The sequence below is a fragment of the Carlito syrichta genome, unplaced genomic scaffold (assembly GCF_000164805.1).
Source record: "Carlito syrichta isolate Samal-C Ts95f unplaced genomic scaffold, Tarsius_syrichta-2.0.1 Scaffold308910, whole genome shotgun sequence".
Classification (NCBI taxonomy): Eukaryota; Metazoa; Chordata; class Mammalia; order Primates; family Tarsiidae; genus Carlito; species Carlito syrichta.
The window spans coordinates 1222663-1294751 of NW_007253006.1; the positions used below are offsets into that span (position 1 = coordinate 1222663).

At 37.6% G+C, this 72089-nt stretch overlaps 1 pseudogene; it reads right to left on the minus strand.

Moving 5' to 3' along the window:
• Positions 1-33391: 33391 nt before the first annotated feature.
• Positions 33392-35513, minus strand: LOC103268802 (annotated as a pseudogene).
• Between the last annotated feature and the right edge of the window lie 36576 nt (positions 35514-72089).

A 72089-nucleotide genomic window follows, 5' to 3' on the forward strand; every position in this document is an offset into this window, starting at 1 on the left:
AATGAAAATTAAATGAATTACATGTTATTGAACTAATATAGGTGAACATTTTTTCATATAATAGGAGTGCTCTTGAAAAGTTACAATTTGTGGAGCTAGAAATCAAATTATATATTAAATGCTCCTTAAAAGTTTCTTCTATTAAGTTAAGACCCCTTTAAAAATGTGAACTGCTAGCCCTCATTCCCCTGGTATATGAGTCTGTATTTGCTTACTAGGATTTCTAAAAGGGAGGTATACACGTATTGAGGTCTTTGAGTCAAGTAACAAGCCACAAGGAAAAGTGTAGTGAGCCACCTTCATCACCAAAATGACAATCCTCAGGTATTTAGCAAGTGTCACATGTCAGGGTCTCTGAGAAGCAGACTCTGAGATGGACATTTCCAGGCAGGATTGGTAGGTTCTTTTTAAATCAACAACTGTGGGGAAATAAAGAAGGCAGCACTGGATAGAGAGGCTGAGCTTCGATTATCTTAAACAAAGACCTCAAGCAATTTCACAGAGAGATCCAGAGCTAAGATCATCCTGCAAAATTTTTTAAATTGGGGCAAGGAGGCTGGGTGTTTATACTCCCACACTGACAGTCGTTGGATACAGACTGACCCAGGAATGGGATATAGTCTCACATGAGGTGGCTCTCTCTAGTTAAAAGTTTTCACCAGAAGGGGAACTCAGCTGTCAGCCATCAAAATTTCCAGCACCTAAAGGAATAAGCACTTCAGTCCTGAAAGAGTGAAGGCGAACAACACATCATTGCATCTGCTACAGCATAGAAACTGGGGGAAGATAAATCTGAACAAGTGTGTCTGAATCTACTCTGCCTTACCCCTGGTATGCCCATTCTTAGCCCCCACTTGTGTCTGAACTGTCCCCATTGTGATAACATTTTTTAGAATGGCATAAAAAAAATAAGGCTATACAACATAGTGCCTATAATTAACAATGCAGTATTGTATACATCACAATTCGTTAAGAAAGTAGATCTCATGGTAACTGTTCTTGCCACAGAAACAAACAAAAAAACAAAATTAAAAAAACAAATAAAAGCATCAAAAGACACAAAGAAGTCTTGGGTGATGTTGGATATGTTTATTACATTGATTTTGGTGTTGGTATCATAGGTATTTGCATATTTCCAAACTCATCAAATTTTGCAAGTTAAATATGTACAATTCTTTGGAAAGAAAAGGAGACAGAGGGAGAGTGGGGGGGAGGAAGAGAGAAAAGAAGAGAGGAAAGAAGGAAGGAAGGAAGAAGAATAGTAGGAAGAAAGGAAGGAAAGCTGGAGGAAGAAAGGAAGGAAAGGTGACAGAAGGGAGGGAAGGAGGGAGGGAGGGAGGAAGGAAAGAGAAGGGAGAAGGGTGTGAAGGAAGGAAAGAAGAGGAGGAAAAGGGAAGAGAAAGAAGGAAGAAAGGGAAGGAGAGAGGAAGGAAAGAAGGGGAGAGAGAAAGAGAGACAAAGAGATCAGCCTGGGGTCATTCTAAAAAAAAATTCCAAGTATTGAATTTTTTCCAAAAGTCATAATCCATCTATCATATACTCAAAGTAATACCTTCTCTTAATTGGTCTCATATTTGTGCAATGTGTACATGACATTCTAGTACAAATTTATTTTACTAGAATTTTTAATTGACTGTCTTATTTGTTAACATAATAAGCATACTATGCTTTCACTTTGTCACTGAGATTCTTAATCATAGTTTCTTAAGTTTCTTAATCATAGCATTTCTTACATGAAACTCACATTTCTTGTGAAAATGCTCTTCTTGGAACACCATGAATTTCTGTTCTAATATGGATCGGATACTTTTTAGTCCTGCTAAAAATCAGTCATCCTGAGATTTCTATTTACTGCACTGCTCGAGTAAGTTAAAAACATTATCTATGTTTTTTTTAAATAATTACTTATATTTACCAGCCCATTTTGAAAGTTCACATTTCACTGTGCATTAATGAAATATAAATAAGATACATTGTATTTGCCTCACTGGTTCTTCAGTTATTTTTCAAATATTAGCAATAAATTTTGGTTATTTCTATTGGAATAAGAAAAAGCATAATTAAGACAATCAGACCATCCCTCATAGTTGCCTACAAAAGTTTTCATGCCTTTAGATAGTAAGTAGCAGCTACAGATATTTTATACTTTCCCCTTATCTCTCTTATTGCATATTAATATCACAGCCTTTTGTCATCTATGTTCTGATATGTGATAGTCATAGGTATTTTATACTTTCATCTTATCTCTCCTCTGTCCCCTGAGCTCCCTACTGAGGTTAACATTGCAAAACAGGCTTACTTTATCCAGAAGATCCTGAATCACTGACAGATCTGTATGTCTAGCACTTTAGAGCTGTTGAATACAACTCTTCTGATCAAGACTTTACAAAAGCATGGTGTCCTTCCATGAAGGGGCTCCTGCATATAAAAGCATTAGACTCTTGCATGCTGTAATTCCCTAAAGAAACATAAGGCACCATAATCTGTTTAATTCTTGTAATCCAGTGTTTCCCAGACTTACTCCAGCAGAGAACCCTTTTCTAGTAGAATTCTAACACCTTAAAGGACAATTGTGTTCTTGAGCAACCAATTTAAGAGTTGTGATGATTTTATTTGTTTAAAAAAATTAAAAATAGCAAGCATTCATGGAACAAGCACTGTGTGCTAAGCACATAGCCCTCGTTTTTCTCACTTAATTTTCCTACTAAATCTTATGAGAAATCTATTTTTCCCAATAAGATAGGATATTAACGAACATATCCAAGGTCAAACAGTTATCAAGTTCCTGAGCTAGATATCACACTCAACTTCCGTCAGATTCCAAATGCATGCTACTACTTTTACACTACTTTATCTCAAACTGGTGAATCGCCAACCCATGTTGGGCTTATGGTCTGTGCAACCTTCTCCTCTCCAAAGAATGTTCATGGGAGGACATGCTATACATAATCTCATTCTCAAAGTGTTAGTAAGTTATCCTAGCTTTTAAGTTCACCTAATAATAACGACTTAACATTGTGTTCATTTCCAAAAACCATAGCCTTTCTCTTATGTATGATTGGTGCTTCTGAGACTAGGCCAGTGGCTATTGTGTGTTTTATAACACTTAAGACTATAATAGGTCCCACCAAGAAGGATCTCAGGCAAAACTGAAACCAAACAACTGTCACCAATCTTCACTCTTACTTTTGTTTTTGTCCTTCTGCTTGCTTTCAGTTTACTCTTTGTTTTCTAGTTAGTTAAAGTGAAAGCTTAGACTATTGATTTGAATCTTTCTTGTTTTTTGCATATAAGAATTTAGTACTATTTATTTCTACCCCTGCACCACATGAACTGCATACCACAAATTTTTATATGTTGTATTTTCATTTTTAATTAACTCAAAATATTGTCTAATTTCCCTCAAAATTTCTTCTTTGATTCATGTTATTTAGGAATACGTTTTTAGCTTCTAAATATTTGGATATTGTCCAGAATTTTTTTTTTTTTTTTGGTTATTGGTTTGTACTTAATTCCATTAGTGTCATAGATTTTTTATGATTTCAATTCTTTTTAACGTGTTGAGACTTGTTTTATGACTGAGACTTTTAGTGACTATGGTATTAACTTATGCTCATCTGAAAATAATGTGTATTCAGGGTTTGGGGTGGAGGAGATTGGTGTTCTGTAAATGTCAATTAAGTAAAGTTATTTAATAGTGCTATTCAAGTCTTTCATTACATTCCAATTGCTATCTACTACTATCAAGGACTGAATGCAGAATATTGAAGTCTCAAGCTATAGTTGTGAATCTGTTTATTTTCCCTCAAATATTTTGAAGATCTGTTGTTAGATGCACATACATTTAGGATTGCTTGTATTCTTGATAAATTTACCTTTTTCACATGATGTGTTATTCCTTTTTATTCCTAGTAATATTTCTTGTTCCAAAATCTGCTTTGTCTGATATTACTATAATCACTCCAGTTTTCTTTTACTTAATGTTACATGTTATATCTCTTTTTCATCATTTTGCTTTCAAATATCTCTTTGTTTTATATTTAAAGTGAGGTGGGGTTTTTTTGGCAAACAACATAAAAGTAAGTCTTATTTATCCAATATGACTTTTAATAGTGGTGTTAGAACCATTTACATTTAAGATGATAACATGTTTGGATTTAAATCTATCCTCTTAATATCTTCTCTTTGATTCATACATTCTCAATTCTCCCTCCCCCAACCTGTTTTTAAATTAATTGAGCATTTTTATGATTCCATTTTACCTGCATGATTAGATTGCTAGGTATTATTTTTTAAATGGTTGCTCTTGGGATTACAATATACAATTTTAATATAGTACAGCCTACCTTCAAATAATATTATACTACTTCACTTTTACTATAAAAAGCATTATAGTCCTGATTTCTGCTTTCCAATTTATATGCCACTGTTATTGCATATTTTGTTTTCACATATAATTCCCACAATAGAGTATGACTGCTTTTGCTTTAAATGGTTAATTATATTTTAGGATGATTGAAAATGAGAAATAAAGTGTCTTTTATATTTCCCTTTTTTAAAAATTTCTTTGTATATTTCCAAACTTTTCTCTGTCATTTCATTACTTTTTTCTGAAGAACTTCCTTTAACAATAGTTCTTTCAGTATATAACTTCTGGCAAGAAATTATCTCTGCTTTTGTTTGTCTTAAAGATATTTGTTTCATTTTCATTTCTGAAAGAAATCTTCACTGATTATAGAACTCCTGATTTACAGTGGCCTTGTTTTTTTGTTTTTGTTTCTCTATTTTTACTTGGTTTAAAAAGTTTCTGACAAGAAATCAGAATTCTTCATAGTTGCTCTCAACAAAATGTGTTGTTTTTTTATATGGACTGCCTTCAAGATATTCTTTTTATGTTGATTGTAAGCAATTTTGCTGCAGTGTGACTGGGCTTTTTTTGTTTGTTTGTTTTAATTTATCCTGCTCAAAGTTCTCGAGGCTTTGTTTTTCTTTTTTTTTAATTATTTTCTCAAATTCCCTTTTAAGAAAAATCTCTGGAATTTTAGGATTTTTGATTTAATGAATTTCATTATTTGAGAGAATCTCGTCCATTATTTTTCACCTTTATTTCCTCTTTGTCTTCTGGGATTCTAAATATATATGTCTTAGACCATTTGATATTGTCCTATAGCTCTTAGATGCTCTGGTGATTCCCTGCCCACCCCCAACTCTTTATTCTCTTTGTTTTTAAGTTTGAATAATGTCTATTGACCTATTCAAGTTCACTGATTTTCCCTCAGCTATGTCAACTTCACTGATTAATCAGTCAAAGAAATAGTTTATCTCTGATATCATCTTTGTATTTCCAGCATTTCCATTTGACCTTTTTTCCTGTTTCTTTTGTCTGCTGATATTCTCCTTTAAACACATGGTCAACCTTGTTTACTAAATTTGTAAAGATCGCCGGGCTCAGTGGCTCAGCCTGCAATCCCACGTTTTGGGAGGCTGAGGTGAGTGGATTGCCTGAGCCCGCAGGTTCGAGACCCACCTGGGTAACTTGGCGAGACCTTATCTCTACAGTAAATCAAAAATCAGCTGGGCATGGTAGCGCATGTCTGTAATTCCGGCTACTAGGAAGGCTGAGGCGGAAGGATCGCCAGAGCCCAGCAGGTCGAGGCTGTCGTGGCCAGGAGTGGCCACTGCACTCCAGTCTGGGCGACAGAGTGAGACTCCAACTCAATAAATAAATAAATAAATAAATTTGTAAAGATCATTTTAAATGCAGAAATTTTAAATTCTCTCTATAGACTAAATGTTTCTAAATTCCCAAAATTCATATGTTGAAGCCATAACTCCTGATTTGACTGTATTTAGAAATAAGTCCTATGAGGAGGTAATTATGGTTACATGGAGTCATAAGGGTGGGGCTCTAATCTGATGGGACTGATGCCATTATAAGAAGAGAAAGAAATACCAGAAAGTTCTGTCTCTCCACCATGCGAGAACACAGCAAGAAGCCAACTGTTTGAAATCCAGGAAGAAAGATCCCACCAGAAACTGAACCAGCTAGCACCTTTACCCTGGACATCTCAGCCTCCAGAAAAGTTAGAAATAAATTTTTGTTGTTTAAACCACCTAATCTATGGTATTTTGTTATGGTAGTCTCAGCTGTCTAACACAATCTCTGCCTGATAATTTCAACAACTGTCATTTCAGAGTCTAGTTCATTAGCTGCTTCGTCTCTTAACAATGGGTTGCTTCTTTTGATATTTTATGTTTCATCATTTTTCATTATAAGACAGACATTATCTATAAAAAGTAGAATCAAAGCAAACAAATAGTCAAACCTTATCTTATATCAGGCTGTTAGTGCTGGGACTGAGTTAATCTAGTCAGGAGTTGAACTAAATATGGGTTTTGTTATTGGCAAACTTACCTTCAGTAGACCCTGGGCTTAAAGTTCCCATAGAGGTATGAGACCATTGTCTGGTGCTTAGGGTAGGAGCTAGAATGCAGGAGATTTTGGGGGGAGGGTTTGTTGTTGTTTGTTTGTTTGTTTCCAATGTCAGTGCTCTATCCTCCACTTTTAGCAGTCCCTAAACACATGCATCACAAAGAGGGTATCTCTCCAAGCTCATGTTTTTGCTCCTCTCTCAGCAGCACCCCACTGTTGCTTGGTACCCTGTGGACCAGGACGAGAACAGAAGGGGTTTCTCTGTTTTTCTGGTCTACCCTTAGTCTTAGTGAAGTACTATGTTCTACAGCCTGTGAGTAAGGTGTTGGGGTTTTTTTTTTGCTTTGTTTTGCTTTTTTCTCAGTATTGTCATCCCTCCTTCCCATGTCAGGCAACACTGTCTTTCATCTACAGTCTGTCTTAGCAGCAGTTTCCTTTCCCTATCTTAGACCTCTCCTTGATCTCTGCCACTGTAATTACTATTTGTCTGCTTTGTTCTGGATCCTACCAGTTTCTCTCTTTCTCACATCAACACTTCACATCATGTACACTGTTCTTAAACATTCTAATTTCTTTATCTGTACTAATAATCTCCCCTCCTCTTTTTCCGCTGCAATCAGATTTGCTTTGTGCCCATTTGAAGTTGTCATTCCATCGGAAACTTTTCCTCACTGCCATCTATCCTATCTAGCCAGTCTCTCAATTGCAAAACAAACCCTCCTAGAACACAAATTATCTTTTATATTTTATATTTTTAGAATTGAAAACAATGTTCTTTATAATGTTCATGTTTCTCAAAAATGATGGCGCAAGAAATTATTTCATAGACTAAAACCTCTTAAATGGCTCTCAATGAGTTACATTTTCTTAGATTGATATTCCATCTTTGAACCCTGCTTAATGTCATGATGACCCATTGTGTGGAAGAAATAAAGATAAATAGGCAATATACCACATTAGAATCAGCAAAATTTTATGACTGTGTTTTCCAATGCAATAATAATCATTATTACTTTTCTCCCCATGATCTTCCCCTAATATTTATTTCCACACACATTTATTTCACCATAAAGCTAACAAGACACAGAGAACTCATAATTTTAACATTTTTTTGATAGCTACATATGGTCAAAAAATATTTGTCTTCCCAACAATGATTTACAGCAAAGTAATAAAATATCTGCCCTATATATATATTTAAAACCAATTATTTTTATTATTCAGATACTGAATCAAGTACATTCAATTTACAGAATGTAATAAGCCTCATCACATTTATTTCTGGAGCAGATAAATTATTTTGCTGATGTTTGTCATTTCAAGTAACATCAAGATAAAGTTTCAGGTAGAACTTAAACAAAAAGCAGGCATCCAGTCACCATGTCTCTGACCTTCTCCACCCAAAGTCTTAGCATTAAATGACTCAATATTTAAGTACCCCTTGGAAGCTCCTGTGCAAGAAAGCTTGGCCTGAGACTCTCCCAGGAACCCCATGGTTGCTTCAGAACATGTTGACTCCTTCTAAATAGAACACACATGGGGACAAGTATTCCTTCCACAATGCAATTTATCGTGGCAGAAGTTGACTTCTGAGAGCCCTAAGTTTCCCAGTTTGACAGCATCCTATACCTAATTGTCATGATCAACTTGTGGCCTACTTAATGCATAATTCTTACTTCTCTATTATCCATTATTGTGTTTGGTCCTTACCTGGGATTTAACTGGATTTTCTACTTGCTCCATACTCTCATCCTAATTTTACTCTGTGTTTTTTTCCCTAGTGCAACCTTTGTTCCTCCTGTCCACCTCTGACAAATCCTACTTACTAAGCAAATTATCTTCTATTTTTATGTATCGTTTTTATTTTCTTATAGAGATGTGGGTACAGGTGAGGATTAACTAAATAAGGAGACTGCATGTATATCAAGTTTGGGTTTCTAACTGGCCCTTACTCCCCATGGTAGTGGACCAGGTACCCTTCGTGTTGTCATGTACACTCCACTTTCCTCCCTCCCTCCCCTAGCAGTACTCAATAACTGCTGATCCCTCCCTCATGCTAGTGTGACTAATGTTCAAAGCCCATTTCTGTGTGAGAACATGTAGTATTCAGTTATTTGTTTCTGTGATAAATCACTTAGTATGATGGTCTCCAACTCCATCTAATTTGCTGCAAAGTCCATGGTTTTGTTCTTCTTTATGACTGCATAATACGTTATCATATATATGTACCACACTCTCTATATCCAGACCACTTTCGATGGGCAGTAAAGTTGGTTCTATGTTTTTGCTATTGTGATTAGTGTGTCAATAAACATATATGTACAGGTGTCTTTTTTGCTATGTTTTTGCTATTGTGATTAGTGTGTCAATAAACATACATGTACAGGTGTCTTTTTTGTAAAACAATTTGTGTTTCTTCAGGTATATTTCCAGGAGAGGGATTGTTGGATTGTATGGAAGGTCAATTTTTAGTTCTTGTAGGAATCGCCACACTGCTTTCCATAGAGGTTGTACTAGCTTTCACTCCCACCAAAGCATTCCCCTTTCTCCACACCTGCACTAGCATCTGTTGTTTTTTTACTTATTAACGATAACCATTCTTATTGGAGTTAGGTGGTCTCTTCTTGTAGCTGTTTTGCATTTCTCTGAAGTTTAATGAGGCTGAGCAGTTTTCCATGTGTCTGTTGCTGCTTGCATGTCTTCTTTTGAGAAGTGTCTGTTCATGTCCTTTGTCCAGTTTTTAATGAGGTTGTTTTTGTTTTTGTTTTCTTTTCCTTTCACTTCATTTGAGTTCCCTGTAGATTCCAGATGTTAGGCCTTTGTTCGATGCATAATTTGCAATTTTTTTTTCCCATTCTGTAGGTTGTCTCTTTACTCTTTTTATGGTTTCTTTTGCTATGCAAAACTTTTAGTTTGATGACTTCCCACTTGTCTATCTTAGCTGTTATGGCATTAGCTTTATGGGACTTGGTCAAGAATTTGTTGCCTAATCTAGTGTGTATAAGTGTGCTTTCTACATTTTCTTCTAGGATTCTTACAGTTGGAAGTTTTATGTTTAGGTCTTTGATCCATTTTGAGTTGCTTTTGTGTATATGGTGATTGGTAGGGGCATGTGGTTTGCCTGTTTGCTCAGCACAGTTTGCTAAATATGGTCTCCTTTTCCCAGTGGTTGTTATTGGTGGTTTTGTCAAATAAAAGTTGGCTGAGAGACCATAGTTTTGTTTCCATAATCTCTGTCCTGTCTTACTGGTCTATGTTCTTATTCTTGTACAAATGCCAAGTTGTTTTGGTAACTGTAGCCTGGTAATAAAGGTTAAAGTTGGGAAATGTGATACCTCCTGCAATGTTCCTTTTGCTGAGGATTTTTTTTTTTTAACTATTCATGCTCTTTCTTATTTTCATATGTCATTTCCAGGTCTGAGAAAAATGATGTTCATAATTTGATGGGTATTGCATTGAATCTGTAGATTGCCTTGGGTAGGATGGACATCTTGACAATATTGATCCTTCCGATCCATGAGCATGGAATGTTTTTCCATTTGTTTGTGTCATCTTTAATTTCTTTGGGCAACATTTTGTAGTTCTTGTAAAAGTCTTTCAATTCTCTGGTTGGATGGATGCCAAGGTATTTCATTTTTTGTGGCTGTTGTGAATGGAATTGTGCTTTTATTTGGCACTCTGTCTGTTGGTGTATAGAAATGCAACTGCTTTTTGCACATTGATTTTGCACCCCAAGACCTTACCAAAGTCATTTATCAGTGCAAGGAGGCTTTTGACAGATTCACTAGGGTTTGCAAGGTGTAGAATCATAACATCCACAAAGAGGTATAGCTTAAATTCCTCTTTTCTTATTTGAATACCCCGATTTCATTCTCTTGCCTGATTGCCATAGCTGGGACTTCCAAAACTATGACAAATAGGAGGAGTGAGAGTGAGTACACTTGCCTTGTTCCCATTCTTAGGGGGAATTTTTTCAACTTCTGTTCATTGAGCAAAATGTTGGCTATGAGTTTATCATAGATGGTGCTTACTATTTTGAGGAATGTTCCCTCTATGCCTAGGTACTCAAGAGTTTTTATCAAGAAGGGGTGCCAGATTTTTTGGGGGGGGGTGTAATGATATAATTATGTGGTTCTTGGTTTTACATCTGTTAATGTGCTGAATTACGTTTATGGTCTTGTGAATGTTGAACCAGCTCTGCATCCCAGGAATAAGGCCCACCTGGCCATAGTGCATGATCCTTGAGATGTGTCATTGGATCTGATTTGCTAGAATCATGAGAATTTTTGCATCTATGTTCATCAAGGAGTTTAGTCTGTAATTCTCTTTCCTTGTGGCGTCTTTGCTGGGTTAGAGTATCAATATGATGTTAGTTTCATAAAATTATTTGGAAAGAATTCCATTTTTCTTGTTTGCCTGGAATACTTTCAATAAGATTGATATCAGCTCCTCCTTGTATGTCTGGTAGAATTCAGCTGGGAAGTCATCTGGGCTGGGTTTTGTTTTTGTTTTTGTTTCTTTGGTGGGGAGATTTCTTATGACTGAGTCAATTTCCTGGATTGTTATGTTCCATGTGCTGATGAGTAGAAAGTATACTCTGTTGATGTTGGGTGGAGTGTTCTGTAGATGTCTATAAAATCCATTTGATTGAGCATCAAGTTAAGGCTCCAGATCTCCTTGTTGTCTTTTTTTGCTTCGATGATCTATCTAAAACTGTTAGTGGAGTATTTAGATCTCCAACTATGACTGTGTGAGAGTCAATTTCCTCTCCTAGTTTACTTAGTAGTTATTTTATAAAACTTGCTGCTCCTGTGTTGGGTGCATATGTGTTTAAGATGGATATTTCTTGTTGGTGAATTGAGTCTTTTATCATTATGCAGTGCTCTTCTGTGTCCTTTTTAACTTTTGATGGTTTGAAGTCTGCTTTGTCTGATATCAGAATAGCTACATATGCCCTCTTCTGTTTCCATTTGCCTGAAAAACCTTTTCCCAGCCCCAGCTTTGAGTCTGTGTGTGTCCTTTTAGTGAGATAAGTTTCCTGGAGGCAGCAGACTGCTGGATCATGCTTCTTTATCCAGAAACACTCTATGTCTCTTCAGTGGTACATTTAGTCCATTCATGTTCAAGTTGATTATTGAAATGTGAGAGTCTATCCTTGTCATTGGACTCCCAAGGGGTTTATTTCCTTTCTATTTTTGAGTTTATATATGAGCGTGTTTTCATTTTTATGGGTGCTCTGTGCTTGTCTGTACTTTTGTGATGGGCATGACCTTTTCTCTTTTCCTATGTTCAACACCTTCTTAAGTGTTTCCTGAAGGGTTGAGCTGTAAGTGGCATATTCTCTTAGGAATTGGGTGTCTTGGAAGGATTTATTTCTCTGTCACTAATGAAGCTCTGCTTGGTGGGGTAGGAAATTCTTGACTGGAATTGCTTATCTTTGAGAACATTAAAATTAGATTTCAAACCCTTCTGGCTTGTAGTATTTCTGGAGATCAATCTGGAACAATTTTTATGGGTCTTCCCCACAAGATAGTCTGAGCTTTCTCTCTTGCTGCCTTTAGGATTTTTCTTTCATATTTATTTTGTGGAGGCAGATTATTACATGCCTTGGGGGTGGTCCTCTCATATGATACCTTGTGGAGGTTCTCTGAATATCTTATGCTTAGATGGTCATCTCTCTAGTGAGATGTGGGAAGTTTTCTTGGATGACTTCATGTAATGTTTGTGCCACGATGTTATGCTTCCATTTTTGCTTCAGAGATACCAATCAGGCTTAGATTTGACTTTTTGACATAGTCTCACATATCTTGGAGGTTTTGTTCCTTCTTTTCCTTCTTTTTTAGCTTTTTCCCTATGTTTTTAACCAACTGGGTTAATTCCATATTTTGATCTTCAAGCTCTGCAAATTCTTTCCTCCACCTGGTTGACTCTCCCTATGCTTGCTACTGTGTTCTTGATTTCCAGAATGAAATTTTTCATTTTCATTATTTCAGAATGGGCTTTTTTGAAATTGGCCAACTCTGCTTTTACTTCCTGTAAGACGTTAGTGAGTTTTACTTCTAGTGTCTCTTGGTTCCTGATCATTTTTGCCATCCAATCTGTGATTTCTGTGGATGTCATCTGGGGCAGGTTGTTCTGGGGAGTTTCTATTGTTTGTACACTGATAGCTGCTTTTGGGGGCAATGTCTCTTTAGGACTCTGGGTGTTGCCTGTATTTTTTCATTGATTTCCCTTCATTTGTGACAGGGCTCTCTTCCTTCTCTGTAATCCCTCTTTTGGTTTGTTGCTCTGAAGCTATTCAATGACCCTCTGTTTTACGGTCCTTTTTGTGGTTCAATATAGATTATTCAGTGAGAGAGGGAGGGGCATTCACTTCTGTTTCTTGTTCCACCCTGTGGCAGGTTTCTGTTACTGCAGATTTTCTCTCCTGCTGCTAAACTAGTCAGACCAATTTTCAGTCCCTGAAGCTAGCACTCTACAGAGCGCAAGCAGCAAACTGATGCCTCTCACACTGCTATCTGTGGTTGGTTTGCAGTCCAAGAGCCTTCCCACTGAGAAAGATTCAGGCATTTTTCATGTCATGGACCAGCTCCCAGCCCTTGTTGCTAGCACTCCACAGAGAGTAAGCAGGGGGAATGGGCTCCCTGTCTGCTATCTGCAGTTGGTTTGCAGATCGGAGTCTTCCCACCAAGAAAGCTTTCAGGTGTCTTTTGTGCCACTCCCTCCCTGTTTTAGTTCAAATTCTGCTCTTGAAAAAGAACATATCTCCTGCCATGAAGGGGGTAAAGTATACTTGTCTTGTAGGTGTGCAGGACTTGGGGGTAATTCTGATCTGACTGGGTAGATGGCCACTTGCTGTTGGTGGCAGGTGACAGCCAGGTTCACTCTGCAGTTAGGCTTTCTCTACCTGTATACTGGCTGCCACAGCAGTTGGCATGCAAGTTTTGTTCCCCATTCCACTTGGGTTCCAGTTCTCTGCCATTGTGCCCTGGCCAGGACTCCTCCTGCATGGGACTGATGACTTGCACATGGCTAGGAGGGGTGAAGTGACTCAAAGTGTCTTAGAATCTCTGACCCCCTCTCACTTCAGTTTCAAGGTGAGCCTGGTGCATTGTGGAGGATGAGATGCTTGGATGCCCGCATCTGCTGTCATTTTGTGGTCTCTGTGTGTTCAACGAGACCTTTGGTGAGTGAAAGGTGTTTTGCTCTTCCAAAAGTGTTTGGAGTGTCTCAGTCTACTGGCAGTTCAGTCACTGCTCTCTGCCTTGCTCAGTGTGAGAGGTATCAGCTTGCTGCTCCACAGTGGCCATCTTGGATTCCCTTCCCTCTTCTATCTTTAAAATCTTCACTTAACATTCTCTTTGCTTTTTGACCTAACTGGAGCATGGCTCTCTCCCAAGGATACTACCTCCTCTGCATCACTCGCATATGCAGGCTGCTTATTGTCCCATGTCCCACACAGGACCTAAAGGTGGAGCCCATATCCCCCTTGTTCCTCTGAAGCTCATATTATTCAGCTATGTCAACATCAGTGTTTTCTGATTTGCTTTACCCACTAATGTCCTGTTCTGGTCATGCCCCCTTATTCACTAAATTATTTTAGCTTATTTTGCTTCCAGTGAAGTGAAGTAATGCAAGAATGAGAAACTAAATACCAAATGTTCTCACCTATAAGTGGGAGCTAAACTAAGGATATGCAAAGACATATAGAATGGTATAATGGACATTGGAACTTTAGAAGGGGCACAGTGGGAAGGAGAAAAGAATGAAAAGTCATCTATCAGGTACAATATGCACAAGTTGGGGGGGGGGTGGGTACACTAAAAGTCCAGACTTCTTCATCACTATACAGTGCATCCATGTAACCAAAAACCATTTGTGCTCCCTAAGAATATTCAAATGAAAATAAATAAATAAAATTTTGTCTCCCTTTTTAAAATTTTGCATCATAGACCTAGGTAATTGTATAATTTTCCATGATTTCAATAATCTAGTTGCTCACAAGCCTTTTTACAAATCTCCAAATCCAACTACTTTTCTTGGCAGAATTTTCTGTAGTCACAGAGATAGCCCACACTCAGCAGGTCTGAAATTTAACTCCAGCCCCACACAAATTTATCCAGCTTTTAAAATTCTGAATTGAACAGCAACCATCCAGACTTGAACACTAAATTACCCACAGCTCTCTTCTCACTCCTCACACTTCACATCCAGTCACCAAGCCAATCACCAAGCCCCACAGATTTTACTTCAAAATGTCTGCCTAAATATGGGCCAACATAACCTCTTGCTGAGTTACTACAATTATTTTGGAACTGACATATCTGTCATCTGTTTCCTCCACCAAACATATCTTCTACATTAACTTCCAGAGTTAGCCAATTTGCAAATGTGACTTAATATTGTCAAATGACTTCAGCCCCAGCTTGCTACACTATGGACTACCATATGTAAATCAGCCTTAGTCAACTTCCATGGCTCTTTTTTGCTAACAAAAAGTGGGAATGGCCTATTTAATTGGGTACCATAGACCAAAAAAAGAAGATTAAAAAATAGCATGAATAACATCTCCCTATTTTTTTATTCTCTTATCCAAGTCTAAGAAATTTTCCCAGTTCATTCTTGGGATGAAATAACTGGTGAATTACACAACACCAGTGAGTTTTGCAGTATCATATCTTGCTGTGATAGCCCCAATTTTATGTTGCTTGGGTTGTCCTTACAGGGATAATTACTGAGGATGAGTTGGAATACAAAGAGTCATCTCAATGAGAAAAATGAGCCCAAAGCAACTCTCTCCAATGATAGGTGTTAAACTTTATATTATCACTCCACTGCGATCCACACCACAAGTATCTCTAAGGAAGATGTCTCCTCTTTATGGGATGTTCTAGTCTCATTTTTATTAAAAACTGCTATCCTTCTTTTAAGTCTAAATTCAAAAGTCATAGCTTTGTCATGTCCCCAAATAAACTGAATTCCTTTACCTCTGAATTCACATACATAGTAATTTATTGCCCATTTTTCCATCTTTCTTTCACAGTAGTGATTTATCTTCTTTACCTTCATAACTTAACACAACACTTGACTCGAAAAATGTATGCTGAATAAACAATGGATGGATGCATGCATGGATCTAGTATCCCTGGAATAGATGTCAACAGCAGACTATCCATTTCCTTCACCCCCAGTCTTCTAAAAGTATTTGTAACTTTTGTACATATTTTCCAACCTCAGCAGGCTCACTAGTAGAATTTCTAATTGCCCTTTGAGCTAGTAATATCCAGAATAGTATTAGAAACAAATAGTTAATATCAAATAGCCATTAATTTATGCTCTTTCATAGAGGCTCTAACTTGTCTCAAGAAAGAGAATTGGTCACGGCACAATAAGAAAAAATAATCAATGAGAAAAAATTTCTGTCTTTTAAGAACTGTGTGGAGAACCACAGTCAGGCCTGTCCTAAGCAGCAGGAAATAGAATAGGGAAGCACGAACCTGGGGAAGGAGGACATACATGGTGGTAGGTAGACATTTGCATGCTGACGGGGCACCTCTCCTAGCCTGTGATACAAAAAGTATCCAGCTCATAGTTCCAGGCTTATCTAATCTGCCAGGTTCCTCATTCCATACAGGCTGCATTAATTGCCTCACTTTAGGCATTACTCTAGAAGGAATGAAAAGATACTAAAATAGCCCATCTAAGTACTGATATCATTATATGGTGCATACATTGTTTGGACAATTTATTTGTTGATATGACAAAAAAATAAAATGAAAGCTACTCTGAGCTGAATCTGAATCATTTTTCACACCAGTCTTCAAATGTAACTCAACTCTTATATTATGGGTTTGCTCAAACAGAGAAATATTTGTGCATACACAGAGTCCTCAGATGGCTTCAATTTTCCAAGACTTGTTATATCAAGGTCCTAAAGACTAGATGTGAAAGTATCTTTCCCCTAATCAATGACCCCTACAACTTGAACAGCTACCTATTATTATCCCGACAAATGAGAACTATCTCTGAATTCCATATTTGGTGAATTAAATTGTCACCAAAAACCAGAATGACCAAAATAGAATTCTGATGTATCTTGACTTCTTCAATTACCACTGTCCTCCTAACAGGCCAATTGTCATGCTAAGAAAATCAGAGATGTACAAACTAAGATGAGAAGAAGCACATTCATTAGTCACTCTACTAAGAATGTAAAAATTACCTGTTTCAAAGTGTTTCTGCTGTCACAAATCTTTGAAACAGAAATACAAACCAGATTTCCACCCTTTAGTCAAGCACATTTCTCACTGTGTGTGTGTGTGTGTGTGTGTGTGTGTGTGTGTGATATACTCATATGTGTGTGAATAAATAGCTGGTTTATAAGTAGGCAGATAGACGATAGATAGATTTCTCCATAATTCTCTTTAAAAAATTGTTCTAAACTAATTTCCCTGTACTCAGTTAAATATAGCTCAAAACTTACACAAATTCTCTTTAGAGAATCTCTTGAAAGTTATCATTCTCTGTGATCTTGATGCTACAGCATACAACCAATCCGAAACTTCTGTGGTCTTTTCAATCTGTCATTCATCCTCTCTCTAAGATTCTGAGCTGTTACAGCGGTGTCTATGTTAGATAAGTGGTTAGAGAAGACAATTAGTTTTTAAAAGTACTGTTCAGTTGGATTTCTTTTAAAAAAAAAATTCAACTGTGAGCCCAGCACCATGCTAGTTACTGTGTTGGTAAGAGGGGAGAAGAAGGGCTGGGTGAGTACTTTCTAGGAGAATCAGATAAGATTCCTCAAGTCTGAACATGTAGATAGTAGGAAGAACACGGGGCTTTGTGTGGAGACACAAATATCATTGAATAAAAAAATCTCTGCTTCTTTTTTATCCAAAGGACATACACTGGTAGGAGCCGTGTACTCAGGATTTACAAAATCCCCCATCAATATTTGTCAAAATGTGATCTCCAGACTACCTGCATTAAAATTACTTAGGAAGCATGTTAAATACTGATTCTCAACTTAGGAAATTAGTATTGCTGAAATATGAGCTCTGAGATTTTTTTTTTAATGATTTTTTTTTAATGATTTTTACTATGCTTTCTAAAGGAAATATTATGCATATTATAATTTGTGAATCACGGCACCAGGGGTTCAAGAGAAAGACTTTCATCATCATCCATGCACCCTTATCTTTTTCAAAAAGAGATAGATTGAAGCTATTGCAATTGGTGTCAATTCCTGTTTAATTTGCTTTGATTCTGCCATTGATGTCTCTCCACCTGCAGATCCACCCTTCCATAGTCCAGAGCCCAATCTGACCAAGCCAACTCAAAGAGACCATCTTGGAACTCATTCTCACTCCAAAAATATGGAAATTGGTGGCCCACACCTGACTGCTGAGTTGCCGTGTTCCCTTTCTCAAATCCAATGTTGTGTGTAGAGCACTGGAAGATAAGTCTTTGACCTCCTTGAAATTCGCTGGATGTCACTATCTCTATCCACTGTATTGGCTCATTTCATGAAAGTAGACAGACTCCCCCTCACTATTGCTATCTAGTATCCAACATAAACTCTAGTACTGGGACTTTGCTCTGAATTCAAGTCATCTGTTCAATAAATATTTATTAAATACTGTGTGCCAAATATTTTATTAAGAATTAGGGCACAAAGATGATTACAATTGTGCCTTCCTTACCTTGAATGTCATGTAAACAATTATAATTTGATGTGATAGTTGAAAGAAAATTGAGGGTGAAGAGTTGATACTAAGAAGAAAATGTTCAATTCTGCTTAAAGGAATAAGTAAAAACTTTGCAAGCCTGTAGGGTTAGACTCTGAGAATGGAGAGTGAAAAGGAGATTCTTGTGCTTTCTTCCTTTAGACTGAATCCTGTTCACCCTACCACCTTTTTGCTGAGTATGGTCAGAACTCCTTTCATAGAACTCCCTCTCCAGTTCTAAACTTCACCTATTTCTGACAATGTTTCTCTTCAACTAAAAGAGACTTTTAGAAGCATACTCTAGCCACTGTAATAAACCACCTGGATTTTTTCATCAGGGTCAGTTTTTAAAACCTGAGCCATACCTAGTAAACAATTTTGCACTTTTTCCTAGCTGTCTTTCCTTCCCTGCCTTCTATCCATACAGCTACATTTTGCTTATATTTCTGCATTTCTCCAGCCAGTGCTATGCCAATCTCAATGTTTGATAGTCAAGATTCACCTCAGCCTTATCAGCTCAAGCACAATAAACTTGAGGCTTCATCGTGTGAAGTTCCTTCTTCTTCTCACTACTCACCGTCTTTTTTTCTACATGAGTTACATGAGTGTGTCTCAGCAGATCATTGATCTTCTGTGTAACCCATAGCTGGGTTTTTGTGTCTTCTTAGAGGATGCTTCTTGGTTTTAGCACCCATGCTTCTGTTCACTCTGCACTACCTGCCCAAATACTCTACATAGCAGCCACCCATAAGCCAAATTATAGATAATACTTTTTTATACTGGTATTACTGCTGATTCCAAGATCCCAGCTATGTATTGAGTTCTGCTATTGTTCAAGAATCTTCCTCATAACAGTGTCACCCACTGTCTCCAATCATTTTTACTGATTGTGTTAGACCTACTACTACAGTTCAAGCTTCTATTAACCTTCAGTGGCAGAACACGGTATGGACCTATATCTACTTACTAAGGCAACATAGTATAGAAACTGTAATCTGCTTTCCTACTAAAGGCAACTTGTCGGGCAATATAACTTAATTCCAAATGTTTTGTCATTATTAATCATGATAGTACCTTAATGATGTTACTACTAAAGAAATCATTTTTAAATTATAAGGACTTTGACAGAAGAAATACACTATAACACTCATTATTTTATCCCAAGAGCACAGCTCCATGCCTGGTATATAAATGTATAAATAAGAATGTTGAATTTGAGCCTAACTTTGCACTTTTCTAACAATTTTTAATTCAAAACTCAAGGGTAAGAAGTTTCACTTTTGACAATGATAGATTGGGTAAAAACAACTAGAGACTAAATTTGAAAAATAATTTTTGAAAGCCTAAGAGAGCTACAAGTACAATCTGGAATTGTAGAGCCAATATCTGTGAGAAGCCCTACATTTAGAGCCACTTTTCCCCTGAATAGTTTACCAGTTAAAAAACTGTGGTTGAGAAACATACAGACAAGCTTTCAAAAGCCCCTATGAGACAAATAATAGTGTTCATGGCTTACCAATGAAGTAAACTTCACAGGATTTGGGTTGAGATTCAAAGGTCCATGATTAAAGAAAAAAGATAAACGAAAAAAAAAGAAAAAAAGACTTAATATTATCATTCAGGAAATTTATTCAGAAGTTTCACTGAATTATCACCAGTAGGGAAAAGAGAAATAAGTAGGCTTGGGCAGAGGGAGACTCAGCCAATCCCTTAGGAAACTCAGAAACTTTAGAGTACTCCTGAGTTAGGGGAGGGGAGCCAGGCCTTTATATCCCTACATTAAATAGACATTGATGCAATTAATCCTCTTTTTCTTTAGGAAGTAAAAGTTTCTCTTTAACTATGGACAATATCTGCAGAGAACCCACAGCTGAGAACTAAGTGCAAGCATCATTCCTGGTTGGAAAATAAGCTTAAGATTACCCTTTGTGAAGAAGGGAGATATGGACAATGCAATACAGGGACAGAAGATAACATCACATTGATACTCAAATCAGGTAAAGATCCAACAAAGAAAGAGAATTACAGGCCAATATCCCTAATGGATATATATATATAAATTCTCAACAAGATTTTAGCAAATCGGATCCAACAAACATGTCAAAAATCATGCACCATGACCAGGTAGGCTTCATCCCCCTTCATCATGCAGGGCTGGTTCAACAGCCATAAAACCATAAATGTAATTAAGTATATCAACAGATGTAAAAACAAGAACCACACGATTATATCATTAGATGTAGAAAAAGTTAGGGATAAAATCCATCATCTCTTCTTGACAAAAAACCCTCAAACACTTAGGCATAGAAGGAACATACCTCAAGATAGTAAGCACCATCTATGTTAAACCCACAGCCAGTATATTGCTAAATGGGCAAAAACTGGAAACATTTCCCCTGAAAACCAGAACAAGACAAGGCTGCCCACTCCCACCCTTCTTGTTCAACATTGTGTTGGAAGTCTTAGCTATAGCAACTAGATAAGAGAATGAAATCAGGGGTATCCAAATAGAAAAAGAGGAAGATAAGTAATCCCTCTTTGCTGATGATATGATCCTATACCTTGAAATCCAAGAGAATCTGTCAAAAACCTGCTTTCATGATAAAGGACTTTGGAAAAGACTCAGGGTACAAAACAAATGTGCAAAAGACAGTTGCATTCTTATACACCAACAGCAAGCAGGCAGACAACCCAAAAAAAGTGCAATCCCATTCACAATAGCCACACACAAAAAATGAAATACCTCAGTATCTTCCTAACCAGAGAAATGAAAGGCCTTTACAATGAAAGCCACAAAACATTGCTCAAAGAAATCCAAGAAGACACAAACAAACAGAAAAATATTCCATGCTCATGGATAAGAAGAATCGACATTGTTAAGATGTCCATCCAACCAAAGACTGTTTACAGATTCAATGCAATACCCATTAAATTGCCAACATCATTCTTCTCAGACCTAGAAATGACAATACAGAAATTCATGTGGAAACGTAAATGACCATGAATAGCCAAAACAATCCTCAGCAAAAGAAACAAAGCAGAAGGTAACACACTTCCAGAATTTAAACTTTACTGTAAGATTACAATAATCAAAACAGCCTGCTATTGGTACAAGAATAGGCATATGGACCAATGGAACAGGATTGAGATTCTGGAAGCAAAACCTCAATTTCTCAACCAACTCATCTTTGACAAAGCCTTCACCAACAACCACTGGGGAGAGGAGAATCTATTCAGTAAGTGGTGCTGGGAAAACTGACTGACCACATGCAGAAGATTGAAACAGGGTCACTACCTATCACCATACACAAAAAGCACCTCTAAATGGATCAAAGACCTAAATGTAAAATCTCAAACTATAAGAACCTTAGAAAATGCAGGAAATACACTTATGGAAATTGGAACTGGCAACCAATTCCTGATCAATGGAATACTGTACAACCATAAAGGAGGACAAACATATGGATTTCACAGCAGCTTGGATGGATTTAGGGTCTATCATACTCAGTGATCTATCACAGAAACAGAAAACAGAGTACCACATGTTCTCACTCATATGCAGTATTTACCATAATACTATAAGAAAGGGATTGACAGTAGCGGAATACTTTCTTAGTGCATGGTGGGTTGGACATAACATCAATAAGGGTTCCTGATCTCAAACTGGACAAAGTGGGGACCAAAGAGAGGTCCAAACTTTACCTGTACGATGAACACTTGTATACGTAGTCCTGAATTGTACTCCATATCTTTAAAATAAAAGTAATAAATAAATAAAAATAGGGAGTTTCGGTAAGATGGCGATGGCATAGGTGGGACTGTGAGATTCTCCGAAAGTGAATTACCAAAAAGACTCTTACTTTCCTTCCCCCATCCCCCTGCCCACTGCCAGCCATATCGGTCTGAGGCCTGGAGACCCTCGATCCCATGCAAGGCCAGCTATTGCGGCCCCTCAGCTGCTGTTGCTCCACCATAGGCAGCCCCAAGCCCCGATCATGTGGATATCCCAGCTCCCTCCCCAGCTACAACTTCTCACCTGGCCCCAAGCCACTGGTAGCCACCTGTGGAGGCCCTGGGATACCGACTTGTGGAGATCTGGGTTACCTTGCTAGCTACACTGATCTGCATGGTACTCAGCTGCTGCCAGCTCCCTTCCTGACTGAGCACCTAGCCCAGCAGCCTGGTGCTGGTGCCTCAGAGTTCCGGCTCCCTGCCCTGGGTTCTGTGCCCCCACCCAGCCCTATTTCAAGCCACCATCACCCAGAGAGGCTCTAGGCACCTGCCCCTCAGAGATACCAACTCCACTCCTGGCTGAAGTGTCCTGTGTGGGGCCCAAAGCCACTGTCACCACTCACCACCCACCCTTCAGAGCTCTGGTCCCCACTCTGACTGAGGCACTCAGCATGGGACCCCATAGTTGTATACGGGAACAGTATATCTTAAGGAGGTGCTGATCAGCCACTCTCAGCTCAGCTCCAGAAGAGGGAACTCCTAACTCCCTCCTCCACCCCAAGCTGCTGGTGGCACACCAGATCCAGTGCTCAGCTGTGTCACTGATCCCCAGTGCCTGGTGCAGGAGACACACCATCACAGCCTGTCATAGTGGATTGCCCATGGACCTGGACGAGTGGGGAGAAAGGGTGAGTGGAGAGAAAGGATCCAAGGAAGAGGAGCTGCCCATCTCGGTCATTTTCCAGGCAGAGATTTGCATTGCTCTGCCCATCTATGAGCAGCCTCCACCTTGGTTTCTAAGGTAACATTGCTAAACAGGAGACAAAAGACCCTCCCCTAAGCTGAATCAGATACAGGCAACTCAGCCCTGTCACAGACCTCTCAGGCAGCAAGCCAAGGGAACCAACCCAAGCTTGGAGTAAAGCTATCTGTCTGCAATGAAAGCAAAGGGAAGAGGCTAGAGATCAGAGCTGAAGAGACTTTAGATACTCAGGAAAGATTCCAGAGCTAGCCTGGTTTCTTTTTTTGATTTTTGATTTTGTTGTTTCCACTGTTTGTTTTGCTCACTTTGTTTTCTTTTTGATTTAGACTACCTGTTTGTGTTGGGGGAAAATGCATCAAAAGGCATGATTTTATTGGACTGTCTTTGTGTGATTACTGGTATGCTTTAGGGAATTTTGTTTGTGTGTCTATTTTTCCCTCTTTTCTGGCCTTGTGTCTCTTTTTCATTCATTATTTGGTATGTATGTCTGTTTTCCCTCTCACTCTTCTGTCTCTCTAACTTCCTTTTGACCCCCCTTCTTTCATTATTTTCCTTTTTCATACCTCCTTTTGTTCCAGGGAGCAAACCTAAATCCCACTGCATAGACAGATTGTAAGGCAGTGGGAAATGGGTTCCAGTGTGCCCATACACCTGTTGATGGATACTGGGACCTGTAGATAGATTCTGAATCACAGTTCCCCTCAATTAAACCTCAAACTGAAAAAAGTACAGCCCTCAACCCACAGTCCAGCCTCAAAAGTGAACAAAGCCAGAGGACCCTCATAAGGAAGAACAGGAGATTGAACAAAAGAAGTAAAATCAACCCCACCTTCCCTGAAAAACAGAATTAAAGAAGGGGGGGAAAGGGGGAGAGAAAAATCTGCACAAATGAGGAAAAACCAAAAGAAGAATATGGGTTTCTCCCAGACCCCTAGGAGGGCAGACACTGAGAAAACTGACTTCGGATTGCAAACAATGAAGAGCCCCCAGAATGACTGGTCTCAAACTACAAATCTAGATATCAAGACATTAATGGAGAGATTAAAAAGATTTGAGGAGATACAAGAAGAAACTAGGAAGGAGTAGATAACTGAGATAACAGTAGTAAAGAACACTGTGAATGAAATAAATAACAAACTGATAAGCATGGAAAGCAGAATTAGCCAAGCAGAAGAAAGAATCTCAGAACTTGAGGACCAAAATACAGAACTAACCCAAACTGACAAAAACATAGAAAAGAAGCTTTAAAAGACAGAACAAAACCTTCAAGAGATGAAGGTTAAGAGACCAAGCCTAAGAATAATTGGACTTCCTGAAACAGAAAGAGAGACAGAAGCCAACTTGGAACAAACATTCCATGAGATTATTGAAGAAAACTTCCCTTATCTCATCAGTGAGGTGAAAATCAAACACAATATATGCTGAGAACCCCTGGAAGACAACAAAAGAGAAGACCAACTCCCAGACACATAATAATTTGCTTAAACAAAGTAGGTATAAAAGAAAAAATCCTAAAGTCAGCAAAAGAAAAAGGCTAGGTCACCTACCATGGAAGACCAATTAGAATAGCAGCAGATTTATCTACAGAAACCCTGCAAGCTAGGAGAGCTTGGAGCCCTATCTTCAAAGTTCTAAAAGATAAACAATTTCAACCAAGAATAACCTATCCAGTCAAGCTAAGCTTCATCAGTGAGGGAGAATTAAAATCTTTACCAGATATCCAATCCCTAAGAACTTACACTGCCACCAGACCACCTCTACAAGAAACACTTAAGAAAGTACTAAGCACAGAAGAAAAGGAAAAAAGAACAACAACATTCTTCACAAGAGTACAGGAAAAAGTAAAACACACACGAACCAACCCCAAAACCAAAAAAAGACAACAAACAAATAGGAACAACAGCAACAACTCTATAAGAACCTTATGATAGTGATCAACTCTCACATTTCAATAATTAGCCTGAATGTGAATGGACTAAATGCACCACTGAAAAGACATAGAATGGCAAAATGGATAAAATATCACCAGGCAACAGTATATTGCCTTCAAGAGAATCATCTCACCAGAAAAGACACTCACAGACTCAAAGTAAGAGGATGGGAAACAAATTTTCAGGTGAACAGAACACAAAAAAAGAAGGACTCACAATCCTAATTTCAGACAAAATACCATTTAAGCTATCAAAAATTTAAAAAGATACAGAAGGTCAGTACATAATGATAAAAGGTTCACTCCATCAACAAGATATATCTATCCTAAACATATATGCACCCAACATAAGAGCACCAACTTTCATAAAAAAGCTTCTAGGAAAACTCAAAAAAGATATTGCCACTAACACTATCATAGCTGGGGACTTTAATACCCCACATACAACCCTAGACAGATCATCAGGACAAAAAATCAGCAACGAAATCTGGAACCTCAATGTGACTCTTGACCAAATGGACTTAATTGATACCTACAGAACACTCCACCCAACGACCACAGAATATACATTCTACTCATCATTGCATGGAATGTACTCTAACATTGACCACATACTTGGCCATAAAACAAGCATAAACAAATTTCAAAAGATTTAAATTTTGTCATGCACCTTCTCAGACCACAGTGGAATAAAAATAAATATCAACACCAACAAGGTTCCCCCCAAACCCATAAAGACATGGCCACTAAATAGCATGATGCTAAGCAACTCCTGGGTCAACACAGAAATCAAAATAGAGATTAAAAGATACCTGGAAACAAATGAAAATGAAGAAACATCTTACCAAATTATCTGGGAGGCCATGAATCAGTAGTAAGAGGGGAATTCATATCTCTATAAGCGCACATGAAGAAAATGAAAAGATCACAAGTGAACAGTCCAACAAGTCACCTAAGGAAGCTGGAAAAGCAAGACCATCAAAACCCTAACTTCAGCAGAAGAATCCATATCACCAAAATAAAAGCCCAAATCCAGGGTATAGAAGACAAAATGATAATACAAAACATCAGCGAAACAAAAAGCTGGTTCTTTGAAAGGATAAACAAGATTGATGGTCTCCTACCTAGACTGACGAAGAAGAGAGAAAAAGCCCAAATAAATACAATCAGAAAGATGAAGTCTCATCTGACCCTGAAGAAATACAAAAGATTATCAGAGACTACTATGTACACTTCTACGAAAACAAACTTGAAAACCTGAAGGAAATGGAGGACTTTCCAACATCACACAACCACCCTAGATTGAAACAAGAAGAAATCAAGACCCTAAATAGACCAATAATGATCCAGGAAATTGACTAAGTCATAAGAAAACTACCTACAAAAAAAGCCCTGGAACAGTTGGCTTTCCAGCAGAAATCTACAAAACATGCAAGGAGGAACTGATACCAATCCTATTGAAAGTATTCCAGGCAATTGAGAAAGATGGAACTATTCCCAAATCATTTTATGAAACTAACATCACATTGATACCCAAACCAGGTAAAGACTCAACAAAGAAAGAGAACTGCGAGCCAATATCTTTGATGAACACAGATGCCAAAATTCTCAACAAGATCCTAGCAAACCAGATTCAACAACACATCTCAAAAATCATCCACTACAACCAAGTAGGCTTCATCCTTGGAACGCAAAGCTAGTTCAACATTCACAAGACAATAAATGTAATTTAATACATCAACAGACGTCAGAACAAAAACCATGATTATATCATTAGATGCAGAAAAAGTGTTTGATACAATCCAGCATCCCTTCTTGATAAAAACCCTTGAACATCTAGGCATACATGGAACATAGCTCAAAATAGTAAAAGCCATCTATGAGAAACCCACAGCCAACATACTCCTAAACAGACAAAAATTAGAACCATTTCCCCTGAAAACTGAAACAAGACAAGGATGCCCACTCTCTCCCCTCCTGTTCAATATAGTATTGGAAGTCCTGGTTAGAGCAATCAGAAAAGAGAAGGCGATCAGATGTATCCAAATAGGAAAAGAGGAAGTCAAGTTATCTCTCTTTGCAGACAACATGATTGTGTACTTTGAAAACCCAAGATAATCTGTCGAAAGCCTGCTGGCACTGATAAAGGACTTTGGCAAAGTCTCAGGGTATAAAATAAATGTGCAAAACACAATCACATTTCTTTACACCAATAATAAACAAACAGAAACCCAAATAAAAAGCACAATCCCATTCACAATAGCCACAAAAAAATGTAATACCTTGGCATCTTCCTAACCAAAGACATGAAAGACGTTTACAATGAAAACTACAAAACACTGCTCAAAGAAATCAAAGATGACACAAACAAGTGGAAAAATATCCCATGCTCATGAATTGGGAGAATCAACATTGTGAAGATGCCCATCTTACCTAAGGCAATCTACAGATTTAATGCAATACTCATCAAATTACCAGCAACATTCTTCTCTGAACTAGAAAAAACAATACAGGAATTCATATAGAAGCACAAACGACCAAGAATAGCCAGAACAATTCTCAGCAAAAAAAAAAAAAAAAAAAGCATGTGGTATCACATTACCAAACTTAAAACTTTACTATAAAGCTACAATAATCAAAACAGCTTGGTATTGGTACAGGAACAGGCATATAGACCAATGGAATAGAATTGAGATTCCAGAAGCAAAACCTCAATTTCTCAACCAACTCATCTTCAACAAAGCCTCCACCACCTACCACCGTGGGGAGGAGAACCTATTCAGTAAATGGTGCTGGGAAAACTGGCTGACCACATGCAGAATATTCAGACAAGACCCCTATCTATCCCCATACACAAAAATTAACTCTAAATGGATCACAGACCTAAATGTCAAACCTCAAACCATAAGAACCTTAGAAAATGCAGGACACACCCTTGTGGAAATTGGAACTGGCATCCAATTCCTGAACAAAACCCGAAAAGCACGACCCATAAGAGATAAGATAGACAAATGGGACCTCATTAAACTGACAGGCTTCTGCTAAGCCAAAGAAACCATCAAGAGAGCAGGGAGACAGCACACAGACTGGGAAAAAGTATTTGCCAACTCCATGTCTGACAAAGGCCTAACATCTTGGATCTACAAGGAACTCAAATGTGCTGAAAAGAAAAAAGTAGACAACACCATTACAAAGTGGGCAAAAGATATGAACAGACACTTCTCAAAAGAAGACATATGAGTGAACAAAAGACACATGAAGAAATGTTCAACCTCACTAATCATCAAGGAGATGCAAATTAAAACTACACTGAGATACCACCTAACTCCAGTCAGAATGGTCATTATCAATAACTCAAAAAATAACAGACGCTGGAGAGGATGTAGTGAAAAGGGAACACCTCTACACTGTTGGTGGGAGTGTAAACTAGTGCAGCCTCTGTGGAAAGCAGTGTAGTGATTCCTAAAAGCTCTAAATATCGACCTCCCATATGACACCCCAATCCCCCTACTGGGAATATACCCTGAAGAACTCAAATCACTCTATAAAAAAGATACCTGCACACATATATTTATCACAGCATTGTTCACAATAGCAAGAACCTGGAACCAACCATGCTGTCCATCAAAAGAGGACTGAATTTTAAAAATTGGTACACATACATGATGGAATACTACGCAGCCATAAAAAAAAACAAAATCATGAATTTCGCAGCAACCTGGATGGAATTAGTTTATAATACTGAGTTATCTCTCACAGAAACAAAGATCTGAGTATTACATGTTCTCACTCATAAATGGACCTTGAACATCTATTGTAATAGTATAAGAAAGGGATTGACAGTGATGGGAAACTATGGGGGGGCAGGGAGGGGAAGGGAGGTGGGATTAACGGTAGTCAATATCTCTCTGGGGATGGGGGGACACCTCTTATCAACAAGGATGCCTGAACGATGCATATTTGTATACCTAACCCTTAAATGTACCCCACAATTTTAAAATAAATAATATGTTTAATAATAATAATAATTCTTCAAGAATAATGAAAATATTCCTAGGTAGAAACTTGGAGATTCCAAATAGAATAAATAACAAAGGAGGGAGAAGTTATGTGTGTTTATTTAAATAAATATGGATTGTATAAGGCATTAGTGATAAAGCCCATGGGGTTTTAAATATAGTGGGAATTTTAAATACATGAAAATAATAGCTTATAAATTTAGAGGGAGACAAATAAACTAAGGTCCTTGAGTTGTCTAGGAAGAAGTAAAAGTACTCATTTATTTTGAACCTTAATAAGTAAAGAATTTATGTAACAAATCAATAATTTTATTTTTCTTTAAAGGCACACTTAGGGCATTAAATCCAGGAACTGACTCCCCTGCTGGAATGATACTTGCAGCAATCACATTCTCCCAAGATCCACATTTTATCCTTGGACAGTGATGTCACTGTAGACCTGAAGTTGTTCAGCCTGCAGTCATGGCTTTCTAGGTTGACCCTTTAAAGTTCCAGAGTGATCACTGATCTGAGGATACATGTAGTCTGTTCTCTGCAATGCGTAGAAGGGTCTGAGCAGAACAGGCTGGCTAGGCCAGCCCCACTCATCCTTCCTGTCTTTGTAAGTCTGCCATGAGATGTCACGGTGGTTAAAAGATAGCCAATCATTTTCCTCCTTGAGAACAAATGAGATACCTTCCACACCTTGGTTTGCTATCATCTTACATTCCCTTTGTCCATCAGGCCAGGTTGCTGGGAATCCACAGTCCTGCCAATTCTGAATTGCCTGAGAACTGTTGCAATGTCAGGTAAACCATCTCTTCAGCATGAGATATGTGAATCATCAGGTCTGTTTGGGGGGTGGCTAGGTTGTGGGTGGGGACAAGAGTACACGGAGCTAGAAACAAGGGCTTGGAGGAGGAGGAGGAAAGAAAGGGGAATAATGGAAATTGGACAAACATGGTTGCAGTATATGCATGATTTAAAACCAATAGAGGCAGAATTGGGCAGGGCTATCTTTAAGGTAGAATCCTACCTTAGGATGACATTAGTCAGACAGAGGTAACAGGGTAGAAAACCAAAAAGGTTAGTTAATGCAGAAGAATAAGGAGCAGCCCTAAAAACTGAGGGAAAATGGGAGAAAGGAGGACTGAATTACCAGAGCAAAGGAACAGTAGAAAGTGAAGACCAGTTGAGAGTGAGAAATTTGAAATCGTTTTCTTATAATTTTTTCAAATGAGAGCTCTAGTTACTCACTTGTCCAAACAAGTCAAAATGAGTAAGTGGGATGTGCCTAGACCTACTCCACTGTTTAGCTCCTCAAGCATTTCATGATGGAATGCCCATTATGAAACATACATGTCCCTCCCTTTTGATCTAGTTAGCAGGCTCCACCAATCAGAAAAATGGTCCCAGTTTGTAGGTTTAAGTGAGATTATAGAAAATAGAAGAGAGAAGAGATGTGGCTGTAATACTAGTCCCTGTTCTTGGTATACTATGTCATTTTGCCCTTCTGTAGGCAAAGATTGACCAAAAGGCTAAAATAGAATTAAGGGATTGAGGCCTAGGAGAATAATTCTGAAGCACAAATTGGAAAAAATGGGAAGAAGTAAGTGTCCCAGTCTCCTTTCCTTACTACAGTGTACAAAGCCCTTTTATATCATTCACATCACTGCCTGAATATGTGTGATTAAAGAGATGTTCAGAACACTTTACCAATGAGGACACCAAAGATCAGACAAGAAAGTAACATAGGCAGCCAGTGGGGTGACAAAGCAGGCGAGGCTACAGCTTGAGCCAAAAGGAGGGGGCAGTTTGGATAAAATGGTATAAAGTGCTAACCAGCAATATTACCTCCTCCTATGTCTCTGGGCAGGATCCTGTAGGGGCTGCTTCAGTGAAGAATTGGGATTTTTGAGCTTATCTCTTGGTCTCTGATGTCCCTTGGTTTGATTACTTACACTTTATTTATTTTTTAATTTTATTTTAGATTCACAGGACACATGTGCATGTTTGTTACATGGGTATATTGCATAACGGTGGGAATTGGGCTTTTAGTGTACCCATCACCCAAATAGTGAACATTGTAATTTTTTCAGTCCTCTTCCCTCTTCTACTCTTTTGTCTTTTGGAGTCCCTAGTGTTTAGTATTTTCATTTTTATGTCCATGGGTATCCATTGTCTACCTTCCACTTATAAGTGAGAACATGGAGTATTTGATTTTCTTTTTTTGAGCTATTTCACTTAGGATAATGGCCTCTAACTCTATCCTTGTTACTACAAAGAGCATGATCCCATTCTTTTTTATGATTGTATAGTATTACATGGTATATTGTACACCACATTTTCTTTATCCAATCAGCCATTGGCAGACACTTAGTTGGTTCCATAGTTTTGCTTTTGTAAATAGTGCTACCATAAATAGATAAGTACTGTCATAAATAATTATTGCTTTTTTCTTTGGATAGGTATCCAGTAGTGGAATTGCTGGGTAGAACTGTAGTTCTATTTTTAGTTATTTGAGAAATCTCTGTTTTCCATAGAAGCTATACTAATTTATACTCTCACCAACAGTGTATAAGGGTTCTCTTTTCTCCACATTCTCACCAACATCTATATTTTGACTTTTAAAGTAATGTAATGTAATTTAATTTAATTTAATTTTTTTTGAGTCGGGTCTCACTCTGTCACCAAGGTAGAGTGCAGTGACATGATCATGGCTCACGCAGCCTTGACCTCCTAGACTCAGGTGATCCTCCCCAGCCTCAGCATCTCCCGTCCCCAGTAGCTGAGATTACAGGTGCATGCCACCATGCCTGATTAATTTTTCCGATTTTTTGTAGAGATGAGGTGGACAGTCAAAAAACAGAAAATAACAAATGGAGTAACAAAATTGTGTTTGTTTCCCAATTTTAGGGGGGACAGGGATCACAGGGTAGTTTAAATCTCTGAAGTCCATTGGACTTCTCTATTGGTTTAAGATGGAATTTTTAATTTTTTGAATAACCCCCATTCTTTCTTTGAGTATTAAACTAATCAGTTGTCACATCTCCAAGTGCAATCAGAGCTTAACAGTTTGTTAAAATGAAATATTAGTAAGGACGAAAAGACAAACTAAATTTCAAATTAGAAAAAAACCTACCATGTATTACAATCAATTTTCAGATCATCTACTAACATGACAACATATCTGGCTTCAGTCACTCTTGTACATACTCACACCCACAACAGGTACCACAACTACTGATCTTTTGTGCAACACAAAGCTATACAGTCAGAGATGGCATCCTCTAAGCCAAATGTTAAATAGATTTTTAATTTTATTTATTTATTTATTTTATTTTAAAATGTGGGGTACAATTCAGGGTTAGGTATACAAATGTTCATTATGCAACTACCCTTGTTAATAAGGTGTGCCCCTCCCTCCCCTGGCAGTTTCCCTCAATTGCCAATCCAACACCCCCCACCCCAGCAGTTTCCCAATACTGCCAATCCCTTTCTTATTATAGTATTATAATTGTTCAAGGTTCGCTTATGAGTGAGAACATATGGTACTCTGTTCTTTGGTTCTGTGATAAATCACTGAGTATGATAGACTCTAAGTCCACCCAAGTTAGTGCGAAGTCCATATGTTTGTCCTTCTTTATGGTGGCATAATATTCTCTGTGTATATATACCTCATTTTTTTAATCCAGTCCAGCTTCGATGGGCAGCATGGTTGGTTCTATGTTTTTGTTATTGTGAATAGAGCTGCAACAAACATGTGTGTACAGGTATCTTTTCTGTTGAATGATTTGAGTTCCTCCGGTTATATTCCCAGTAGGGGGATTGCTGGGTCATATGGAAGGTCAATTTCTAGTTCTTTCAGAAATCGCCACACTGTCTTCCAAAGAGGTTGCACTAGTTTGCATTACCACCAGCAGTGTAGAAACATTCCTTTTTCTCTGCATCTTCACCGGCATCTGTTGTTGTTTGTTTTATTAATGATGGCCATTCTCACTGGAGTTAGAAAGTATCTCAATGTGGTATTGATTTGCACCTCTCTGATGATTAGTGAGGCTGAGCACTTTTTCATGTGTCTGTTAGCTGCCTACATATCTTCTTTTGAGAAGTGTCTATTCATGTCTAAATAAATTTTTTAAAGGAATGCCTAATTTTACAGAAATTCTTCTTCTTCATAAAATTTTATCTCACTCCCTCATCTCCTATCCTGAAGAATGTACAATTTTTTTCATGCTAAATCTGAACTCTCAAAATGTATTCCAAGCAAAGAAATCTCTGTATGCTAAAATCACAAACAAAAACATAAAGATTAACCTGTGGTATATGCATGTGTGCATATATATGTACATATGTGTCTGTGTTTATTTTTATACTGATTGGAATCCTCTAGAATTTCAAAATCACATCCATCATGATTTAAGGGTGTGCTTTCTCTGTTTCCTTCTTGGCTATCTCTTCCCTTCCAAAACAGTTCAATATAGCCATAGCACAAGTTTAATGGGAAAAGTGAGAAGTTTTTGAATAGTTTCATTGTTGTTGTTCTTGTTATTTTATTTTGATGACTGGATAATACATATTGCTCCTTGCTCAGGTCACTCCCTGAGGTATAGGCTTTTGGCTAAACCGGCATCTCTGTTCCCTAATTTTTCCAGATGCTCCCCTGGGACTGGTATTGCCTTGAAAACCAGAATAATTCTTACCAGCCCTTGTTTTTTGGATTCTCACATGATTGCTCAACGACTTACCAGGAGCTCCATTCTCTTCATTTTTGGTAGGAATTGCTACACTGAAGCAAAGTTCTCTTCATGGCTGCACAAGAACTGAAGTTGTTTTTTTAGGGGTTTCTGGAGCATTTCATTGTAACTTAACAGCGTTCCTACAGGGCCACAACCACAGCTACATTTATGTTACTATTACATGATAAAGCAATACTTGCTCCTGGTGGCTTTGCGGCACTTGGGGAAGAAACTGGATAGTCATCTGGTTGAGAACATCCTTCTGAGCAGTAGAATCTTCCATGAGATCCTTCTCTTGCTGACTTGAGCTTAACACAGGAAGCTCAGCTGCACATGGATGACTGGCACTCATATTGAGTTGCTGGGCAGAAGTGCAGTCTTTCTGCTCCTCCTCTGTAGACACTGGGCCACTAATTCTCAACTCTTCATTATTCTTTTATTTGTAGATACCTTTAACAACATCAGACATCTTATTCTCCAAAATGAGTTCACCAGGTATTCTTGATGAAGTTCCAGGTAAAGGAGGAAAATTTGAGGAAAGTCAAACTGTGGTGTTAAAGCCTTTGCTTCAGCTGTTGAAAGATGGGGTTTGGGGATTCTGTTATCTTCTTGTCTTCTTCAACCACTGAAAAGAGTTCTGCCTCTAACATAGTCCCCATTCTGTTTAATCTGCAAAGTAGGAGTCTTCTTTGGAAGGTAAATTTGCTCCTGATATTCTGTATCTGTACAGTTATGTCATTCAGTTGGAAAGTTCTTTGAACTAAGTCTGTTTCATGGTCCATACCACAATGACATAGAGCCCTCTAATGGATATTCTGAACCACTGGATGACCTAAAATGAGACTTTACATGAATTTTTGGAATGGTTGACCCATATTCATAGCAACAGCATTTGTTTTATAAGATCCTGTTGAATTAAAGCCAATCACAAAACAGCCATTGGGAAAGGGAGCCAGTGGTATTTCAAAGTAAGGTGCAGGATTTGGAGACCAAGACTGAGACACAGTACTATAATCCAAGTATTATGGGTGAGTATTATCTACAGTCTGCACAAAAGACTGATGAGGCATATTGTGCTTGAGCTTGAATGAGCTGATTATACATACTAGAATCTGTTAACTGGTAGTCATTCTCAGCAAAAAATGTATGATGGCTTTTATCCTTGCCATGCCTGGCTTACACTAAAGTGTTCTAACGTCTTCTCTTAAGTATTTAAAAGCCTGTTGTGCATCTGTGTCTGGCTTGAAAGTGATATGCCAGTTGCTACTGTGTGCAAACTCACAGCTTATGACTTTGGAGAAGTTTTCATTTTTAAAAAAAAGCTTTCACTTTCCCTATGGGTGTTGTTTCAGGAATCTCTCTAAGAATCACAATACAATGCTTATGACTTGGTCTCACTTTCTTACCCTTCTCATTAACGTGAACCACAGTTTCACAGGTGAAGATCTCAACACGTCAAGAATTAGATCAGAATTAGATCTTTTTTATTTCTTTCATATTGGCAGCTGTCCAAATTGGGACAAGTTGACCACTATTCATTTGAGATGCCAAGTAAAGATTCTTTGACAAATTTTCTTGTGAGAAATAATTCTAATTATTTCCTCAGGCATTCTTTTAGATTTTTTCCATACAAACTGCTGAATTGCTTTCTCCAGAATGTCATATACTTGGTAACTCAGATCTTCTGCTCCTAAAATCAATCTATCAGCTGATTTGTCAATGCCTGTAGTACTTTATGTGATTTTACAAGATGAAGAATACATTACTTCATATTTCTTTCATATATCTTCTGTCAACTCTATATTACCCTCAGGATAAGATGCTGATTTAGCTGCTGTTTCATGACAAGAGCTTTCCATTCCATGAGTTACTGGGGCGGCATCAGTATTTCCAGGAGGAATTTCCTGCCATACTTTGGTATCAGGATTTAAACCAATTCCCTTAGATGATACTTGCACCTCAAAAAGCAGCATGTCTTCCTCCACCTGGCCCAATCATTCTCACCACCATAACTGCAACTGGCTTACAGGTCCATGCCCCGATTGCTAGGATTAGGTCACACCTAGCATCCTTGTCCCTCTACCCAGGAGTGGATCCCAAATTTTTTAAATGTATAATTAGCAAGCTAATCATTTTAAAAGGATAAGGATAGAATCACTCCACATTATTAATTGCATAAAATGTAGTGGCTAATAGAGACATCTTAGATTCATAAAAATGATATCAAATATCAGGAGTTTGGAAATACAGAAGACATGCCAAGAGTTCCCATCACACCCTTTAGAGGCAATGAAAGAATATTGTGTTTCTTGATCTACAGTATGTCTCTAAATTACGTAATTTAAATCTCTAAACATTTGTAAAGTACACCAAGTTTCCTAGGTTCCTAATTTAGTGCATTCTGTTGCTTACAAGAGACTGGAGGATGAAATAAAGGAAATTATCTTAGTGCCTAGGTAGTATGAACTGAACTGTGTCTCCCCCAAATTCACATGTTGAATCCCTAACCTCCAGTACCTCAGAATGTGTCTGTATTTGAACTTAGGATATTTAAAGAGGTAATTAAGTTAAAATGTGGTCATTAGGGTGGGTTCTAATTCAATATGAATGGTGTGAGGAGGAAGATAGAATACAGACACAAAGAGGGAAGACCATGTGAATACACAGTAAAAAGGCATGACTTACAAACAAGGAGTGAGAATTCAGAAGAAACCAACCCTGTTGACACCTTGATCTCAGACTTCTAGCCTCCAGAATGGTGAGACAATGAACCTCTGTTGTTTAAGATACCTAGCCTGCGAAGCTTTACTAAGGCAATCCTGGCAAATTAATATACCTGGTAAGAAGTCAATGCTTTGTTTTTGAGGAAAATAAACTATAGAAGGGATTATTCTAAATCAGAAGAATCTCTCTATAGGAAAAGGAAATTATTTCCAAATCAAGGATCCCTGTTTTCCTGTCTTCCTCATATCTTCTCCCCATCTTTTTTTTTCTCATGTCAGAACCAGGACCCAGAACTCCCATCGTGATAGATCTACATTCACTTTGTAATCACAGGCAGTTCTCATTCTCGGGGCTTACACAGAAGGCCTCACATTGTCTTCAGCTTCCACCTTACTCCAAGCAAGCAAAATTCTATTTCCTTATTGTTATGTGACCTTTGTTAAAAATGTTTATCAAAGACAAAAAATAAAATAAAATAAGGCAGTTTTTTTTTTTTTAAGACCAACTGAGATACACATTCCTTTCCCACTGGGTCTTTAGCCCCTTTCTGTTCAAGCAATCACCTACTGTTGTTCTGCCATCTTTGCTATTAATATTTTTACAATTATGTTTTATAACATTTTACAAATATATAAATAGATATCTTCTCAACCCCAGTTCTCCTACTGATCCTCCTTTTTCTCCCTAGTCACCACCTTTTTCCCCCTAGTTCTGTGATAATATTGTTTGTTCTTGTGACTTTACCATAAATAGATTCCTTATATATCACTGAAGGGGCCTTTAAAATTGTATTGGCATGGGTCCTTAAGAATGGTTCCCCTTTTTGTGAAGCTGAAGGCCAGTATATCAACACATTGCCCCCTCATCATTAGGGCAAGGCTCTGTTGTATCTAAGTATCCACAAGCAAATAGAAAGACTACCTCTTCCAGGGTTTGTAATGACTCTCAGAGTTCAAGCCACAGGAAGGATAATCAGATCAAGTTAGTTAACACTGAGCTCACAGGTGCTCACATATGCACAGCATTACACAGAGGAGACAATAATAGAAAAATCAATTCAAACTGCATGACATGATTGAGAGACACAGTGTTCTGTGGTGTAATCCTAGTAGATTTTCCTTTTGACTGTGTGTTGAGATAGCTGTTGCTTTCTGTATTTACAATTATATATTAGAGAATGTCATTAATTTTTTTATTTTTTAAATATTTTCTTATAAGTTGACAAATTATCTTTGTATATATTTACGGGGTACAAAGTGGTGTAATTATATATGTATGGAGTTTTCAAATTAATTCAAATAATTAATATTTTCATCACCTTAAATACTTATTTTATGTCATGGGTATCACCGATATTTTAATTTTTTTAGTAAAACTGTTTGAAACACTGTAAGACAGCCAACTCACAGCTACCTCAAGTATGGAACACTATATATGCAAGGGGTTAATGTGCACAGCATGGAATGAAAATTCAAGTCAGGTGCCCAATTGATACTATCATTCTTGTTATTTGAAACTGACTCAACATTTTTTCTCCAAGTTTTTTCACTTTTTAAAAAACATTATGTTAAGAAAAATCAGAATCAGCCTGTAAAAGAAAGCAAAACATTAAAGAGATTTTCTAACATCACAAAGATTTGAACCCAGAGCCTTCTGTCTCTAAACTGATTACAATTATTTATAATCAAGGAACAGCAAAGAATAGAAGCCTTCGCTATTGGATTTTACATTATCAGACATGTTTTAAGTTCTCAAATTCAAGAATTTTGTACTTGATAGGGTCAAGTGAAAATAGTTTTTGTGACCAAAAAACTAATAAATAAATAAAGTTGAATTATATGCCACTTGAGTCAAAAGTGAAAGAATTAAAGATGCCATTATGAAGAAAATGGGGAGAGAATTTATGAATGCTGTTGTGACTGCAAAATAGTAGAAACAGTGACCCGACTTTTAGTAAGTTTGCCTTAGTGTTGACAAAAATACTGAGCCGCCACCTCAGTCTGATTTATGCTTGTGTACATGTTTAGTGCGTGTGCACACACACACACACACACACAAACACACACACACACACAGCCCATGAATCAGATTCTAATTTGTTTAGTCTACAACTATTGGACAAAATCACTTACTAGGATTTTTGTCTTTCTCTGTGTCTTATTAAAAAGATACTTTTACCTAAAATTACCTCTTTCCCAAAGGAAAATTCTCATGGAAAAGAAAAGGAAGCTTTTTGTAATGCTTGAACTGGTATGTCTACAACCAAGATTAGCCAATATAATTGGGAAATCTCTGGAGATGAGGGGGCTTGGCCTGAAGTTTTCTTTGGGGACAGAAATATTTAAGACAAAAAATTTTCAAATTAAAAAAAAAAGACATACTTTAATGAGAAACTTCTACCCACATAAAAACAACCTCCAGGGGCTTTGTTGAAAACTGTTAAGATAAAATATATCCCACATCTTACTCTTTGCAGAAAGGCTTATTATGTTCTCTCCCATTAACTTTCTCCTCGGGGTATTTCTGATGTCTGCAAAACATATTATAGCCATTTCCTGCTGAATGGTTTTGCAGTGCTGTCACTGAATTAAACTCAAGAAATGACTAAAACTGTGGACAATGAAGGACTTAAATGAGGGGGCCATTAAATAATAGATAAGAAGGTAAACAAAAATATCCACCTAATCCCATTATGAGGTAGAGCCAGAGAGAAGCTGAGCATGGAACCTGGGTCTTTCTGAGAACTTCTCTTCAGAGGAAACTGTTCACCCTGCTGACCAAAACCCAAATTAGCCTTTCCCTTGCCAAATGTCACTGTGCCCTGTCTCCTTTCTCAATCGATCTATTAACTTTTTTCCTCAAAATGCTGAAGATTCTGCACTCTAAAAAGCAAGTGTTCCCAGCCAGGGCAACAGAGGTCAGTGGGGGGTGAATCCTGAGTGTTTCACGTTCATATATGTCCTTTACTCTCTAATTTGACTGCAGAGAGAGTGAGTCTGTCTCCAAGGGAGAAAGAAACAGAAGAAATTGAGGGAATGTGACTGAGAAGACCAGGGTATGACTCTAGGACCTGTCTCCTTTACCCACCTATAACGATTAGCCTACCCACTGTGACCTCATCTACATGTTTTGAGAGTCAGTCCTATGCTGTTTAGTCACTGTACTCAGAAAGAGTACAAGATCCCACACCCGTCCCCCACCTAATTAGGAGTGCAAACCAGGCTCTTCCGTAAGACCATAGTTTAAAAAAAAAAAAAACCTCTTCTTATGATTTATAAAAAGTATTATGATCATATTTAGGGACATACAGAAATTGGAAAGAAAAAAATACTGTCCATAATCTAATGAACCTAACATGACATGCATTTTATAGGGAAAAGCTGAAAGCAGGAGGGACTTTGGCCTGGCTTTCCATTGGCACTCTGGATGATGCTTCACTGGGTACCAAGGTAGTAACCTAGTATTGCCAGGGAGTCAGGCAGAGAGACAGCCTAGGTTAGTAACTGCATATGAAGAGTAAGGGGCAGATGTGCCTGCCTGCCCTCAGCTGAGGAAAGGTTGAGACTCAGATTGGGCAGTTCCCTTATACTGATTCTCAGACATGGCTTGACCGTGAAGCTGAAGGCTACAAGGAAAGTTGTACCTATGCCAAGGACTGAATGAGGGGGGTAGGGGTCACTAGCAGACCTCAGACTCAGAAGATTCACAGCTTTAGCCTGAACGGAGGCAATACTGAGTCAGCCACCAGAACTTGGTTGTGCCCAAAGAGCCTACCATAATTTCACCACCTAAAACTTCAGCATCAGATGATAGCAGAATGTCCAGAGAAAAGGATCATCGACAGAGTCCAAAAGAAGCAGAGTACAGAACAAAGCCATATGCATGTGCTTCCAGGGTCTTCTGACAACCATAAGGATGCATTTACTCCCTCCCCCCAAACCCAGATGCCATCTTGGTGAGGACCAAAGAGAGGGGTAAGGATGTGAATGACTGAGAATTTATTCCAAAGAGACTGAGCTAAACTAACCATATGAGAATACATTTAGATTTCTACTTTACCCACAGGGCAGAAAGAGCATGAAGAGATGGCAGGATAAACACTCAAGAGAAAGATTAAATAGGTTACAGGAAAAAAGAAAAGGGCAGTTATATTTCCTTTGCACATCTGAATGCAGCATAAGGATATTTTCTACTTCTCTTTATACCATTTCAAAATTATCCTCAGAAGTAAAGCTTTTTCCATACTTTTTGGTTCTTTCTTCAAAGTGGATTCCCAGAAGGGCTATAATTAGGTTTAAAGTTTTAAAGTATCTTGCTATATACTGCCATATTGCTTTCCAAAAGAAACACAGCAATTTTGACCCTTCAAAGCAAAATATGTGAGAGTAACTGATACTCTTTGTTCTACTTTCTAAGAACTCCCTTACATTTCCAGGAAAGAAACTAAAGATGGGATATGCAATAAGCTCAGGGAAATATATCCCAAATCACCTGCATTCTGAGTGAAGATTTGAACTCTGGTCTGTTTCAAGGCCCCTGAGTCAGATTGACTGTAGTCCTAGAGACCTCACTTGCAAGATGTGTGAATTTGGCAAATAACTTACACTTTTTGTGCTTTTTCCTTCATATATAAATGGGGATTAAAATATCTACTTCATGAAGTCATTGTGAGGATTAAATGAAATGCATTTAGAAATCACACATTATATAGCACCTAGCAAATTCTCAATAAATAGTAAATATTTTATTTTTGGATTAGAAAGTCTTTCATGCCTTGCCCATCTTTATTCCCTTAGGACTAGTAAAATGCTAAGCCCATGGTGATATCTAATAAACATTTGTTTAACAAATGGTTGAACGAATATATGCATATATTTTCCTGCTCAAAACACATTTGCCTACAGGGCAGAAAGAACTCCACCAGGCAAATTTTGTGAATTTCATGATGCAAAGCCTCAAGGTAGCAAGTGTCAGGAGCTCCTCCAGACTCACAGACAAGGACAGAAAGCAGCCCCACAGGATGCCGATAAGCCAATGAGAAAAAGGGGGCAGAGCAACATAGGACATCAGGACAAAACTTTAGAGATGTGCTGTATGGGGAGATTCAATCAAGAATACAGAAAAGATGTAGCAGATGGCAGACAGGAGAAGGTACGCTTTTTTCCACAGCTGACATGGACATACAACAGTGTTTTTATGCAATCAACTGACCTAAATATTAACATTCCTGGTAGTCAGGAAATCTCAGTGAAGATTTGAACAGCATAAAGCAACATACCAGAGGCCTAGAATAGAAGTAAATTGTCTCTGGAGAGAACAGATAGGAACTCTGAAAAGCACTCACTGAAAAAAACAACAGGATATATTATTTTTAATGTTCACTGTCACCTTAAGGAAAATTAAAATGCTGCCTTGGGGCAGACAGGAACCCATACTGTGACCAGGTATTACTGGCTCTGTCCTTTTCCCTTCAAAAAGTGTGATTAGCTCCAGATGGGGCATTCATAAAGGTAAGTATGATCACTCTCATTGCTAAGGTTTTCTCTGGCCCTCAGACTATGGATTACCTATAACAACCATGTCCATGTCCACTTAATAGATATCTCCCTCTTCCACCAGAGCCCAGAAAGTCAATGAGGCTATGGTAGGCTGAATAATGGGCCCAAAGATTTTCAGGCCCTAATCCCTGGAACCTGTGACTATTACTTTACATGGCAAAAGGGACTTTGCAAATGTAGTTAAGGATCTTGAAGTGGGTGATCATTCTGAAATGTCTGAGTGGAATATAATCACAAACATCCTTAGAAGAGGGAGGCAGAGGGAAATTTGACAATCGAAGAGAAGGCAATATGACAATGGAAGCAGAGACTGGGTCAAGGCAATCACAAATCAAGGAGTGCTTAGTAGAAACTGAAGAAGCAGGAAGAGATTCTCCCCTATGTTAGGTCAAAAAAAACAAGTGGGTAGGAAAAGAGACAGGAGATGGGTGGCTCAACAGCAACACAGGTTTATTCCAAGGTGGAGAACTTGCGGAGGGGATTCCAGAAAACTGAAGCCTTACAGGCTAGGGCAGTTACAGGACTTGAGGAGAAATTTTTGCGGTTAGTATTGCCAGGGGATAACTAAGGCTTGTGGTTAAGTAAGCTAAGTAAGTTAAGAGGTTGTGCTAGATGACAGGCAGGATGCTACATATGGCAGGATGTTTCTACAGTCTGAGTTTTCCATCCCAGGGTAGCTAGCAAGATAGGAGAGGGTGGGGAAGTGGTATTTAAGGTGGTGTTACCTGGGCTAATACCTGGAGGCTCCAGAAGGAACAAGCTCTGCCATTACCTTGATTTTTAGCCCCACAAAACTATTTTTGAACTTATGACCTCCAGAGCTGTAGGAGAGTACATTTCTATTGTTTTAAGTCACTTATTTGTGGTAATTTGTTACAATGGCCCTAGAACACTGATACAGAGACCAGTTCAGGCTGTCCTTTCCAGTGCACTCTAATCCTTTCATTTCTTACCAGTCCCACATGTTCATCCACAAAGTACCCATCTGAAGAGGCCACCCATCTGCATAGGACAAGATGTAGTACAGGTAACATCACCAGTCACTCTAGTTGGGACATTAAGTTGGGCCTCACAAGAGAAGGCATGTCTGGACTCAGTCTTCAGTCCTGGACTTTCCACCCCCCTTCCTCCTGAAAGAGATTTTTGTCCCTTTTCTCACTCTTGTCTTGGTGAAAGGGTGTAAGCTCACTTCCAACCCATTACAATGTGCCAGAGGTGGCTCTAGTTCTGTTAGCAGGAATACGAATCGAGGTGAGGCTTCTATTTCTACCTGACTCCCCACTAAGGAGAGCAGCAGGTTATCACAGGGGGTTGCCCTATTCATCAATGAAAAAACACACCTCCTAAGACAAACCATTTTTTTCTGGGACAAGCCAGTCTAATACCAGAGTTTGCAACATGGAAGCCTGTGGCCAAATATGTTTTGTTTGACCTGAATATTGCTGGAACACATAGAATTTTGTTGTTGTTTTTAATTGGCCACCAATATTTAAAGATCCAAGTTCCCAACTTCTTTTAAACATCCAGAAGATATACATCACTGAGCCTGGATTTACTTCAGCACCAGATGGAACCAAGTTCAGCTGCCCCCTTTAGACAAGCATAAGGTCTCCATTCTCCACTTCACAGCCTCCACCACCCCCTACTGCCTCTGAAATGCTGACATTTCACTCACTGTGTGGGGCCACCAGAATGAGGAACTTGACTCTGGTCTTCTTCTTGAGGCACAACAGACCTTCCATTACTGTTCTGTGTGTGTCTAGCTCTGTCCTTCTAAGGCCTGGAAACACTGGATAGAAATTTCACCAGTTCTTTCTAGCTACTCTTCATTGAATAGCATAAGCCTCCCAATTACTTTCCTTTGGTTCTGGGTCTTCTGTGTATAATAGGAAAAAGAAGCTGAGGAAAGTCAGACTTGGCCAAGGGGAATTCCTCCAGTCAAATGATACACACACACACACACACACACACACACACACACATAATCCAAAAGGCAGGAAATGGGAAAGAGTAGAATCCAAAGACCAGTGTTTCTTCTTAGCTTTGGAAAAACCATAGTTCCTTCCACAAATGCTTAGGGTCGTCATCATTCTGGCAGTTTACAAGGGCCTCCATGGACTCTGGAGACAATGAAGTAACTGTTACTTGAGCAGAGGTTCCAATCACATCTTCCAATCTGTGGCTTCCTCTGTGTGATTATTTCTGCCCCCAGCTTCCAAGTCTCACCAGCCACCTTGATTCCTTCTCTGAAACTGAGTTCACTGGACAGTCATAGCCCAGGAATCCTAAGGAAATACATTTGCAACAAAAATTTAATTTTATTATAGCTTTCTTTCTACAGTTTTACTACTTTGATATATTAAAATATGACATTCTGTTTTTTACTTGGCTTTCCATAATGAAAAGCAAATTTGAACATTTGTAATAAACCATCTAATTTTTTTTGTAAATTGCCTGTTTGTGGCTTTCATACATTTTTCTTTTTTCACTTAACAGCACTTTTTATTTTATTTTTATGAGTTATAAGCTTTAATTAATCAAATAATATAATGATAAAATATATAAAGAAAAAACAAATATAAAATGAAAAGAAATATAGTTGTCCAAGGTTTACATTTTTCTGTTATACCCCATTTCTTCACAAAGTTGTAAAGTTTCTTTATAAATTAAGTATAAAACTTTGTTGTATTTTGGGGGACTTTCTTCCTTTAAATTTTTTGTATACTGTGTATCATATGTAGAATTATTTGACTTGCTATGCCAATTCTATCACTTTTCATTTGTGATTTCTCCAGAGTTTTTATGTGAAAATTACTTTTTGTTCCAAGAGAGGATAGATATTAATTTATTATTTCTTCTAGATATTTATGGTTGCATTTTATACTTTTCTTTTATAATTTATTTGGAACTTGAAATGAAGTATGGCATGAGGTAAATAATTTAATGTCTTCCAAATGCTGATTTCCCACATGCCCACAGTTGTCAAATATGCAAGCTATTCTCCTCTTTCCCTTCTTTCTAAAACTTAACAAATATTTACTTTTTACTATGAACCAGGTACAGTACTAGGTATAAATTATATAGCCTTGAACAAGGAAAACACAGCCATTGGTCTCACTGAACCAACAGATATTAAACAAGCAATTATAATTATAGGTAAGATACAATGAGGTCTTTACAGGATAAATCTAGTTTATTGCAGAGGGTCAGCGAAGGCATCTCAGGATAAATCTAATTTATTGCAGATGGTCAGTGAAGGCATCTCAGTGGCAGTGACATTTGGAATGATTCTTTCCTTCTATTAAGTTTTTATACATACCAGTATATGATTCGGAGTACTATCTTTTTTAATCAATTTATCCTCTTTATACCAATTCCACACTGGTATAATTAATATAATGGTTAGTACAAATCTGTCAACTTGACTGGGATATGGGATGCCCAGATAACCAGAAAAACATTATCTCTGGGTATGTCTGAAAGAGTGTTTCTGGGAGAGATGAGCATTGAATGGTAGACTGAGTAAAGAGCATTGTCCTCAGCAATGCAGATGGACATCATTAAATCTGTTGAGGTCTTGAATAGAACAAAAATGAGGGGAAAGGGTATATGTGCTTCCTATTAGAGCTGAGATATCCATCTTCTCCTGCCCTCAGACATCAGTGCTCCTGGTTCTTAAGCCCACAGACATAACAAACCAGATAAAATGTTCTCTAAAACTGTTTTCAGCCATTGAAAAATAGGCAGTTCAGGACTATGATCCTTGCAAGAAGAAAAACAAATGTAATGAACCTTATAATTTCCCTGTCCCAATTTAGCACCTAGTTTTCAAGTTGCAGTGCAGGGGACAAAACTCAGAGTCTGGTGGTATCATTGAGTTGTTGAGAACAGGTAAGAGATCAGGAAAGCCAAAGCAGTTAAAATTTGCAGCACAGAATAATGAAGAGAGAAGGGAGTTACACAGAGGGAGGTTTAGAGAGATGCAGAGAGGTATCTTTGAGTATTTGGCTGATCTACTCATATATGGGTAAAAACATCATGAGGTTATGAGAAGAAACCACTAGAAATTGGTAGTCTGGACAATCCAAATAATTCACTCAGGCCTGAGAATTAATCACATTCTTACCAACTAGAGTAGAAATACCTTAGGGGTACATACAACATTGGGTCAAGTCTTCGGAAGAATCATGCTTTGTCGTGGCATTAAATTAGCCCTAGAGTAAAAGGTATTCAATATCTACCATAACAAAGTTAGAAGTAAGCTTCAAATGTATCAAAGTGACCCACAAACCACTTGTCTGCATGCCAAGCTAAAGTTCAGTACTCAAAAAGAAACAGAGCAAAATATAGCACAAAACAACCCAAACCCACAATATAATCTAATAAAAAATTAAGCATGCAAAAACCAATAGAAAAAGCAATCAATAGAAATAGATCCAGAAGTGACAGAGATGAAAGAGTTAGTGAAAAGAGACCTAAAAACAACTATTATAAATGTGCTCAACATGTAAAGAAAGATATGAATACAATGAGAACTGAATTAAAGGTATATAATGAAATAGAATATCTAAGATAAAAAATAAAATATCTGAAATGAAAAATTATCTAAATGAGATTAATAGCAGATCAGACACTGAAGGAAAAAAAAGTAGCAGTGGACTCAATAAAATTACAGTAGAAACAAACTAGAATGAAGCACAGAGAAAAAAGACTAAAATAAAATAAACAGAATCTCAGTGATATGTGAGACAATATTAGCAGAACTAATGTACATGTCATTGGAGTCTCAGAAAAAAGGAGAGAGAAAAGAGCATTTAGAAAAATTATTTGAAAGAATAGTGACTGAAGTTTCTCTAAATTTGGTGAAAACTATAAACCTATAAAACCAAGAAGCTCAACAAACTCTAACCAGTATTAATGCAGAAAATAATTATAATAACCACAAAGGCACATCATAATCAAATTTCAGAACATCAATATTAAAGGGAAAACCTCAAAAACAGCCAGAGAAAAACATAATTATTTACAGAGGGACAAAGTATAACAGCCATGTAGCTAGCTCATGGGACAGGTCTTTCATTGCTATGCTCAGTTGACGTTCAGCATTATTCAGAGCCTGCTAACCATATCTGCATTTCACACACCATCAGGTCAGGTGGACAAGTTCCATGCAATTTATTCTAGGTTGCATTTTTCCATTCAGATAATAGGAAAAGGGTCTCTGTACATCCCAATTATCAACTCTAAAGAAATCTGCTGACAATAGAAATTTTAACCATCTACTGAAAAACAGACCATATAGATACATAGGTCCTCATAAATCATTTTCTATATTTAAATATTCATCTTGGAACAATATTCACTTATGCCTTTCTAGAGTTTTTGAGACTCTGTTGCGTAAAAGAAAAATTCTTTAGGTTGTTTAAGATTGAAGTATTAACTGATTGCTAAACTCCACTTGTTTATTTGAAAAATAAAATATCAAAGCCAAGCAAAGAAATAAAGAATAGAAAAGCCTGACCCTCTTCCCTTCAGTACATATATTTGTTTCTCTGAACTCCTGCAAAGGCAGCCTCTCCTGGAAGGACATTTATTTCCTCTCATGCCTCTCATTGTACTACTAATTCCCAAACACACACACACAGTGCTGAAAGTATGCTTACCTATCTCTAAACACTTACTTCCCAAGAGTCTCCTCTTTAATTATCAACCTAGATGCCCAAACCAGAAAGTTGAGTGTCAAACTTGACATCTCCTTTGCCTTCAAGCCCACTTAAAATAAATTAACAATTTTTGTCAAGTCTACCATCTAAGTATTTCCTAATCCCACCTCTTATCCACATTCCTACCTCCTAGTTAGTCTCCCAACTCTTACTTTGTCCCTTCCCATCTATTTTTCATACTTCAGAACTAGAAAGATACATTTTTCCTGCTCCATGTAATCATATTACTTCTAAAATTTTTCTGCACCTTTGCCTAATTAAACTGAGAATTTATCTAACTTTTTTTACTTTAATTATTTGACTGTTACAAGACTTATTGGAAAAAACAGTCAGTCCTTAAACTTCCCACCATTCCTGCTCTCCTGATGCTCAATGGCAATCACTTTCCATCCTTTTGTAGCTAATTTGCTATTTACTGTAATACATTGCAACAGCATACTTACATTACTATTTTTGATTTTTCAGATTTCTATATTATATATTGAATTCCTACTGTGGAAAATAAACATGTTATTTATACATTTATACTCCCAACCACTGTCCTCAAAACCATATAGACACATACACACACACAAACTTTCTTTTTCTCATTCTCTGAAACAATTTTATCAAAATGTAGGATTGAATTTGTAATTAGATTGACATAACTAAGGCCATATAAATATTATTCATAGTAAGCCATGCAGTATAACACCATTAAATTTCCTTTCTTGTATAATATTTTTCCCTTGACTTAATAATTGCTTCACTTTTAGCTGCTATGATAACCTGAAAAATGGTACTCCAATATACCCAGATCCTAATCCCTGGAAACCATCAATGCAGTCCTTTACGACAAAATTTACTTTGCAGATGTGATAAATTAAGGCTGTTAAAATGAGGAGTGTCTTGGTCCATCCCTGCTGCTAAAACAAAATACCTTAGACCAGGTAATTTATAAACAGCACAAATTTATTGATCACTATTATTAAGATTGGTATGTAGAAGATCAAAGTGTCAGCAGGTTCTGCATCTAATGAAAGCCTAGTTTCTGCTTCCAAGATGGTGTTCAGGACTCCACTTCCTACAGAGGTGATAGATTCTGTGCCTTCCCATGGCAGAAGGGATGGAAGGAATTAGCTAGTTTTCCTGCGCCTTTTATAAGGCCACAAAGTCCATTCATGAGAGCTCTTTACTTCCTGAAGGCCCCTCTCTCTTAATACTATCACATTGACAATTAAATTTCAATACATGAGTTTGTTGGGGAGGAAACCACATTCAGATCATGGCAGGGAGAATTAATTATCCTACATGATCCAAGTAGGTCCTAAATACAGTTAAATGTATCTTACGAGAGAGATTCTAGTACAGAAAGATGAAGGCAATGTGACTCAGCTGGAGAGATTCGAATATGAAGAAATGGTCCATGAGTCAAAGAATACAACTCTAAAAACTTAAAAAGGCTAGAAAATTGGTTTTCTTCTAGAGCCTCTGGAAAGAACATGGCTCTGCAAACACCTTTGTGTGAGACCAGTGAAACTGATTTCAGACTTCTGGCCTCCAGAACTGTGAGAGAATAAATTTGTGTTGCTTTAAATCACCATATTGTGGTAATTTGTCATAGTACCCATAGAAAACTAATACAATTGCTAAATGTGCTAAGTACTTGTTTCTAATTTATTTTTTAAGCTTTCCATCAGTAGTGTTAATCTAGTCTTAAATCACTCAAATACATCAGCTTTGTTTTGGATTTCATCTTGTTAGAGACTTTCTTCCTAGAGTTCTCCCTCCCTCTGCTCAGTCCAGAATGCTGCCCTTTATTTCTTCTACAGAGCTGATATCCTGAGGGTTCTCTTCAGAATCAGCCAAGAGGATCTTGTTACCTCCTTTCTATCTTGGATCTCCTTCTTCCTGGGGTCCCATTTCTTTCTCTCTCACTTTGGATTACTCCCTGATATTGTTTGGATATTTGACTCCTCCAAATCTCATGTTGAAATTTGTTCTCCAAGGTTGGAAGCGGGGCCTAGTGGGAGGTGTTTGGGTCATAGGGCGGATTTCACATCAATGACTTGGTACTTTCTCTAAATAATGAATTCTAACTTTATTAGTCCACAGGAGAATTGATTGTTTAAAAAGAGGCAAAAAAAGCTGGGCTTGGTGGCTCAGCCTGTAATCCCACACCATTGGGAGGCTGAGGTGAGTGGATTGCCTGAGCCCGCGGGTTCGAGACCCGCCTGGGCAAATTGATGAGACCTCATCTCTACAATAAATCAAAATGAGCCGGGCATGGTAGTACCCGCCTGTAGTTTCAGCTACTTGGAAGGCTGAGGCGGAAGGATCACCGGAGCCCAGCAGGTCGAGGCTGTGGTGGCCAGGAGTGGCCACTGCACTCCAGTCTGGGCGACAGAGTGAGACTCCAACTAAAAAAAAAAAAAAAGAGGCAAAAAGAGACTGGTACCTCCCTTCTCCCCCACTCCCCCAGCCCCCCCCAATCTCTCTCCTCTACCAACATGTGATGCCTACACCTCTTCTCCTTTTTCAGGCCTCCCCTGAAGCCCTCGTCAGAAGCAGATACTAGTGCTATGATTGTGCAGCCTGCAGAATCATGAACCAAATAAACTCTTTAAAAATAAATTACTCAGTCTCAGGTATTCCTTTATAGTAATAGAAATGGACGAAGACACTCCCTCACTTATTTCACTCATTCATTGAAAAAAACAAAACATAGGAGGTAAAACTTCTGACATGAGACTTTACCTGCCTAAAATGCTGCGTTCAAGACTCACATGTGATTTTTATTTTATCTGAGTATAGAATTACAGGTTGGATATCATAGAATTTTGAAGACATTCTTCCTTTGCCTTTCAGTTTTCATTTTTGCAGTTGAGAAATTGAAAGTCATTCTAATTCCTGATCTTATGTGTATGACCTGTTTTCTCTCTCAGGAAGGTTTTGGGACACTCTCTTTGGTCCTAGTGCTCTGAAATTTCACATTAATATGTATTGTAATAGGCTTTGCTTGATTAGAAGCCCTTTCAATCTGGAAACTTATATTCTTCAGTTCTAGGAAATTTTCATGAATTACTTCTTTGACAATTTCCTTTCTTTACCTTGTCCAAAAGCTCATACTTTTAAAAGTTGTACCTTCAAGGTTGGTCCTCTGCTTTTCTTACTATTTCTATTCTATTCTCCAACTCTCTCCTTTTTTTATTCTTTTTATTCTACTTTCTAGAACCTTTTCTCACTTTCTCTTCTAAGTCTTTTCTTGAGTTTTCAGATCTTCTATAATAATTTTTACTTCTAAGAGGTCTTTTTGGTAAATTTAATATCTCTTTCTTTTGTAGCTTTGTCTATCATTGTTTTGCAGATAAATTGTCATCTCTTATTTCCCTAAGAATATACTTTTTTAAAGAAAGTATTCTACTTTTCTGTACTTCATCTTTCTTCTGGAAGTTTTTAAGGGTTTTTTTTTTCCCCCTGTCTTTTGAAATCTGGCATTCATGTTACAGGCTCTCCTCAAATATATCTGTGATGGTTGGTATATCTTCATTTTTAAGAAGCAGGCACTAAAAACGTAACTGGAAGTTCTATTGTCAGCATGGGGTTTATCATAGTAGTCCTCACTTTCATGTGATACAAGAAAAACTTAACTGTTTCTTCGTAGATGCCTAAATATTATTTATAGTGCTTTTCTCTTCTGCAAATATTCTCCAGAAATAAATCTATAATCACCCGCTAGGAGGTTGTAACTGTGACCATTTAAAAAAGCAAGTGGAGAAAAGTGATTGAGGGTATGTTCACAATATCAAACTTCATTTAATTTTCCTGTTTTCATTGAAACCCCAAACTCTACTATGCCTTGTGTTCTTAAGTACAGAATCCTACTGGTTTAATATCTTCAGAGAACTAATCAGCAGTGTTATACAGGAATGTACGATGTTATGAAGATGTTTAAAAGATCTCATCATGACTTTCTCTGCTCATCACTTTTCAATGGCTCCTATTGCTACTTGGGTAAAATTCAACTTACTAATTATAACCTTGATCTGGTTTATGATCATCCTTCCACTATTATATCTTAACACATTTTCTCCCTCTGCGTTTCATTATTTTCATTTCCTCTATCTTTGCTATATGTTTCAGGTACACTGGGCTTATTTCAATTGCCAATCTGAGCCTTGATCTTCCAGAAAAAAAACAACAACCTGGAATTATCTTTTTGGAGGGCAGGCCTCTTGTAATACAGGCTTCCCCTGCTAGGTAAACATCTAGGAACTAATTGGCATTAGTATACCAATTAGCATTGTCGTGAGAGTCTACATTTGACTTCAGTGAATTTTTTCAACACATTTGCCTATTTCATGATGGGTGATTTACAAGCACACCTGCCCACACCATGCTGCCTACACCCAATCTTGTCCCAAGAAATTTTTGGTTGTTGTTTCCTGGAATGAAAAAATTTCTCAAAGGGGAACATTTTGCTGATGTGGAAAAAATGGCAGAAGCACTAAAAGGCATCAAAATTGACAAGTTCAAAAATGATTTTGAGCAGAGGGAAAAGGATCTCGATATATGTATTGCATCAAACAGAGCACTTTGAAGATGACTGAGGTTTAAACATGTAAATAAATACACAACTTTTTATAAATAAATTCCAGATATTTGGGGGTCCCCCATGGTGTCCTCTGCTAATGACCAATATTTTCAACTTTTTTACATGGCCAACTCTTATTTATTCATTAGGTATCAGCCTAAATGTAACTTCCCATGAGACATTTTTCTTGAGTTCTATAAACTGAGTTGGATATCACAGTACACATTTGCTTTGGCACCCTATTCTTTTGTCTTTATAGACTTAACTATACTATATTATAATTGTTCATATGACTGATCTCCCACAAGAGCAAAAGTTCTCTATGTAGTGGGACCTTATCTATTTGGTATAATATTGTTTTCATCTAATTAATATTTATTAAAGTGCTTCTATGAACCAGGTACTGCAGTTCAGCAGTACCTGGTTCATAGAAGCACTTTAATAAATATTAATTAGATGAAGTAACTAAGTAAGTGAAGGAGGTAGGATGAAAAGGAAGGGAAAAACCGGGCTCGGTGGCTCAGCCTGTAATCCCAGCGCTTTGGGAAATCAGGGTGAGTGGATTGCCTGAGCCCATGGGTTCGAGACTCACCTGGGCAACTTGGCGAGACCTCGTCTCTGCAATAAATTTTTAAAAAATTAGCCGGGCATGGTAGCACGCGCCTGTAGTTCCAGCTACTTGGAAGGATGAAGCAGAAGAATCGCCGGAGCCCAGCAGGTCGAGGCTGCAGTGACTAGGAATGGCCACTGCACTACAGTCTGGGCGACAGAGTGAGACTCCAACTCAAAAAAAAGGAAAGAAAAAGAAAAGGAAGGAAAAAAAGAAGAAACTATTGGGTCCTTCTTTTCTGCCTTCCCAGGTCCTTACTTGGTGTGAAGGTAAATCTGAAACATTATGAGGTATGTGTGACTACATTTCCTTTACCTAGTGTACCTATAAAAATGTTAGGTGGGCCAGTCTCAGTGGCTCAGCCTGTAATCCCAGCGCTCTGGGAGGCTTAGGTGAGTGGATTGCCTGAGCCCGCGGGTTCAAGACCCGCCTGGGCAACCTGGCGAGCCCTCATCTCTACAATAAATCAAAAATTAGCAGGGCATGGTAGCACGTGCCTGTAGTTCCGGCTACTTAAAAGGCTGAGGCAGAAGGATTGCGGAGTCCAGCAGGTCGAGGCTGCGGTGGCCGGGAGCAGGCACTCCAGTCTGGGCGACAGAGTGAGACTCCAACTCAAAAAAAAAAAAAAAAGTTAAGTGATGCAAGGTATAATGGTGTGAATGACCACACTTCTTTTACTGAATATTCGCTCAGTTTAGTTTCCCATCTCAGAAATACACCAAAAAATACCAGAAAGACTAGGCAAGAAAATATACTGGGACAGCCCAGATCCAGTCCTTCTACTCTTTTGGGGAGAAACAAACATGTGGCTTACTGATAGTGAGTGAAGACCTTAGGAATAAAAGATGATATATAATTGAATTTTATGATGTATCAATTTGGAGGATAGAAGGAGAATTTATCATATTTCTTTAAAATTAGCATTTTTTTGGTTTGACAAAAAGTCACTTAGGGTACAAAGTATTCCCTGATCTTCTTCTGTTACTCCCTGAGTGTCTAGCACTCCACACAACAAGGCTACACTCCATACTGCTGCCTCACTTACTCCCGCTGCATTATCTCCTTTTTGAGCACCCTTCATCATTCCTTTCCTTAGAAGTCCTTGCCCTAGCTTTTTTCTTTCTAATCGTCATTAAAACATATCCTTCCTCACAAGTTATATGTAGTAGCTTCTAGATAGAAGACTCCATTACCTTCCAGGTGAAATCTCTAGCTTTATTAGATGATAGCAGAGTCTTCTTGGAGATACCCTGAAACATTTAGTCTGGCCTGTTTGAATGCTGGTAACTGTACTGAGAAGAACCCAGCTGCAAACTTGATGACCTAATAAAAGTCTTTTTCATCTGTAGTATCTCTGATCTTAAGCATGTCACTTTTATTCATTCCAAAATAGTTTTTTTTTTTTTTTACTTCCCAGAGACTGAAAAAATTACAGTTGGTTGTTTATGACACACCAGAAGTGTGGAGTTTAGAGAAGTTCAGGCTTAAGAACACATTTGACATACCACATTCAGAGTCTCCCTAGAAACAAACTTAGTCACAACATATAACATTAACAACTAACCCTCTGTGAAGAAAAACCCCTATATGGGCATTTGCAGTGCAACTTGAAATGCTTACATGTCCTGGGAATCTAGCAAGAATTCTACCTTCGGACAGTAACTTTCATCCCAATAGGCAAAAGAATGTGCAAACGTATCCCAGAAAAGAATTTTTCATGTCACTTTAAAATACAATAGTTCATGATCAAGTGTCTTGCCAAGTCATACTCAGAGCAAAGACAAGAGTGGGGGAAAGTGCAGTGGGTAAAGTAATATTATATCTGACATCCTCATCTAGGTGAGATACCATCATCAGAGTTTCATCATGTTGCATTCAGGGCCACTTTGAGACAAGAGACAAAATTGAAGTGATCCTCTCGTCTTGGCCTCCCAAAGTGCTGGGATTATAGGCTTGATCCACTGCACCCGGCACCAGCCTAATTTAAAAGAGTGGCCCACTGTGCTTCAACTGTTATACAAGCAATATGGTTTCTGCTAAATATCTTCCTTCTTTCTAGAAGTCTATAGTCTTTGTATGTGCTTGGCAAAAGGTGCCTACATGATGAGTCCCTAATAAAAAGCCAGACACTGGCTTCCCTGGTTGGCAAAATGGCATGTGTTGTCATAACTTGTTGCTAGGTGAATTGAGCATCCTGTGTAACTCCACTAGGCAAGAACTCTTAGAAGCTTGTACCTGGCTTCCTCTGGACTACAATTCATGCATCTTTTTCTTTTCCTAACTTTGCTTCTGATACTTTTGTTATAGTAAATCAAAGCCATAAACACAACTATATGATGAGTCTTATGTGTCCTCCTAGCAAATCACTGACCTTAGGGTGATTTGGGACCCCCGATATGCAACTGTAGTCACACAATTTTGCAATTAGAAGGAAATCTTATCAATTACACTATTTTTAACATTGAAATTGTCCCTTGTTTAAATTTCTAAAGAGTAGTTTCCTCTAACATATGTGAAAAATATGACTTATTTATTTTAAAAAGGGCATTTACTCTTACATGTTTAAACTTTCGTCACCTTCAAAGTACTCTCCATTTGATGCAATACACCTATGAGACACTTTTTTCCACTGCTCAAAATAGTTTTTGAACTCATCAATTTTGATAACTTTTAGTGTTTCTACCTTTTTTGTTGTTGTTGCTTCATCTCTTCCACATCAGCAAAACATTTCTTTTTGAGTATTTTTTTTATCCGGAGAAACAAACAAACAAAAAGGTTACTCAGGTGAGATTGGGTGAATAGCAAGGGGAGCACAGGATCATGCTGTTTGGGGTCAAAAACTGCTCAACATTCAGCATAGTGTGGGCAGGTGCACTTGTAAATCACACATGATGAAAGGGGCAAATGCATTGAAGGAATCTCAAAAAAAAATTCACTGAAGCTGAACACAGCCTCTCACAGCAACACTAGCTGGTACACTAATGCTGAAGGGTTCCTAGAACACTCATCTAATGGGGTAAGCCTGTACTACAAGGGGCTCACCCTCCAAAAAGATAATTCCGGGATTTCTTTTTTTTTAGCCCACCCCCTTCCCCATACACTCTTTCTCTCACTTGCTCCCAAAGAAAACCTGTTATGACTCTCATTTTCTGATCTTGGTTTCATGTATTACTTTCTCCTGTGGAGCCTACTTTCAGGAGTTACTTGTATAACTATAAGCTGGATGCGTAACAGGTTTGCTTCACACACCGTACTCTGGCAGTACTTTAAATGCATTGCATGTTAGCACTACTCCTTTTCTGGAGTATCCTGTATTTCTGCACAGATTTTGAAAATGTTGTCTTGTTTTTTTATTTTAATGTAGAATACTCCAAGTTCTATTTGCTCCTTTATTCTCATATTCAACACTGTTTGTAATTGCCTCTCCTGCGACTTCATTGACTCCAATCACTTCAAAGGCACTTGCATCACAGAACAAGATGCTTTGGGAAAAAAATGCTTTGTTTCTGTGGCAGAAAACTTACAAGGCAAAAGTTTCTACTTGTTATATTAATTTTGTTTAATTGTATTGATCTTAGAAAATGGATAAAAAGGTATTGGGGCTACATTCCAGGTCAAGATCACCCTTTCAGCACTTGATGCAAAACCAAGATCAGACTTTAGGAAGTGTGATCAAAGACCTCTGATATGCTCCAGTAGGTTGGAGTCAGCCTCTATTAATGTAATGCATGGTGTATTACAAACCAGGGCCTGGCTTTCTCTGAAAGCACATGAAATCACAACCAATAAAGCTTCCAGGAATCACTGGTCAAGAAAAGAAACTTAAGAACCATCAGCTTGTTAGGCAGACATAAGAAGTCAATTCATTTCTTTAAATCTTGCTAGACAAGCTTAGAGATAGCAGCCTCAATAAGACAGAGAGCAAAACCCACTTCAAGCTTGAAGAAATTTTAACCCTTCTGCTTAAAGCCCTGCGAACTGTGTCCACTGAATATTGGCAAAATGAGCGCATCTTTCTAAGAACATACCACCACATCAAATGATATGTCCAATTCTGACACACCATGCATGATTTTTATGCATCATCTGGTCACTGGGTTCAAATCACAGCTCAACTACTTATTAACTGTGTGACATTGACCATGTTAATTATGTACATTAGCCTGAGTTGCCTCATCTGCAATATTCAGATGATAATAGTATCTAACTCATAGTGTTGTTGTTAAGATTAAAGAGTTCATATATATTCAGTATTTAAATTATTGCCTGTCACCTAATAAGCACAGTAATTTAGTTATTCATTATTGTTAATATTATTGTAGCCACTTGAGATCACAGCTTTCTTTATGCCCAAAAAAGAAGTCCCTGTTTCTTAAGTTGACAAGTGGCAAACTACTCAATCACTCTCTATCTGGTTCAAGTCATTAGAAGAAAATATATTTGACATTGAACCTTCAAGAAGCAAAAAGCAGGAACTAACCCAAGTTAAAGTGAAAGGACAGAAATTATAGACAGTCAATGACACAAATTACTCCTTTATTGAGAACTAAAATATGGCAGCATTTTAAAAGATCGTACATAACTCTTGAAAATCCAAAATGCTCTGTGATTTTTTTTTCCCCTGGGTTCAGGACTAGTCAACAATGAAGTTTCCTAGAAACCTCTTCTTAATTTTCTTTTGTCTACTCCACCACACCTCAATGCCTGGAAATCAGTCAGCATCCAGTCACTGTGGCCTCCTCAATACATTGATTCATATAATTGGATGATTAAGAGCTCATCATGCCCAGCAGATGCTGCTTTGAATCCTAAAATCTGGATATTTGATAACACCTAGAGATTGGACTTATGGAAGTCCAAACAATGCTGCCTCTAAGCCATATGTCAAATGCAGCTCAAGTTTTCAAGAGGTTGTGCAAAAGGGTAAATGCATTCACCAAGTTTTGGAATTTTTTTTTTTCTGACGTGCAAAGTATTTTTTTTATTATTAAATTAGTCAGATTTATTTAAATGCATATTTGGGTCTGGTTTACTATTTTAGCTAGAAGAATTACTTTAGGGTTAGAACATAAATTTCTGAAACTAAACATAGCCAATAATATGGATTTTCTTTTTTAAACTGGCAAAAGGCCCATACTTCATGGTTATTTTTGTTTGTTTCTTAAAGAAAGCCTTTCCTTAGTTTCACTTCAAACTCTTTTGGTTTGTGGCATAGTGTTAACTTTAGCTCAAGCTTCACCACTTAAATTGCAATATCCAGAAATCATTTGCAGATGAGAATCACACACTGATGATTACAATGTTCCAAGGACTCACTGACCAAACTTCTCCAAAGGGAATTTTAGTGATTTTTTTAGTAGACATATTGGGGGAAGGAAAAGGGGTGTCTCTAATGTGTTTTTTGTCATCTCTTCATTCCCATTAGTGTTGCAAGAAATTTCATATTCCCTAGAATTTAGCCAAGAAAAAAAAATCGTGGATTCACAATTCTAACAGATGGATAACTGTCTTGCTGGGTATTTTTATGTTGGGAGGGGTATATGGGTTTGATACACAGAGGAACAGATATTCTATCTTTCAGATGTCAGGGAATGAATCTGAAGCTATAATATACACCATGAAGGAGCCAGAATGTCTTTGCCATTAAGATATTTATAGTAGCCCGTGTGTGTATGCACACACACATATATAAATATACTGAAATGTTTTAAAGATTAGAACTTGAGAATATGAACTGAATTGATGGGGATAAAAATAAGTGACTAGCATCTATGAAAGGAGGAAAGGATTGAAATGGAGCAGGGACTCCCTCAAGTATGGAAATAACGGAAAATCTTGAGTTCCTTCCAAGCACTTAGCTAGTCCTGAGAAATAAATGAGCAATTTGATAAGCAAGATGGTAATAGTAGCCTAAAACAATAGCCAAGGAAGCTAGAATCACAGGATGTTTGGTTCCCCTATAGAAATTAAAAATAACATCATAACATATGTCTCTGAGTTGTTTTTCAGAAACCCTAACCACCACCAAATGGAACGGCTGTTATGTAGAACTCAGATAAAGGGGAACTGAACTTTGACCACTGTTCTTTGATCTCAATTTCTTCTAAAGGGTCCTAGAGAAAGTTACCCCATGAGCCAGAACTTACTTTTTTTTCTGCTCACCTCAAATTTTTAAGCAAAATTGCTCTTCATTAACCAATTGCAAATCAAAAAAAACCTTTGAATCTAGCTATGACCTATAAGCCCTTGCTTCAAGATATCTTGCCCTTTGGGACCAAAACCACTGTGTGACGTCCATGTATTGATTTACAATTTTGTCTATAACTTCTGCTTTCCTGAAATATACCTCTCCCTTTAAAAAAAACTTACCTGAAAGCCACTGGGGAGGTTGAGACTTAAGCATTAGCTGCCAGATCCTCTTTGCTTGGTGCCCTGCAAATAAATGCCTTACTTTTTCTTGCTGCAAACCTCAGTGTGGTCTTATTGCACAAGGCAAGCAGACCTAACTTTGGTTCTACAAAAGAAGTAATGGGAAGGAAAAGAAAGTAACATTTATTAAGCAACTGTGCAGTACAGTAACTATGATTTCACATGGGTTGTCTCTTGTAATCCTTACATCAATCCTGAATAGTTAGTATTATTTTAGAGATGAGGAGAAGCTTAGCTCTGAACTAAGGGCAGAAGACTCCAAAATCCTAGCTTTGACAATATGACACATTAACTCAGCAGATTACATGCTATTAATTTCCTTTTATTTAAATGTTATTTTTTGCATTTTGGAAATTTTCCAGTATATGTGTTTGCAGACATGCACACGTATTATATACTATATTTCATACTATGCTATAAAATATCCTGAAAACAAAGATATTCTCATTCTTTCATGGTACCCGTTATAGCTTTAGTACCAACTGATGGAAATAATCTCTAGGCAACATTAAAGAAAGTAAAAATTTTTTTTTTTTTTTTTTGAGTAGGAGTCTCACTCTGTCGCCTAGACTGGAGTGCAGGTGGCCGCTCCCGGCCGCCGCAGCCTCGACCTGCTGAGCTCTGGCGATCCTTCCGCCTCAGCCTTCCGAGTAGCCGGAACTACAGGCATGCGCTACCACGCCCGGCTAATTTTTGATTTATTGTAGAGATGAGGTCTCGCCAAGTTGCCCAGGCGGGTCTCGAACCCGCGGGCTCAGGCAATCCACTCACCTCAGCCTCCCAAAGGCGCGGGATTACAGGCTGAGCCACCGAGCCCGGCTAGAAAGTAAAATTTTAATCAATCAACCAAAGTGGAATTGATCTTCATCCCCACTATAGTGGTTAAAATTAACTGTTTACTGCATTTTAGGGAAAGCCTAATTGACTAAATAACAAACAAAAACTATGGAAGCTCCCTATCAGACAAAATCTTAGATGATATCAATATATAAAACTAATAGAGATGGCACTACTCTGGGGGAGGTAAGAGAGAGCAGAATGCCTCCACCTTTGCCACCTTTGCCTGACCACACAACAGTCCATGAGCCAATGCCTCCAAGCCTCCCAGACTTCACAAAGTATAGTTTTAGAAACAACTAGACCAGAATACTTCAGTCTATAACCTCAGCTTCCCAAATACTCCCATTGTTTGGCCTCAATAGGAGAGATTGTTTTTTAAATTCATTAATAATACAAGACTGGGTTTCAATTTCTTCTTCAATTGCCTAATAGTGAATATATATCAGGATCCTGTTGCTCCCAAGATAATCCTCTAAGAATCTGGATAACAGACATCAAATTTCCAAGCCATTCAGTATCAGTATGAACATAAAAATGGAGTAGATGTTTTATTTATCAAAATGTTTAGTGTAGAATATTCCACTTTAATGGAGCACAACTGAGTTCAGAAAGTTGATTTGTGACCCACATAGTTACTCTGATTTGGAGTTTATAACGGCTTAAAAATTAGAATAAAAGAGGGAAACAGGAAATCAGGGACAGCTAGAATCCTAGTCAGCAGGAGGTTTGAAAGCAGGATATTTTACTCATATTCTGAGAAATGTGCTATAGAGTAAACCTCCCACAAATAAGAAGTAGGAGGGGTTTTGGCTCATGTCTCTGACAGCCTTGAGTAATATGTGAAAATTTGCCCACTGACAGCCGAATATAAGTGAAAACAATTAGAATGTCTTTCTGGTCCCTAAGTATATATGTATTATTTTTTTCAAAGTAAAGTTCTATCCTTTAGATTTCAAATGATTCATCTTGAGATCAGACACTGGGCTTACTACATAAAAAATGTTAATGAACAAAAGGAATGACAAACCAATTGGAAAAGAATGGGCTAAAGATATGACTATACACTACACAAGTGAGGCAACCAAAAAAAAAAAAAACTAATATTATTAGCTCAAAATCATTAATAATCAGAAAAATAAAATTAAAACAGATTATAATGCTTTAGGCCAAATAGACTGGCAAAAAATATAAAATGAATAGTTCCAAAATGTAGGTAGGATGTAGAATTTATAGCCAGAGAATCAGGAAGAATGAAGTTGCCTTCACCTAAAGTGGGAAATGATACAACTAGAGTAGGTATATGAAAGAAAGCTGCCAGAAATAATTATGGTTTTGATATGTTGATTTTAAGGGATGTATTAGATATCCAACTGGAAATATCAAGTATGTGATTGACTATACAAATTTTGAATTTAAAAGAGTTATTTAGACAGGAGACATAAATTTGTCTGTTATCAATATATATATAGTATCCAAATTCATGAACCTGGGTGAGATCACCAAGAGAGTAAGCGTGTATGGAAAATAGAATAAGATCAAAGACTGAATCCTAGAATTTTTCAAATTAATATTAGGAATAAAAGGAAGCATTAAAGGAAGTTTCAGTGAGTGCAGAGAACAGAAGAATGTGGTGTCTCTGGAAACAGAAGGATGATAGGTTATGTCAAATGCCACTAAAAGTCAAGCAATATGAGGACTATGAATTGATCACTGGAAATAGTAATATAGAGGTTGATATTAGAATTTCAGTGAAGGGGAACTAGATGGCTAGGGAATGGGAGTAGGTGGGAGATATCTCATTATATAATCTTTGGTGACTTTTGAATTTTTACACATATAAACTTATTATCTATTCAGATCACAAATAAATAAATAAACACACAAAATTTGATGTTTAATATCTTTAAAAATTGGCAGACTGTCACATAGAAAGATAGGAAATATGAAAATGAGGTTAAGAGCTATGAATACTACGTAAAATTATCATGCATTCCATCAATTTCCTAAAAAAGAAAGAATAAAAACATTGAGGCAATATTTTTAAATAGCATGGATTGCTATCTACTATAGCTAACAGATAACATGAATCCATAGATGTTGAAGCCTCAAGTTATTTCAAGTGGAAGAAATGAAAACAAATTCATGGCTAATCTTATTGAAATGAAGTTGAAAAATAACAAAGACAAAGAAAGTATGTTAAAGAAAACGATAAAAAAGGATGGATCACCTAAACAGGATGATAATAAAAGTGACAGTTGACTTCTCAAATGCAGTAATAGAATTCAAATGACAGTAGAATAATATCTTCAAGATGTTGAGATAAAATTATTGTCAATGTAAAATTCTTTAACCAGAAAAACTACCTTCAAGAAAAGAATGAAATAGCCATTTATAAATAGTGTATTACTAAAAATATTTTACTTTTTATTAAAGAAATAATAGATTACTTCTGATAAAGGGTATTGACCCCAGAAGGATAGTCAATATGAGAAAAAAAGATCAAAAGAGAAATTGAGCTAAGCTTCTGAAGTGTTTCCCTAGTTTTGAAGTCATCACATTCATTTCCCATGCCTGTGGTCCTCGGTTTAAAATCAGAGAGTGAAGTAGGCTCTTATCCTTGTTCCTAGATGGCTTCAAGATAGTTGACATTTAGGCTCCCGAGTCCCAGTGACAAAATAAGTTGGTGTATTTATTGTTAAGGAAATGTGGGTTGATCAAGTCCACCTTGAGATAAGCTCTATTAAGTCATTAATATTATTAAATTATTAAATAAACTATTAAGTTATTAAAGTCATGTCAGACTTTTCCTGCTGCATTTTGCTTTCTATTAAAGTAGCTCACTTAAATGCAAATTGAGATACCACCTAACTCCAGTAAGATGGCCATCATTAATAAAACAAACAACAATAGATGCTGGTGAGATGCAGAGAAAGGGGAACACGTCTACACTGTTGGAGGGAATGCAAACTAGTTCAACTTCTATAAAAACAGTGGCAATTCCTAAAAGAACTAAACTTGACCTTCCATATGACCCAGCAATCCGCCTTCTGGGACTGTACCTAGAGGAACTTAAATCACTCTGAAAAAAAATTCCTGCACACACATATTTATTGCAGCACTATTCACAATAGCAAAAACATGGAACGAACCATGCTGTCCATCAAAACCGGACTGGATTAAAAAAAATGTGGTACATCTACACGATGGAATATTACATAGCATAAAGAAGAACAAATTTATGAACTTTACAGCAACTTGGATGGATTTAGAGTCTATTGTACTCAGTGATCTATCACAGAAACAAAAAACAGAGTACCACATGTTCTCACTCATAAACAGACCCTGGACATTTATCATAATACAATAAGAAATAAATTGGCAGTAGCAGGACACTGCCAGGTGAAGGAGGAGGATACATAACATCAATAAGAGTACCTGATCTCAAACCAGGTGAAGTGGGGACCAAAGGAAGGCCCAAATTTTATTTGTATGATGACCACTTGTATACCTAATCTGAATTGTACCTCACATCTTTAAAATTAAAAAAATTAATAAAAAGAAAAAACAGATGTATTTAAAAATCAAAAAACAAATACATAAAAAATAAAGTAGCTCACTTGACTTATGTTCTCACTTTGCTCAAAATAGCATGTTTTACACCAAGTGAGTGACATTTTCCTATTCTCTGCACTAATCTGAGGCTTTATTTGAAGAGTTACTATTGTGACCACTGAAACTGGGGCTGAATGTTGGCCCCACTAACTCTTATTTCCTTAAAGTAAAGTCTTAAGAAGATTTTATTAAACAATTTATCAGCTAGGTAGGACCTTTACTACTGGGTACCATTCAAGAAAAAAAAACACCTGTTCCTTCTCTTTGTTCAATTATTCCCGAGGTAAGTTCTCCTATCTTGGAGAATCTAATCTAATTCTGGCTTAAGCCTAAAATGTAATCGTTTGAAAGGTTTTGTTATTGTTGTTGTTATTGTTTGTTTGTTTTTTTTTTCTGTTTCTCAATAATTTTTTGTTTGTTCAACTGGCTTGGTGTTTAGGAAGAAAGATTCTATGCCCAGCTTAAAGTCCTTAACTTCACACAGGAATTAAAATACATGTGTAAAGGGAAAGGAAAAGAAAAGTTTCCACAACGGATAGATAAAGCAATTATTTAGAAATATCCAAAGAGGCAACTGGGGCAATAGGGTACTGAAAACTAGATCTAAGGAAATACCTGAGAATGCAGCATAAAGAGGTAAATAAATGAAAAATGAAACAGTACACATAGAGGATAGAATAAGAAGATTCAACACTCTTTCCAGAAAAAGAGAATATAGGTGTATAGAATAGAAATTCTTCAAAGAAAATAACTGAGAAATTGCCAATATTGAAGAAAAAGAAGACATCATTAAAGGAGCACCTCTAATGCTGTGCTGGTCACTGTGTGTACTTTCATTCTGGTAGTTTCCACAGCATATGATGAATATTGATTTTCTTGTCTATCCCTCCACTCAGTTTTAAGGTATTTCAGAGCAGGAAACCTACCATACTCATTTTTGCATCACTTACACCCAAGCAGAGATTTGCAGAGCTAAATAAACATGTTGCTCACAGAGGATAGAAAATAGGGTTGGGCTCGGTGGCTCAGCCTGTAATCCCAGCACTTTGGGAGGCTGAGGTGAGTGGATTGCCTGAGCCCGAGGGTTCAAGACCAGCCTGGGCAACTTGGCAAGACCTTGCCTCTACAATAAATTTTTTTTAAAAGGTGGGTATGGTAGCACGCACCTGTAGTTCCAGCTACTTGGAAGGCTAAAGCCAAAGGATCGCCGGAAACCAGCAGGTCGACTGGATTCCCAGTGAGACTCTAACTGAAAAAAAAGAAGAAAAGAAAATAGAAAGTGTTTATTAAGGAAGTATTTACTATGTATTTTTTAAATAAAGGGACATGCACTCTGGGGTGTGACCGTTTTTTCTTGAACATGTTTGTGTGACATCAGATTCTCTCATGTATAGAATACTGCAGCTGAGATTAGGTTGGGGGATTGAGTTCGTTCAAGGGCTACAACGGAGACAGTTTCTGAAACCTGCCCTATGGCTTCATTTATTCTTCCCATTTATCCTAACACAGGATTCTGGTGTGTGTGAATTGGTTGTGAGAACTGACTTTGACCTGAAGCATATGGAACAAGAACAAAGACCAGAATAATGTACAAGATAGAAGACAAGCAGAAGAAAAAAAATCTAAACACCAATAAAAAAAATCATGAGCCACTGAACCTGTATGGAATGAAAATTTAGCTCCCCTCTCCACTCATAAAAAAGCCTGAGAACAAGAGAAGTCAACAAAATGTAGACTTCTTAAAAATATCTAATCTGTGGGCTATTCCACCAAATATCGAAATTATGATGCAAACTGATAACACTTGGCATTCACAGAGGTTTTTCACTTTGTTAGAGTCTACACACAATATGAGCAATTAACTCTGACAGCTCAGCTCAGAGGGATGCTGGTTAGAGCCAGCGGCAGTGTGGGTGTCCTAATACACATAACTATTATGTGAGATTTGCATACATACATTTCTTTCCACTGCAATTTCCCATCCACAGCTTAAATTTTCATGGCAGATTTTAGGCAAAGATCCATCTTCAGTTTGTCCCTCTGTATTCTCTTCAGGATTACGTCTTTACTCAGAGTTAGCTGACTTCAGTTTTACATTCAAGAATTCTAGTCTGAAAGAGTGATGAGTCCAGTGTTCTCCCTGTGTGAGGAGACCGTTTTTTCATGTTTGTAGACTGATGTTACAAGTACCTTCCTTCCAAGATATTTCTCACAGAATAAGAAAAGTGAAACAAAATCAAATGTTAAAAAAGATAATGTCACCACTCCAAAAAAGATAAATAAAAGAAAACTCCTCTAAAGAACTGATATACGGGCTCTCCTTACTTTATCCCAACAATCTTTTTCCACAAAAAATCTAGACTCAAATGAGAGTATCTTATTTGTAAAAGACTAGCTCCTCTCTCCATGTTTGTATATTCGATAAGTAAAATCTTATACTAGCGCCCACTGGCGTGGAAAAAGGATAAATATGCAAGAACATTTGGTGTTTTCCTACTTATAATGTGCTCTGGTTCTATTAGAAATGAAGCCTGGATTGAACCACTTGTGCTTACTTCCAAACATAAATTTGTGGACTTATCAGAGAATGGGTTGTGATGAGTCTCCCACCTGAGATTCATGCTGTCCAATCCCTGATGAATTTTGAGTATTTAGCAGCAGTTAAATGAAGTGTCCTCAAAACCATCTTAAATCACCTTTATAAAACATCTAAGAAAAGATGATTACATACAAAATGATGTGCAAAGGTATAAGAGAACAATATTCTGAAAAATAATAGAAATTTCATAAAACTACAGCAATAATATGAAATGGTAATAATTATTCCTGCAAACCATATAAGTGACTTGAAGTCAAACTAATAAAGCTAATAAAATAAACCCACACAGTCAAAATTTTTAATTTAAGATGATAATCTAAGGAGAAAAGAAAAAAAGTAAGCCATTTTAATTAAACACTCTAGAAAACCTGATTTTATAACCTCATTCATTCTACAAATATGGCTTCCTGTTAATAATTTAAACTTAACTTTTCCCAACTGTGGACTTTAGATAGCACAGTTTAACAATCCACTTACAATGGCTATAAATTCTTCAAATAAGAAAAAGTTAAATGGTCACCAACCACTCAAAGTTAATGGCTCTCTGAAGTACCATCTAATCTTTAAAACATTACTCTTTGGACATTTACTCATTTCAATAAGACTCTGGAACTCCCTGCAAACCTCAGGTGGCTCTTCTTCAGGGATAGGGTCTCCTTAGGATATCAAATAGTCAAAAGTCTGTATGTTCCATCTGTATTTATTCCCAGTGCTTCTTTACTTGACTGAGATCCCATTCCAGCCTCCCAGGCCTTTAGTTGTCATGACAAGTGGGATATCACTAGAAGATATGACTGAGAAAAGCTAAGTGCTACGGAAAGCAAGGACTGCCATATAAACGCCCCTAAAAGACTGGACAGTACAGAAATGTCTTCAACAGGCATTCATGTCCATACAAGTGCATCTAATAGGACAGAAGCTCCAGAAGGGACCGGTATGTCAACTGCTAAGAAGAAAATTAGAAAAAAAGTTTATTTTTCAGGTGAGAAGAGAATGCTGGCCAGAGTTAGGTGAGATGGTAGGATTCTAGTTGGTATTGCTTAAATTCAGGGCAGAGCACAGTCCTAATATGAAACTTGAAGCTGAATAAGAAGCAAGCACAGCCCAGTCCTGCAGACTAGGGATCCACATTTCAGTTTAGAAGGCTACAGCATCATAAACTGCAATACCCTAGTTCACTCCAGTTAAATGAAGTGTCCTCAAAACCATCACCCCAGAAATCCACAGCAGAAAGATAACTTCCATGCCATACGGCTGGTGGGTCAGAGCTGCATGATACTCAGCATTCTGAGTCAGCCTGGCTTAAGTACTAGACAGAGGAGAGGATTCAAGTAGAAGACAGAAATATCTGCACTTGGAAGGGCTAGAGGAAGCAAGGGATAAATCACATGGAGTTCCCCTTCCTCAGTGAGTCTGTGAAATGAATAACAAAGATGGGCATCAGGCTTCTTATGTCCTTGGAGCAAAAATACCCTTCCCTCAAACCCTACTCCATAGCTCCTTTAGAAATGTACCATTAAGTTAGTATCTGGTATTTTTAATCGCTTGAAAGAAACCATTCTGTCTTTACATCTTAAATATCCTATTTAGTCTATTGAGAAGCATACATTTTTCACATTTTAAAATATCTTAAAGCAAGATTAATCTAATAATTAACCATGTCTCACAACCACTGTTGACCAGGTGGCAGATTGCCACTGTCTGCATGTACTTGAACTTAGGTATTATTCCTGGAGTTTGTCTGGACAACTGCTAATGCTAAGCGTTTCAGTTCATACAGCATCTAAGGACCACTTGAAGAGATATGATTTCTGGTTGCCATTTTCTGATAAAATCAAGAAAATGCATGTATCAAAACACGTGGAGAAGTCTAGCGCTGAGAAAAATCCAAAAGACACAGTGAAGAACATATTTTTTTTTTTTGAGTTGGAATCTCACTCTGTTTCCCAGACTGGAGTGCAGTGCACGCTCCCGGCCACCGCAGCCTCGACCTGCTGGGCTCAGGCGATCCTTCCACCTCAGCCTTCCAAGTAGCCAGAACTACAGGTGTGTGCTACCATGCCCGGCTAATTTTTTTTAATTTATTGTGGAGACGAGGTCTCACCAAGTTGCCCAGGTGAGTCTTGAACCCACAGGCTCAGGCAATCCACTCGCCTCATCTTCCCAAAGTGCTGGGATTACAGGCTGAGCCATCGAGCCCAGCCATGAAGAACATTTCTTAGGAAAACCCTTGATGCCACATAAGGCAGAAGTAAGTAGAGAAACATTAACGTTGATGACAACTGAAATGCAATTAAGAAAAATCAGACTTTCAATCAATGTAACTCTTAGGACACATTAACTGATTTATGTTGCTTATATTTTCCTTTTTATGGGATGCAAAACAGTAATATATTTTTTAAATATGTTTAAATAAGTCTAAAAGAGTTCTTTCAATAAGTTTGAAATAAAAATTCTGAATAATAAAAAGCAGTATAACATCACTTAATTTGAATAAAATTTTCTTTATTAGCAGCACACAAAATACAGTGGCTTAAGGTCAAAAGTATTTTGGATTTAATGAAACACAGGAGTATTTTCATTTTCCCCTGTTCTCTCACTTTATTTGATCCTTTTGCCAATCATTTCTTACAACTCCCACCTCGTTTTCCATCTTCCAACCAAAGTGATCTTCCTAAAGTGACTCAAATATGTTGTGGCCAAAATTGCTGATGTTTGCTAGCAGCCCTGTTTCGCCAGTTATTCCAGGACACACGTCTAGATTGTGAGTCCCAGTTCTCTGTAATTGAGACCTTGTGCATGAGTTCTGACAAATAGCACACTGGTGGGTGTGATACATGCCACCTCTAGCCCTAGTTTTCAAAATCACTTGTGCAATCCATGTGCTTGGTCTCTGTAACACCCTTTTCATACTGCCCGAAAGTTGATCTCCATAATACCTTTGGAGCCACTGGTAAAAGAAACAGAACGGCCTCAGCTTAGGTTCCATGACTAAGTAGAACAGAACTCCTATACTAACTGATGCCAGCTAGACTCTACTATAAATAAATGACAGATAAACACTGATTATAAGAAGTCACTGAGATATGGTACATTTTGTTGCTGTGTTGTGGTCATTGTTAAAGCTGCTCTCTTATCCAACCATGCACATTCACAATTCTCGCTTTTGTACCTGCTGTTTCTTCTGCAAGACATTTTTTGGTTCAATCTCTTACTTCACTTAGGTCTACACTCAAATGTAGCATACTCAAAGATGCCATCCCTGACCTTCCTATCTCTCTATCCTTTATGAGACTTTATTTTTCTTCATAACACTCATCACTTATGATATTATATTATAGGCTTATTTATTTGTCACTTACCTCCTTTATAGAATATTAAACTCTGTTTCATTCAGTTGGTGCCCTCATACCTAGAAGAGTACCTAGTACAAAGTAGGATCTCCATAAATGTTTGTTGAACATATTAACGGATTAATCAACTATGGAAAAGAAGTAGAACAGGTGAAATCATTTGGCTCATGTTAGACAAGGAAACTAAGTTTATGAATAGATTGAATGGCATCCCAAACTCCTAAGCAATAGCATGAATGATATTAACCCTAGCTTTCTGAAGTTCTGATGTTTTATTGTTGTTGTTGTTTTCCTTTTTCTCTATTCCATACAATCTTCTTTCATAGATTTGAAGTTACAATTGGAGTACCAAGTTCTGGAGAATGTAGAAATCATAAACAAGTAGATGAACATTTTAAAATAATCTTAAAAACTCAAGATGTGAAAGCAATTGATTTTAATTTCTTCTATTTATCTTTTCATTTATTCTAGCCAATTATACTCTCCCGATATATAAAAATTGTCCGAAACAAGTTCACCACGCTGGTACACTCTCAGCTTTCACATCAGTGACACTTGGACCAATAACATTTTTTACTAAATGAAAAGCCTCTCAAGACTTAGGGCAACTCCACTGAATTTCTCTGTCTCCTTCTCTCCACCCAAGCGCATTCAGTCCTCAATGCCTTCACAAAGTGTCTTCTAGAAACCAATTAACAAATAACCTTCAAACAAGTGGATAAAAATTCTAATTATCCCAGAATTCCTAAATGCTGAATTTAAGATTTAATTTGTTTTTTCTCAGCCACAGAGAACAGCCAACCACTGCCTTCATTCACTGTATCACTGAGTTCCTCTTGTAACTTTAGTGTTTTCTTTAAGAACTAATGTTCTTTAAGATTTGGGAAAAGTCTTGAAATTAGTAAACATTAATTTTGTGCCCTTCTTTAGCCCTGTCTGCATCAAAAATCTGAAGTGAGTACCTCCCTTTAGCCTGACAGTATGGAATGTGCTAGACCAACATTCTCCAAAGTCTGTCCCCCAGAAGACTAGTTGTGTGGCATGATCCATATAAATGGTTTTATACTCAGATATGTTAAAGAAACCCTGCATCTTGTACATGTACCTCATGGATTCATATTGCATAAATTTATATTAAAAACTTGAGAAGCACTTAGGTGTTAACTTTATTTGAGCTAGAATTTCCTCAAATCATTTGACTAACAAATTTCTTTTTTCCCACTCTTTATGCCTTTTAACTTTCCACTGAATTAGTGTTCCTTGAAAGACATTTTGAAAAATTTTGCTCTGGTCTTGATAATTCCAGTCTCATACACCCTCTCAACCACCTCCAAAGCAAAAAACATTAACAGCAGCAACAAAATCAATTTACAATTTAAAATAATTTATACCACCAATCAGATCTTTCTTGGGCTGTTGTAGTCCTGGAGCTGCCCTTGAAAGCTCTGCCTTCTCCTGATCCTCTCCCTGGCTCTTATTCAACTTCCTTTGGCCAGGTCCAGCAGTGCTTGTCTCTTAAGAGCCATGGTAATGACTCTGACCTGAATAGACCCTGGTATCTGAATTCTTTAATTCTTTTCTCTATATTTCAACCTTTCTTCCAGGCATTCTGCTCCAGATTCTAAGTGTTCGCTGCCATTTAAATAATCACTTCATGAATGATGATTAATTTGATGATAGAAGGAGTCACCAGAGCTCAGGGATAGGGAAACAATCACTTGTGGCTCTCTAGTCAACTCCAATTACCTCTGTTAATGAAAGAGAGAGGTGATTTAGAAAGTCCAAAGCAGTCTCCAGCTGGAACCTCCAGAACGTCACAGGATAAAATGGTGAACCCTACTTGTGGCCATTCTAGTAGAAGGGTCATTATGGAATCTAACCGATTTTCAAAGCCTTATTCACTCATCCACTTGGGCCAACTGATCTTGTAAGAGAAAATGATGAAGGGAATAGACAACTTCACTTCAACATCAGGGCAAATGCCAGTGACCGATCCTCATAGGAAGTTTCTAGGGGGCTTCTACATATAGGTGAAGTGTCTAAAATAGGATAGTTTTGCTTCACTGAAGTTAGCTTCACCTTTGGAATAAGTGCCAGCTGCCTACTTGATGCCCCATACTCTCTGGGAGATTCACCTAGGACTGCATAAATACAACCCTCCAAATTCTAGATCCTAGAACAGGTACAGCTATTTTTTTTTTTTTCCTTTTGTTTGTTTGATTTTAGAGACAAGGTTTTGCTCTGTTGCTTGGGCTGGAGTACTATGGTATGATTCTATCTTACTGTAACCTCAAACTCCTGGACTCAAGTGATCCTCCTGCCTCAGCCTACTGAGTAGCTAAAACTACAGGCATGCATCACCATGCCTGGCTAATTTGTTGTTGTTGCTGTGATTGTTATTGTTGTTGTTGAGGTAAAGTCTCACTATGTCACTCTGGCTGGTCTAGAACTCCTGGTTCCAAGTGACCCTCCCACCTTGGTATCCCAAAACATTGGAATTACATAGGTAAGCTGCCAAGCCAGGCCTG